The sequence below is a fragment of the Sinocyclocheilus grahami genome, unplaced genomic scaffold, assembly GCF_001515645.1.
Source record: "Sinocyclocheilus grahami isolate Dianchi unplaced genomic scaffold, SAMN03320097.WGS_v1.1 scaffold1077.1, whole genome shotgun sequence".
Taxonomy (NCBI): Eukaryota; Metazoa; Chordata; class Actinopteri; order Cypriniformes; family Cyprinidae; genus Sinocyclocheilus; species Sinocyclocheilus grahami.
Window position 1 is genome coordinate 301,800 of NW_015506256.1, and position 55,726 is coordinate 357,525.

General features: G+C 36.5%; 1 protein-coding gene and 1 long non-coding RNA gene across 2 annotated transcripts; both read left to right on the forward strand.

The window, feature by feature from the left end:
• Positions 1 to 22,266: 22,266 nt before the first annotated feature.
• On the forward strand, positions 22,267 to 40,137 carry LOC107566457 (epidermal growth factor receptor-like). The gene is made up of 20 exons (XM_016251920.1): positions 22,267 to 22,303; positions 22,397 to 22,513; positions 22,850 to 22,976; positions 23,594 to 23,667; positions 23,793 to 23,883; positions 23,983 to 24,182; positions 24,691 to 24,823; positions 25,830 to 25,920; positions 26,122 to 26,279; positions 26,409 to 26,450; positions 27,750 to 27,891; positions 28,336 to 28,458; positions 28,808 to 28,906; positions 31,208 to 31,393; positions 32,351 to 32,372; positions 33,784 to 33,881; positions 33,954 to 34,118; positions 36,144 to 36,191; positions 38,652 to 38,754; positions 39,391 to 40,137. The coding sequence occupies exons 1-20, from the start codon at positions 22,267 to 22,269 to the stop codon at positions 39,738 to 39,740; spliced, it is 2,406 nt and encodes an 801-aa protein (XP_016107406.1). The 3' UTR covers positions 39,741 to 40,137.
• Positions 40,138 to 47,678: 7,541 nt separating this feature from the next.
• On the forward strand, positions 47,679 to 49,062 carry LOC107566470 (uncharacterized). The gene is made up of 4 exons (XR_001606515.1): positions 47,679 to 47,885; positions 48,551 to 48,598; positions 48,685 to 48,732; positions 48,992 to 49,062. It is a non-coding gene; the product is annotated as an uncharacterized lncRNA (long non-coding RNA).
• The last annotated feature ends 6,664 nt before the right edge of the window (positions 49,063 to 55,726 follow it).

Here is a 55,726-nt window from a genome sequence, read left to right on the forward strand (position 1 = left end):
TAGAAATAGCCTTTGTGCACAGCCAGCCTTGTACTCTTCTAGGTTCAAAAAACTGTCGTCCATAAAATGCGTTGCACAAATTCGAACATCTGGGTTGTGCTGTTCTGTTGTAAATAAATCTTAACCAATGATTCCTAATTGCATCTACTTCCGGAAGGCCAAATAAAGTGCTTTTGCTTTCGCACTGAAACACACAGCGTCTCACTGACATGGCTGCATCAACACTACTGCGGTTCCTGAAACCACGCCTTCGTTCTTTGCATGCACATTTGGGCGGCATTATGCTAATATTTCCACATAGTGACGTAGATATGTGGGGGCGTGTTAGAACAAGGCGTTTTAGGTAGGCGTGGCTGACTCTTAACTTTTATAAAGAATATCTCTTTGGATTTGAGACTTTAATCTTTGCAACTTTACAGATCTTCTTTATGCACCAAGAGCTTGTAACACTCCAAAGAGAAAGAAAAACTTGAAATCGCATCATATGACCCCTTTAAGTATTGTGTTCATCTCCCAACACATCATCTCATGTTTCATTTCTCCATAGCCCAGCCGTTTCAAAGCAGTTTGTCTGGAATTTATCTGAAAAGGTTTATTCCGAGCCAACTTCTATGCCCAGTTGAGTGATACAGGGCAGGCTGTTCGACCCCTTTGAGTTTAGAGTGAGGGGGTGGGCTTAAAACAACTGGCTTGAGGATGTGATTGTAGTTTTAAACAAATAGTGCCATTGTTTTGAGAGCTCTGCCTTGGCCCATGCCTTGTTTTCAATAGAAAAGATGACTGTTGTGAAGGCATTGGTGAACTCGAGATGAGATCTGGTACTAAAAAGAAGATTTCAGCTACAATATGTGAATTGATAAAGTAGTAGTCATTAATATTTTGACTCATTTCCGTATATATTTCCTAAGATTTGTCATGTTTTTATCAGTTTTTGGCACATAATCTGCATTTTAAATGTGGCTCCTTAATGTGTTAGCTAAACCCCTTTGGATTTCAGAGTAAAATACTGATTGGTCACAGTTCTAGTGAAACCTTGCCAAAAATACACCAAGACCCTTTTTGCAGTTGCGAAACATAGTGCATATCTCAGGAATCTTTACGGTTAGTGCGACCAGTCCATCTTATGCATCAGTTTCTGGAAGGGAGTCATTCTTAATCTGCATGAACAAAACCATGTGTGCCATAATGTGAAATGCAGAATGTTATAATAAGTAAATGATGAATAACGATTGGGAGCAGCACTCAACACACTCTCATTCTTTAAATCATAGCTCCGTCCTCTTTGTCATTCACATACCCATAATCAAAAACATCACCGCTCTTTCTGTATGCCTGAACATCTGTTATAATGATACAAAATCTAGGTTGTTAGGTCAGAGGAATAAACATATTCATAAAAATACATATTGGTGTTCACAAATACGCTTGATAAGTGTGTTGTTTCATGTTTGCGCCCCCAAAGAAACTCTGAAGTTGGTGGTTAGCTGTCATTGTGTGCTGCTCTGTAGTTTGTGGAAAAAGAAAATTTGGGAACGTTCAGGGCAACTGGGGATTCCCGAAATTCAGCTGCCTCTTTCCAGCTGGAATGATGCTTGCCAAAAATACACCAAGACCCTTTTTGCAGTTGCGAAACATAGTGCATATCTCAGGAATCTTTACGGTTAGTGCGACCAGTCCATCTTATGCGTCAGTTTCTGGAAGGGAGTCATTCTTAATCTGCATGAACAAAACCATGTGTGCCATAATGTGAAATGCAGAATGTTATAATAAGTAAATGATGAATAACGATTGAGAGCAGCACTCAGGAAGCTCATCCCTGTGCTCCAACACACTCTCATTCTTTAAATCATAGCTCCGTCCTCTTGGTCATTCACATACCCATAATCAAAAACATCACCGCTCTTTCTGTATGCCTGAACATCTGTTATAATGATACAAAATCTAGGTTGTTAGGGCAGAGGAATAAACATATTCATAAAAATACATATTGGTGTTCACAAATACGCTTGATAAGTGTGTTGTTTCATGTTTGCGCCCCCAAAGAAACTCTGAAGTTGGTGGTTAGCTGTCATTGTGTGCTGCTCTGTAGTTTGTGGAAAAAAGAAAATTTGGGAACGTTCAGGGCAACTGGGGATTCCCGAAATTCAGCTGCCTCTTTCCAGCTGGAATGATGTGTGAAATGTGTGGGTTATTCAGCAAATGGTGTATTAGACTATTTTGATTGCAGAGTAGGGCTAGTGGAAAATGGAAAAGTCACCACAGTTTTGCCCATGCAGTTTTGCAACCTCCTGTATTTCCTGTAGTAATTATAAAAGAGGTGTGTGTGTGTGTGTGTGTGTGTGTGTGTGTGTGTGTGTGTGTGTGTGTGTGTGTGTGTGTGTGGGTGGGTGTGTGTGTAAGTTGCTGAATGCCTAAAGCTGACGCAATGGTTTATGTCAGGATTTAATTTATATAAAATTGTATTTTTTTAAAGTTTGCAGGAATGAGTGACATAACTGTGACATAACAAAATGTTTTAATTTAATTTAAGTTAATTTATTCAAAAAATATGTAACAATGCAATTCACACAATAAAACATTTATTTTGTGATGTACATGTTTTTAATTTCTGAATTATACTAACACACATTATTTTATTCCATTACAATTCATACTTTTATTCATTAAATTGCATTAAATGAATTAAATTGATCAAAAGTTACAGTAAGACATTTAATAATGTAATATTGTACAAAAGCTTTTCTATTCATTAAAGAGTATTTAATAAGACATATTTCTTGAGCACCAAATCTGCATATTAGAAGGATTTCTCAAAGATCATATGGCACTGAATACTGGAGTAATGTTACATATTTAAATATATTAAAATAGAAAACAGTGTACACACACACATACACACACACACATACAGTGGGAATAAAAAAGAATCACCCCACTTTAAAATAATCACATTTTGTTGCTTTGGAGCCCGAAATGAAGACGGACATAGTTTTTGCTTTATCCTGCTGTATTTACTCAGTGCAACTTATAACATCCAAGTGAAAGAAAACACACCAACATGTCAAAAAAAATATATATATATATACAAAAAATAGAAAACCATAATCAGGTGCAGCCAATCACCTTCACAATAGCACACAAAGCCATTTGACATTCAGCTGTGATCAGCTGTGGTCATTTTGATTAGCTCTGTTTCAGGCCTCATTCATTTAAAATAGAAAACAGTGTACACACACACATACACACACACACATACAGTGGGAATAAAAAAGAATCACCCCACTTTAAAATAATCACATTTTGTTGCTTTGCAGCCCGAAATGAAGACGGACATAGTTTTTGCTTTATCCAGCTGTATTTACTCAGTGCAACTTATAACATCCAAGTGAAAGAAAACACACCAACATGTCAAAAAAAATATATATATATATACAAAAAATAGAAAACCATAATCAGGTGCAGCCAATCACCTTCACAATAGCACACAAAGCCATTTGACATTCAGCTGTGATCAGCTGTGGTCATTTTGATTAGCTCAGCATGAAAAGAGCTTTCCTGCAGCATTTCAGTAGTTGGTAGTGCAACTGAAGCAATCAACTATGGGTGGCAAGGCACTGAAAAAGATCTCTGGGATAAAGTTGTGGGCAGGCACAAGTCAGGAGATGGATGCAAAAAATGTTTATCAATGCTTAGAAGCACAGTGAATTCTATTATTAAGAAGTGGAAGGTATTTGGTACAACACAGACCCTCCCTGGATCAGAATGTCGCTCCAAACTGGATGAAAGAGCCAGAGGAAACTGGTCAGAGAGGTGAGCAAGAGGCCTACAGCAACTTTGAAGCAGTTGCTGGAATTAATTACCATGAGTGGTCATTGTTTGAATGTGACAACAATATCAGAAATTCTCCACAAATGTGGCTTGTATGGGAGGGTTGCAAGAAAAAAGCCACTCCTCAAAAGCCTCATGCAGTCCAAAAAAGACGCTAATTTGCGCTGCTCTGGGTAGCTTAATTTACGCATTGTCAGTAAATCACCCGCAGAAATTTCCACTCCGATTAATGCTTTTTTGGAATTGCTAATTTGCCCTGTTCAGTAAATCTGGCCCTAAAGGCTGTAATTATAGCAAAGGGGGGTTCAACAAAATACTGCCATGAGGGGGTGATCCTTTTTCCAACTCAGTGATAGTTTTTTTTATTTATTTATTTTTTCGGACATATTGGTGGTATAGCTTTCACTTGGATGTTATAAGTTGCACTGAGTAAATACAGCTGGATAAAACAAAACCAAACCTAGGTCGCCTGGATCTCCCATTCGTGGAGTGTGTGTGGGAGTTTTGTGGGATCGTTATGAGTACGGCGTTAGACGACGCCATGCTCAACTCGCTGTTCTGGATCGGGGCTAATTGTCATCTCCCTGTGAACCTCCCAGACATCACTGGATTAAGCTGGAGGGAAGGGATCCTCCGGTCAGTGCCTGGAGAGAAGCAGCTTTTGGTGCTTTTGGCAGTGTGGGCAGGTGCCAAGTCCTGCTGGAAAATGAAATCAGCATCTCGATAAAGCTTGTCAGCAGAAGGAAACATGAAGTGCTCTAAAATTTCTAAAAACATTAAAAATCTTACCGACCCCAAACATTTAAAAGGTATATATTAGAAGACACATGCAGATCCTCATGACTTTGTGTTAAAGGTCACATATTTTACACCTTTCTGGAGTTTTATTTTAAGTCTTGATGTCCTTAAGAATATATATTTGCGGTATAAGTACCAAAAACCATCTCAATATATTTTTACAGCTCCTCTCTCAGGAGCAAGTCGATTTTGGCCTGTCTAATTAATATTCATGAGCCTCTCTTCTGATTGGCCTGTTGTGTTCTGAGTGACACACGGCCAGGCCAATCACAGGTAACTAGGGTCAGCCGACTGAAATTGAAATGTATATACAGTACATCTTCATCTTGATTAGATGGACACGGTGTGTTTGTCTTTACTGTACACGTTAGATGTGATCCACCTTATAGTTACAATCCTGTCAGATCGTCCATCCTTTGAGTTAGAGTGTAACGTTACAGGTCGGCCGATCTGGTTTCGTGGTTAAAGTTAACCTTTTCGACATGTTTCCGTGTTGTCGTTGCTCAGCAATAGCATGCGTGATCTTGTCTGGGGGTTTGGCAAAAGGAGAGTTGGACTGTGGGCGGTGCTCAGGGTGGTGAGTAAAGGCGGTAACTGTGTAGTTCTGATGTCAACTTTTTACGGAAGTCACAACGGTTCGTGAAAAATCACAGCTACTTTATGCAGGCTGTGTGCATTTTACTGTGGACTGACTGTTTTGAAACTTATATGGTAGTTAAATAGCGCCTAGACCTCAGTTATCGTGAAAAAAGCCAGGAAATTTCAGTTTTGACAATATGGGACCTTTAAGGTAATTAGACCACAAAAATACAATTTCACATTGCATATGGAAAATGTTCAGTATGTGTTGCATTTTCAGTGTTTCTGCAGTTGTTTTTCCTCAGATGAACTTCTATCAAACCAGAGCAGCAAGAATCTTGCTAAGAAAGTTAGTTACTGTTGACTTGTTTACAGTTAGGTACTTGAATAATAGCACATTTGATTCAGTGGCATAGATATTTGAAGCTAACTCAACCCCTTGAGTACTGAAGTTTGTTAACCACCACAATAACACAAGAACTGCACATTAAGTGCTCAACTTATTTTTTGTACTTGCATAGAGTAGCCTATGTTTCTGGTTTAGAGTTGGAATAATAAGTAAACATCTAAGCTTAAGTTTTAGCACATTCATTATTGAGCATTACCTTACCCACAAGAAATATCGACAAAAACTAGCCAGGGATTTGACTCAGTCGCATAAAATAATTTTCTTCACTTACTTGACATGATACATTTTCTGGAAGTTCATTTTGAAGTCAAACACACGCTGACCTCACTGGCTAGCTGCTTGCTGTATTAAAATAAAATGTCCTTCTCAACTTTGCCTAGTCATCTGATGTTATAGGGTTATGACAGGCTTGATGGCATAATTACGGCTCTGCAAACACTAATGTTGGGTTTCATATACCATTTGGAATGAACCACTGGCTGGATTAGGATAGAACTTTGTTTCAACTCATATCCAGCCATATATACAGCAACAAAAGAGGTTGTAATGTTGTAAGTCAGTCAATGATCTTAGCTTGACGCTAATGAGAACAGTGCATCTTTGTTACAATAAAAACACAGACACAGTGTTTACTTTCTGAGAATAATATATCACAGAAAAAGCCACAAATCAACCTGAGGACAGAAAGAAGACTTGAAATGAATCCGCTCTTGGCTCCCTCTGGTTCTTCCAAAATGATGAATAAAGTCCATGATTGTGTAGGCACACCAGTGATAACATTAACAACTCAATGGGTAATGGATCTGAGTTTAATGAATGGGCACGTTTTGTTCACATGGTCAGCAGAAGATGATTGTTCACCGGTTTTGTAGCTTTCCCGAATCCCGAGTCATTCTGACAGTTTGGTGCCTTTTAGGTTCCTAATGCATGTTATAATGTTCAACTGATTATATGATTCTAATGGGGTGTTTATTTGTCCAATGGCGTGCAAACATTTTGCATCAGTTGTTTAAATTGTTTTTGTAAATATTAGAACTTAGGTCATTGAGCATTATGACTAGGCACGGGACGATAACCGGTTTCAAGGTATACCGCGATTTGGAAAAGTCACGGGTTCAAAACCACTAAAATTTTCCATTATACCGTTCCTGCGGTATGCGCAGTTTTTTTACATGTCGTCAAAGACGGAAAGCGCAGAAACCGTCATATTTTTAATCTAAGGTTATCATACCGTCAGAATCTCATACCGGCCCATGCCTAATTATGACATTTGAAAACGTATTAACATATCATTTTTAGTATTAAACATAAAGACATAAATATTAGGTTTCATTTTTTTAAGTGTCAAAGCCCAAAAGCCACCAAGTTAGGAATGACATATTTGCATGAAATCCTGCAGACGTGATCTCATCGCAACTTGATCACAAGTCCACAAAGTAAAATGTGAAATGCTAGCATGCTAATGTTACGACTATAGGTGCTCAAAAGGTCCTTTTCTCCAGCATTCCAGCCCTGGGCCTCAGGATAAACAAAGTCAAAGATTTGCAAAGTGTAACTGGAGATGTACACTGAGTTGTTAGGGAGTGCTTTCCAAGAGAGATAAACATTTGCCTCAGTTTAGGTCCTTATTTGTCTCTCTCTCCAGAGTTTTTGAAGAAAAAAAGTGTGATGCTTTGTGAGATGAATGACGTTCTCTCATCTGATTAAATTGATTACCCTACAGTACTTCTTCTTCCAAAAAAAAACACAACAATATCTAAGAACACAGTGTCCATCAGGTTTATAACTTTTATCTCCTGTGTAAGATATTGTTCAATGCAGAAACACGGTATTTTGCTACTTAAAACATGATGAAACTTCAATGATGGGGAAGCTACATTGAAACTGTAGCTTCCAAGCTTAAAGCTACTTATAATTACTAACTTCATTTAAGCTTATCTTTTGAAGAAAAAAAGTAGTTAGCTTCACTAAAAGATACTAATACAAAAACACCTAACTACATTAAAACTAGTTAATGGGCTAATATTTCAATGAATAATTAAAATGAGAAATGAGAATGTCTCTGGCACAAAGCCACATGGTTTTTTGAATTAAAGAACAATTTGAGGGACTTAAACAGATTAATTTACATTAAACACTCAAAACACTAACAAAACCTAAACTGTATAATTGAGTTGAAAACAGTAATGTACAGTTTTTAACTAAACATTTTTGCTCAGGAAGTTAATTTTACAGTATGAATGCTTTTTTGAATCTGTCCATATAGTCCTACATGAACAGTCTCATGACAATTCATAACTGCTTTATGTTTTTCCAATTTCTTTGAATTCATACGGTCTCATTTGTATGTTTTTGTACAACCTGCTCATGCCCCGCAGAAGGTTAGGTTTAAGGGTTCAGGTCCATGCATACTACTTTTTTTCAAATTTCAAATAATACTAAATTCCAATTTTGTAAAACACTAATGTTTTCTTCTGAGATCGGGTTGAATAGGACAATTTTTCTGGACTCCTTTTTAATGGTTAAATTAAATTGTATTAATCAAAAAACATGTCTTATTAATTAAAATCATGAAACTTAAACAATTTAACATCAATGTATCAAAAGTATAACAAAAATTACATGTTTAGGGCCCTATGAAATATGTTTTATTGTTACCAAATTCTGTGTTTTCACTTGTCTAATTATTTGAAAGCATAAAAACATGTTTCATTTATTCTTACAATAGCCTTATGATTTTTTCCTCAGAAATTCTGTGTTGTGTATTTACATTAAGGCATAAAACAGTAAATTAATCTATCTTTTAATTAATGAAAATTAAACAACATTTTATTTTTGCAAAATAAAGGGGATTTAATATTACAATTAAAACATTGAAGAAATATTGTATGATTATAACTTAAAAATAACGATTTAATAATTTTAGTAGTAGTAGCCTATTATGTACATTCTACTGAACAATAGTAATATATTTCTGCTGCAATGTCTTCAAGTTAAACCAAACTTTTATTTTGACGGGTTGCCGTCAATACCTTTACATTCCTGGACTTCATCGTGGACGAAGTGGAGTCCAGCCCGGGGTCATCACATGTGGTTGCCGCAAGCTCGCCCGCCGCCACTCACTCAAGCCCGCCAGTCTCCGCTAACTCTAGCCCGCCCGCCGGCCGTTCCTCACTCTAGCCGCCGGCCACCTCTCACTCAAGCCCGCCGGCCTCTGCTCACTCTAGCTACCGGCCACCTCTCACTCTAGCCCGCCAGGCCACCTTCACAAATACTAGTGGGAGTGGGAGTGTGCTCACTTGTGTGTGTGCATCGGGGCAGAACACCGCTGTGTGCGATGCAGACTGCAGAGAGCGCGACCATTCGTGTAAATAAGGTAAATAACATAAGGCTATTTAGTTTGTTTAATAAAAGAACAAGGTATAGACCGGTTCTATATGAAAGGTAACTTTAAATGACTTCTGTTGTGATCTGGCGCTATGGAGAAAATAAAATTAACTTGACTTTCAAGGGGGGCGGGGGGTGCCTTTTGGGGGCGGGCCGCCCCCTAATATAATGGCAGGGGAAACACTGTATGTGTATATACAGTATGTGTGTATATATATATTTTTTTTAAATGACCGATCGTTTCACCAGACAAGACCCTTATTATTTGGCTGGGATCGTGTAGAGCCCTTTGAAGCTGCACTGAAGGGGGGCGGGGGGTGCCTTTGGGGGTGCGGGCCATAATAAAAAACAGTCATAACATACCGTCGGAGAAGCACTAATGAAATGTCACTGTTTTGGTCAATGATTGCATCGCTCCAAAATCACGTGAGCCGTAACCAAAAATTAAACGCCACGACAAACAGCCTTTCAGCATTTTCTCACACTTTGAAAAGGTAGTTTTTGAATGGAAAATCTATGCTATTGTCAAACAACTCAAAAACTGAAAATGTTGTTAAACTAGTAGTATTGTTAAGTTTGCTACTCCTCAGCAGTCAGCACTGAAGCCTACATACTCATGCGCAACAGAGGAGGAAGCTTTACAGTGGGAGTAATAAAGTCAACACAGTATCACTTTCTGCTAGTAAAGCCATTGTTGCATTTAAAGTACATTCTGTGAAATAAAATACATGGCTCTTCTGTGGGTGTTTTGCATCTGGCTTGATTCAAACACGTGTCTTCCTTCCCAGTTCTCTCAAATCCGCCCTTTCTAGCTCCCCAGAGGCCACTATAGCATCTGGGTTTGGAGTAACGCAATGACTGACCCCATACAAGGAACTTCCTGAAATGTCAGAAGGGCATTTTTTTTCTCTGTTTTATTGCCATCCACTTTTTCAAATGGAAGTGGTGGTGTTTTTGTGTAGATGTGTGTCTCTGTTTGTTCCATCTTCTTCCTGTGTGTTCCTCAAGTCCCTGATCTGGAACACCCCCACATCGCCACAGTTTGGAGTCTGTATCCCACTCATTGGAACCAATCCCAGTTGGAATCTCAGAATTAGGCTTCAAAGACCCAGAATACATTATTGTCATCCACACCCTGAGAATCCCTCATTGTGTTGTGATGCTATCTTTGCTTACATTGCGCCATGTGTAGCGGAATACACCTCCTCTGCTGAGCCTCAAACAATTCAGTCCTACCAGGAGAGGGAAGTGTGGGCTTAACGCACAGGAAGACATGAGGAAAAGCTTTATTTTCCTCATTAAAATGGATAGTGGTCCTGAGGGGTTTAATCTGCTCTTTAAACCTTAAGCCTTGAGCTCAAGATCCAAGATGGATGATTCAGAGACATCACAATTACTTTTCATAAACCTTAAAATAAAGTGTGACCGAAAAAAAAACATATGTTCTCTTTTGTACTATCAATCTTTCAGAAAAACCTTTCAGCCAAAGTGGGGATAAACTTGATGCTATACAGTAATTCATTTTTGTAAAGAGTCATAGGAATGGCGTACACAAACATAAGATGAAGACTATACTCATAATAATTTCCTATATAAAAAAAAAAAGTGTTTGAATTATGTATAGTGTGGGTCACCCCTTGGTGTTTTTCGATATGCTGAAATGACGTGACCTGTGAGGTTTCACTAAACGTCTGAAATAATTCTCAGGCTCGTAGGTTACTGGCTCATATGCTAGTGGCATAGTGTTGTTTGGTAAAGCGAGAAGCTAAAATTTAACACTTATCTTGTTTTTCCAATGGAGACAATGGGAGAATCAGTACATGTATGGCCGAAGAAGTGAAAAAGACCAATACACAAAAGCTGACAAAGACAAAAAATGAGCAGAAACAGCTGTATGGCATACACAAGGTGGAAAGATTTGATAATTAAGAAAGTCCTTAGTAGTGATGCCCAAATTGCTTTTTGTTGGACAGGTGTTTTCATGTCTCCTTAATCAAACACACCCGATTCAGATCATCAGCTCATTAGTAGAAACTCCAAAACCGCTCCCTATCCCCTATATCAGGGTTCCTCAAATCTTGCCCTGGAGGACCAATGCGCTGCTGTTCAGCTCCAACCCTGATCAAATTCACCTACCTGTGATTTTATAATGATCTTGAAGACATTGATGAGCATGCTCAGGTGTGTTTGATTAGGGTTAGAGCTAAACTGTGCAGGAAAGTGGATCCTGTGGGCCAGATTTGAGGATCCCTGCCCTATATGGTGCACTATATTGAATGTCGGCCATTTTGTAGTGCTGTCCGAATTCTGAGTGAACGAGTTCATTCCCTACATGAGTTCACTACTTTTTACCCACAATCCTCTCTGATTTCGAGTGTACAACCGCTGCCTCTTCGCCCACCACCAGGAGCGCTGCAGCTTCATCAGCCGCCTTCGGGGGCGCTGCAGCCTTGTCGGCCATCACGGGAGGCACTGCAGCCCCCTTAGCTGGGGAACGTGCCAAGAACTCCACAAACCCCTCAAAGGATACATGACTGCATCCTGACATGCTCCAGTGACTAATGGGCTCATCAAGGGCATAACTGGATAAATCCTTAAGAGCGGAGTCATTGTAGCCCAGCCCCTCTGCAGCATTCCGAAACTCCATGGCAAACTCCCTCAGATCAGTCCCTCGTTGCCGGAGGGAGCTCAAGGTATCCAGCTGGAGCATGCGCTGGTAGAGGGGGCTGAAGAGAGTGGAGACCAGTAGATGGAGTGAGCCCATTCTCCGCTGAGTCCTCATGTTGGCTGATCCATTCTGTCACGGTGCGTGTGGAGAGATAAAGCAAGGACTCAAGTGCAGGATGAATGGTTCTTTCTTTTAATAATAAAATGAAACTAAAACAACCCCAAGGGGAAAAAACAGACAGGCAGGCTAGGAACTGCACTACATGCAGACATAACACACACAATGAAAAATGATGGATCAGCACAGGATTACAGACACCAGGAGAATAAATAGGAAACCAAATGAGGAGGTTAGCGAGGGAGACACAGGTGGAGCAACTTAAACAATAATGAGGTAACAAGATGGGTGGGTCAAGACAATAGACAGGAGAGAGCACATGGCACCAAACAAACAAAACACAAGCCATGTGCTCACAAAAAACAGTGTCATCTGGTGGCCATCCTGGGCACACCCGCTGAAGACTGTGACAGGTATTTGGGCCTTTATATTAAAAAAAAATTATAAATATATATATATATATATATATATATATATATATATATATATATATATATATATATATATATATATATATATATATACACAGTGAGAGAATTGCGAGATTTACTAGTCATTACTTTTATAAATGATTGCAACCACTATTAAGAAATATTTTTACATGAAAATTCAAGTATTTTTCTATTAATCTATTAGTCTGCATTTACAGTGCTTAATGAACATCTATTTTGATTATATAAAAACTATATTTTTCTCCCATTCGAAAATGAATCCCGCATTTAAGTGAGGGATGAGGGATATGTCAGTCACTCCCAAAATTGTGCTACTTGTACAGTATATGGCCCTTAGCACGAAAAACATATTTTATTTAAATTCTGAACGGATTATATTTAGCCTAGAAACTGCACAAATAGCACTTCCTTTATAGTCACTAAAAATGTGTCACTTGAGTTCATCGCGATCTCACAAAGTTCCTTCATAATCAATGAACCTCTTATTTACATTGTGTTACAGTGAGAGGATTCGCGAGTGTGCGGAACAAAATCGCGTTTATTTGAACGGAACAGCCAATCAGAGGTGTTCAAGAATCAACAGATCTGTCTGTGATTGGCTACATTGCTCAACGCTACGTTCTCCAGAGCGCAAACACAAATACGCACTGGAGCGTTTACCAAATCTGTTTTGCCAATGTCCTATTACATTTTCAACTTAGGGTGCTTTTCACTGCATGAGAAAATGGACGTGTGGCGTGCGTGAGAGCGTGAGAAAAGTGTCAATTGGGTGAGTCTCACTCTATATACGTGAGAGTTGGCAGCCCTGATTATTTTTAGGCATTAACTCAGTTTAATGTTTTACTAATTTACTGAGATGTCGTTGTTGTTAACTTACAAGAGATGATGGAGATGTGATGATAATTTGGTGGATGATTTAAAAAAAATATTCGTTAATCACCTGTAGGTAACGTATTCATTCTAAAGTAAAACTAACGCTTGCCTGAGGGCACTCTACGACCACTGTCATCTTACCTGAGCGAAAAATGCTGCTAGGGAGAGTTTCAAGACACTAAAAATAATAAATACCTTAAATGTATGTGTTATATGTGTGTGTGTGTGTGTGTGTGTGTAATGTGTTTATTTTTGTTGCCAGTATTTTAATAGTATTTAATTATTATGAACATATTAAGCATTACAAAACAAGTTATGACTAATAATACCATTGATGAAACCACAAAGCTGGCACGGAGGCATGTATAATTACAGTATAAAGTCATTGTGAGTGTTATTGTTATTAATATTATTACTCCAGGAACGTGTTTGGGAACCACTGATAGATCTAAAACTCACTAATATCAGTGTAATTTCCATAAAACTCAGATACAATCATGATGAACCACGTCAATAGATGGCAGTGCAGACTAACACCATCATGGTATTGGTCCTTAAAGTACACAAAGAACAGCAATGATATCGCTAGCTAAAAAAACGACTGAATTGCCCTTTAATTGTGAAAAAAAAGATGTTAATAACTTTTAAATGGCATTATATTAGTTCAACTGGAAAGCTGAAATGGACAAATTAACAACTGTCTTTCTTTGTGTTTTCAATTAGCTTTAGCAAGCTAACAGCTTAGCCTGCTAGTCTAGCATAGCGTTAACTGGTTAAGAAATAGCTATTTTGAGCTCAATTTTGAGCTTATATTTTGTTTTTTTTAGCTAAAACAAGATATTAAGATCAGATATTGGAGGAACACTCTTTAAAATAATTATTCTTTTTAGAACTGTTCACTGAAAGTTTTTTTTCGCAACTTTTATTTTTAAGAGCAGGGGCATTGCCTTTAGGGATGTAACAATACAGTTAGCCCACGGTTCAATACATACCTTTTTTTAACCACAGTTTTCGGTTTGGTTCAGTTTTGTGCTGATGGATTTGCAATTTGTGATTTAAGATCCTATTATAAAATATAGTACACTTTAATTAGAAAAACATGAATTATCATATGTCTACTTCAGTTTTTTTTTTGAAAGAAGTATTATTTTTATGGATTGGCCATTATTTAGTGCTGTGATGAACACATGTTGCTATGAAAAAAAATATGATTGGTTTATATACTACAAACACATTTTTCCATTTATATCACAGAATAGGGCATAAAATATATTTTATAGTTCTTATACTGTAATAAATGCTATGTCAAAAGCACTGCATTATTCATATACCTTATTTATTTATTACCTGGAGATGACTTGGAAAAACACACATAAACCATATATTGTCGCAATTGTGTGTTTATTGTCTTCACGTTTCCATCAGTCAAACATTTCTGCTTTTTATTCAGCTCCTTTGGCCATATTAGGGATTTCCTGGCATGTCATTTTGGATTCAAATAAAACATCAGGTCATGCACAGACTATCTTGTCTCTTTGAATTTAAATTTAGATCTATTCACACTGGCCCTTGAAAACCTCTATGTGAACACACTTGCCTGAAAAAAGTGCAAATTTGCCTTTTACTAAAATGTCTACACCCATGTTAGGAATGAAGGAAGAAAGAATCTCACAGCAGGAACTAACTGGTCATGGTAACCACCTAAACCTTTATTCAAGCCTTTTCTGAATAATTTTGTAGTAACATGCTAAAGAAATATGCTCACAACCTCTTCAAGAAAGATATTTCAAAATGCGTGAACAGATGGTAAATGCATTTTTCTTCCCTTTATTGCAACATGTTTTTCATGACTCAGGTACATGGTGTTAAACCTGTAGTGTGAGTGCATGGGAACACACATTATGAAGAGCGTTCAGCACACCTACAGCCAGCGGCAAGAAGAAACACTCACATAGTTACGTCATATCTGGAGAAGAACAGTATACTTACTGAAGCTGAGCCAGCCTAGGTAAAGCCACACCTTACTTTTGCCATCATGGCACTGGGCCAGAAGCATTGCTATAAGGAAGTGAGCCAACTCAAGCTTTAACGAAGAAACAAGTGACGTTAGGTACCTCTGACCATGATTTCTTCATCACATGCTACAGTATCATCTATATGAATGGAAAACATCCTACTGTCTCAGGACGTCATATGTTTTATGCAACCTGTCATCCGCTCCAGAAAGCCTTCATTCTGCCAGTGACAGACGCAGGAAATTAATAACTCCATATTGGCCGTCCTAGATAACACCATTAAGACTCTGTTTATGGTTTTATCTTGTCCTGTGTGTAGGAGGTGGGCTGATGGCTTGACTCTGGGCTATGAAACGCACTTTTATTGCAGTAAGAGTAAAGCAGAGCACAGGGAACCTGTTTTCTCATCCTCAGTTTTTCCTACTAAGCTGTTCCTCATAACAGAAGCACTCTTCTGTTCTTCAGAACTACTTACGACTTTTGCCAAGTTGCTTTAACTGTTGGGCACAAATGAGATTATACATCAAAACTCCCTCTGGAAAATCATTTCCACATTATCTAAGGCATAAAATTAAGTTTACATGTCATATTTTATTTGAATGCTGTGACAGGATATTTCAAATATAAGCCCTTCTGAGGAAACCCTTCATAAAACTTCATATTTTAATTGCCAAAACTGTTACCACTCCATTAACGCAGTCATGTCCCATTCAAAAGATAAATCCTAACATTCGCATGACACAATCGGTCACAGACACACGAGAGGCAATGGTATTTCACAATCAAACCTGAAGTAAGGCTTCTTCAGGCAGCAATTTTTTAATGTCTTTGTAATATTGCTGGAGATGATGATCACTTTTGGGTTTTTTCCTCACACAAATGAATAATTTGCCCTCAGAACACTTGGATTGTTTTACGTTAGATCTATCATAATGATAGTATCATACCCCCAATATATAATGATGATACATTTCCCATGCCCTTTGCATCTTTGTATTGACACCAGAGGTTTCTCAAAAGTAATGCTGTACACTGCATGTTGAAAAATGATGCTTAAAGGATACCCATTGTCAAGGAGTCCTGTCTAAGCATTCATATGTGACGATTTGGGAGTGAGAACATGTTGGTATTTGCAATTTTTTGGTATATCACACATAAGATAATCTTTGTTGTCTAAAATAATAATAATCTTTTCTACATGTTTTTCAAAGCAGAAAAACAAATGCACTAAAATGAAAGAATCAATGATTTGGCTACAGGTTTGCCCTGTGAGTGAGTAAATGAATAAACCATCGTTTCAGTTTTGAAATGTGTCACACTTGGAACTACTTTTACACAATCAGGAAATATGTTGTCTAAAATAGTCAAGGTTGGTGATCATTTTGTTGACATTTGTTTTGTTTTTTTACTCAAATACATAGTACACCCAGCAATAAGAATTTGCTCACTTTCATTTCCAAAACTGTTTTTTTTTTTTGTGGAGCACAAAAGTAGATATTTAGAAAATTGTATTTTTTTTGTCCATACAATTCAAATTTGGACCTCACTGATTTTCATTGAATGGACAAACACAGTTAAAACATTAAAAATGTGTGTTCTGCAGAAGAAATTATGACATGAGGTTGAGTAAATATTTGGGTGAACTATCACTTTAATGCCATTTTAAGCACCTTTTTGAGACTTCTGTCGCTCAGTTGTTTACAAGCATAAGCATTTCCTTCAAGACTAGACACGTTAAAGAATGTGACCCAACAACCTCACAACAGCGAGAATTGCCCCTACTCCATCTCAAAACCTCATCAAAGCTACAATACTATGAGTTTTCCTTAGAAGACTTGGAGGAGTGAATTCTGTAATTGTGTTGTACAGTTCATCCATTCAGTGTTTATATAGAGAGACACTTACTGTACTTGTGTGACTATAAAGCTCCATTCTTCAAGACCTGGTCTTGAAAAGTTGGCTCCTAAAAACTCTTAACATAAGTTTTTCTTGAAAGTGGAGTCTAGTTTGTCCTAAAACTAGAAACAACTTTGAACTGAGACTGGTTGAGTTGTTTGGCCTCTCTGTTATCTAAGCCTATTAATGATCTGAATTGCCACCCACACATCGTTTTTTACCACTGACATTGCACCATATGATTTATTAGTCCAGTGGTTTTCAACTGGTATTGGTTCAGGACCCAGAGTTTACCTTGTTGTGATCAACACAAAATCCAACATAAAATCCACATTGAAATGTATCAAATCAACATGAACCCCATAGGCCCAACAGTATGCAAAATTATTCTGTTTGGTTTCTAAATGTCTCAAATTCTGATGGCATACAATAATTCACCATAAAAAAGCATTGTGGTCAGCATAAACCATATTTATACTAGTTGCAAGTGAACCCATAATTAAATCGTGATTAAATCATGATATGGCTTAGTGAGATTATCAAATCGCAAAGGCTGAGACTGACTTAAATATATGAGCTGTGTGTTTCATAGTGAACACGAGCAGCTCATAAAATAAACATGAAATAAAAAACAGCTAGTTGCCAAAGCAATGATGATGTGCTAAAACAACTCAAACAGAATTAAAATAGTAAAATCTAGATAGACATATTTAAATAAATCAATAAATAAAAAACAAAAGTCCATATCTAAATTTCTAAACATTGAATTAAAGTTCAAATGAAAAGTAAAAATACAAAAAAACAAAGACTAAAAACTAAAATTCAAAGTATTAAGGTGCCCCCTAGTCTCCTACAACAGGTTTACATGCATGCAAGGTCAAAAAACACTTTTGTTTTCTCAAAATATGCATTTAATCACCTCATTTTCCAGTGATTCTCAAATAATTCATTCGAAGCAGTTCTAAGATTCAGTCTCTCTAAACCCCTCCTCTCTGTGAGCCTACTCTGCTCTGATTGGTCAGATGGCCCAGTCTGTTGTGATTGGTCTACGTTTCAGAAATGATACGCCCATTGCCATAGTTCTATATTTTGAATACTTGATAGAAAATATAATCATCTATTATTTATCATACTCACAGGTTGTGATTCAGTGGAGTCAGCTGGTCCAAATAAACTGGGCACTGATCCATCTTTCAAGAGCAAGTGTTTTGTGAATCCTGCATTGAACTCCATGAGATTAGAGAAGCAGTCCTCAGTAAAATGACGGGGGAAAAAATAATAAATTGGGGTTGTACTGCTGTTATACAGTGGAAAAAATATATATTAGCTACTGATTCTTTGCAGCCTCATCTTTCAGAAGTGAAAATATAACAAATTTACTTTCACAGCGCAGGAGTCGATTCTTTCTTTTGGGAGACAGTAACTTAATTTCGACTTTCCAGCTTTGCAACTTTGCAGATCGTTTACATTCACATATCTCTGTGAGCCTACTCTGCTCTGATTGGTCAGATGGCCCAGTCTGTTGTGATTGGTCTACGTTTCAGAAATGATACGCCCATTGCCATAGTTCTATATTTTGAATACTTGATAGATAATATAATCATCTATTATTTATCATACTCACAGGTTGTGATTCAGTGGAGTCAGCTGGTCCAAATAAACTGGGCACTGATCCATCTTTCAAGAGCAAGTGTTTTGTGAATCCTGCATTGAACTCCATGAGATTAGAGAAGCAGTCCTCAGTAAAATGACGGGGGAAAAAATAATAAATTGGGGTTGTACTGCTGTTATACAGTGGAAAAAATATATATTAGCTACTGATTCTTTGCAGCCTCATCTTTCAGAAGTGAAAATATAACAAATTTACTTTCACAGCGCAGGAGTCGATTCTTTCTTTTGGGAGACAGTAACTTAATTTCGACTTTCCAGCTTTGCAACTTTGCAGATCGTTTACATTCACATACAGCTACATTACACACTGCATGAAAGGAAATAGTCGAAATGGCATACTAGGGGCATTTAAAAAAAAAACTGTAATAAACTCTAAATTATATTAAAATATCACTAAGATGACTGCTTTTTTTTTCTTTTACTTTTTTGTGAATTAGGTCACCATTCATCAGTTGAAGAATAATAAATTGGGGTTGTACTGCTGTTATACAGTGGAAAAAATATATATTAGCTACTGATTCTTTGCAGCCTCATCTTTCAGAAGTGAAAATATAACAAATTTACTTTCACAGCGCAGGAGTCGATTCTTTCTTTTGGGAGACAATAACTTAATTTCGACTTTCCAGCTTTGCAACTTTGCAGATCGTTTACATTCACATACAGCTACATTACACACTGCATGAAAGGAAATAGTCGAAATGGCATACTAGGGGCATTTAAAAAAAAAACTGTAATAAACTCTAAATTATATTAAAATATCACTAAGATGACTGCTTTTTTTTCTTTTACTTTTTTGTGAATTAGGTCACCATTCATCAGTTGAAGACCACTGCAATAGGGTCGACCATTGCATAGTGATCGAGGTCGCTAGGATAAAGCAATAAAAAAATAAATATACATCAAAAATAACAAATCAAAAAAGTCTGTCGTTGAAATGACAGACAGAGACCACCATGACCCATGGACACATTATTTTTGAATCATTGATTTGTATTTGTATTGAGGTTACTTTGTCTGTCATATGTGTCTCATCTAACATTTTGAAATGCTAATTTCCTTCAAATCAGTGGGAATTCCCATCACCCTTTGCAGCTAATCAAGTGATGTCTCAGGAAGTCACTTGTGAAATAACTGGGTCTGTCTTCTGTTACACAATAACTTAATTATTACATACACAATAATGTAATTATTCACAATTTTACAGTTAATGCATCGATTAGTGGAAACTGCTGGTTGTCTCATTGGGGATATCTTGTGGTGCAAAATAGGAGCTGTTGATGACTAATTCTTTCACTATTCAATGAGACCTCACAGTTTTAGTTGTTTTAATTCTATTTTTGCCTTTTAGTCAGAATTACAGTTCATAATGGTCTCTGCAGCAATAGCCAATGGACAGACTGAGTAAATGTAGTTTTTTTCCCAAATGAGTGTGTGAGAAAGAGCAAGTGCTCAGACCATTCAGATGAGCTCTCTGCCACGAGCACTGTTTATCTTGGTTTCCGTTGCTGCTCAGAGCACTTAAAACAAACGCCCACCTACACTGAATTCTGACTGGTTCATTAGCTGCAAAAGACACCTACATGCCTCAGATTGGCTCTCAACAGCCTCATTTGATTTATTACAATCATTTTAGTCTTTTGTTTGTATTTAATGACGATTTTGAAATTGCTTGGTCAGAGCCTAGACCTCAATTCAAGTGAAAACCTGTGGTTTGACTTGACAATTGCAGTCTACAAATTCTCTCTGTCTAATTGGAACAAATTTGCATCGCAAAATAGGCTAAAATTCCACAAATGTGAAATACACAAGAAGGCTCACGACTGTAATGGTTTATTAATTATTATTAATTGATTTAAGTACTGATGTACAATGACGTTTTATTATTTAGAATTTATTATTTTTAATAAAGTCTCTTATGTGCATTTATTTGGTCAAAATACAGTAGAATATATGTGACCCTGGACCACAAAACCAGTCTTAAGTCGCTGGGGTATATTTGTAACAATAGCCAAAAATACATTGTATGGGTCAAAATTATAGATTTTTCTTTTATGCTAAAAATCATTAGGATATTAAGTAAAGATCATGTTCCATGAAGATATGTTGTAAATGTCCTACCGTAAATGTATCAAAACTTAATTTTTGATTAGTAATATGCATTGCTAAGGACTTCAGTTGGATAACGTTAAAGGTGATTTTCTCAATATTTAGATTTTTTTGCACCCTCAGATTCCAGATTTTCAAATAGTAGTATCTCGACTAAATATTGTCCTATCCTAACAAACATACATCAATGGAAAGCTTATTTATGCAGCTTCAGCAGATGATGTATAAATCTCAGTTTTGAAAAATGTACCCTTATGACTGGTTTTGTGGTCCAGGGTCACATATAGTGAATTATCACTTCTAATTATCAGTGCTGGAAAATATGAATAGACCTGCATTTCAAATGTGAGGTGTGTCATATGTGAAAGCAATTTTTCAAACATTGTTGTTTTCCATTCCTAGAAATACTGAAGGGTGGAATCAAATTTGCCAATAACAATCATTTATGTAACGTGGAGAGCATCCAGTGGATTGACATTCTGAACATGAAGAGTCAGCCTAAAATCAAAGAGCCAGAACCAAGCTTAGCAAGACAATGTATGTCCCTCAGGAGTCATACATATATATTAAATGGTACTAATTCATTTTGCATTTTGAATACGAATGTTCTACTTTACCTCCCACAGGTAAGAAGTGTGATCCAAGCTGTTACAATGCTTCCTGTTGGGGCCCTGGTCCCCAAAACTGCCAAAAAAGTAAGTGGTCCTCAACTTATTAAGTGATTAAATCCATTTTTTTTTTTACATTTTAAATCTTACTGAATTAGTGACAACATACTATTTAGAATCGTTTCATAAAAATATAATGAAAATAAAACATAAAAAATATTTCAACAGTTAGTGACTGGAAACAACATACTGAATACAGTACACTACTGTTCAGAAGTTTAGAACTGAAATCTCTTATGCTCACCAAGGCTGCAGTTATTTGATCAAAAATATAGTAAAAACTGTAATAATGTGATATACTATTACTACTTAAAATAACTGTTTTCTATTTCATATATTTTTTAATTGTATTTCTTCCTGTGATGGCAAAGCTGAATTTTTAGCAGCCATTACTCAAGGCTTTAGTGTCACGTGATCCTTCAGAAATCATTCTATTGTAAAAATTTGGTGCTCAAGAAACATTTTCGTATTATCATCAAAGTCAAAAACTGTTGTTCTGCTTAATATTTTTATGTAAAACATGCTTTTTTCAGGATTATTTGATGAATGGAAAGTTCAAAAGAATAGCGTTTGTTTAATATAGAAATCTTTATAAATTCTTTGATCAATTTTGATCTTTTTTTTTATTAAACACCTACAATTTTGAATGGTAGTGTACTATATTGAATTCTTGCATTCTGAAGATTAATATTTTAGGCAACCAGGGTTAAAATATAAAAAACACATTCCAGTTCCATTACAGTCTTCAACTGTTGCTCAACTTTGGTTTCTGAATAACATCTCAAAAAGCAGGATAACCATGACAGAATGGTTTGATGCATACATCAGTTTCTTTTGTGTTGTGTTGTGTTGTGTTGTGTTGCTCTTGTTGGTTGTGGTTAATGATTCTGTCTGGAGTGACTGCTTGTTTGATGTTGTTTTTTTCTCAGACAACTATGTCGTGACAGACCATGGGGCATGTGTAAGAACATGCAGCCCTGGCACCTATGAAGTGGATGAGGGTGGAGTTCGGAAATGTAAGAAGTGTGATGGCCTGTGTCCAAAAGGTACAGTTGAGACTGCTGTGTATTTATTCATTATTCCACCCCATCCATTTGAATATTACTGGAAATAATTTTTAATATATATTAAAAATGTGTTTTTTATTTATGTTTGCCTTTCTTTTCAGGATAGTTGAGAAACACACATTTTAGTTTTAATTTAGTGTTTACAAAAGTAATGTCATTTAAGGTTTGCCCTAAAGGTTTTTAAGATCAGTCAAGTGTGTCTAAACTTTTTACTGGTAGCATAAGTTTTGAATTTATTATTGGCTTCACGGCTAATTCTTTACCTACGAAAGAAGTTGCAGTTAATATTTAATATGTTTGCTACCATCCCTCTAGTTTGCAATGGGCTGGAAATGGGGCCTCTGGCCAATGTCCTGTCAATCAATGCCAGCAACATTGATTCCTTTGAGAACTGCACAAAAATCAGCGGAGGTGTTGCAATTCTCACCACAACATTTAATGGGTGAGAAGGATGTTTCACATTCTCTGATAACCAAGAATCGATTACAAATTGTTTAGTACCATTCCATGTTGCTTAAAAACAATTATACTATGAATATGTTCCATTTTTGAATTATTTATATGTGACCCTGGACCACAAAACCAGTCTTAAGTCGCTTGGGTATATTTTTAGCAATAGCCAAAAAAACATTGTATGGGTCAAAATGATCGATTTTTCTGATATGCCAACAATCATTAGGATATTAAGTAAAGATCATGTTCCATGAAGATATTTTGTAAATTTCCTACCATAAATATATCAAAACTTAATTTTTGATTAGTAATATGCATTGCTAAGAACTTCATTTGGACAACTTTAAAGGCGATTTTCTCAGTATTTCGATTTTTTTGCACCCTCAGATTCCAGATTTTCAAATAGTTGTATCTCGGCCAAATATTGTCCTATCCTAACAAACCAGACATCGAATTTATTCAGCTTTCATATGATGTATAAATCTCAATTTCAAGAAATTGACCCGTATGACTGGTTTTGTGGTCCATGGTCACATATTTGTGTGATTGAGCCAAAAAAATATACAAACTCTTTGATATCCTTTTTATTATTATTATTATTTACAGTGACCTGCATACTGAAACTCCAAGACTGGACCCGGCCAAGCTCAATGTATTTAAAACTGTAAAAGAAATCACTGGTGAGAATGCAGTGGTTTAATATTGGACATTTGTAATGATTAAAATGATGTGTCATGTAGGGGAACTTTGGCCCCTCAGTGTTCATAAATCTTCCTGAAGATCTCATTCCTCTCCCAACTCAAAGGCTACCTGGTGATTCAGCAGTGGCCAAAAGACATGCCGTCCCTCAGTGCCTTTGAAAACCTTGAGGTCATCCGTGGACGTACAAAAAAGCAGTAAGTTAATAAAAAATACTGCAGTCTCAAATATGTCGGCAATCTCAGAGAATTTTGACATTACGACATAAATGAATGATTTTGTTCTTGCTCCCACAGAGGTGCATTCAGCTTTGCTGTCACCCAAACTGAAATCACATATTTTGGCCTGCGTTCTCTGAGGGAGATCAGTGACGGTGATGTGGTCATCTCTCAGAATAAGCATCTCTGCTACACCAGCCCTGGCCACTGGAAACACCTCTTCAAATCTAAACAACAGATTGTCAAAATGTCATTAAATGCTGATGCTGCCACCTGTGGTAATGAATTAAAACAATTACACTTTTCAAATAATTTCAATTTAGTTCACCCAAAAATGACAGTTCTGTTTTAGGTTACTCACCCGTATGTCATCCCAAACCTGCACTGTATGTGGCTGTTTTTTTTCTTTCTGTAAAGCACAAAAGGATCATTTTTAAACAATTTTCACACAGTCACTCTTTTCCAAACACGACTCATAGTGACCACATCTGTCCAGCTAAAAAAAAACACAAAATATCATGAAAGCTCCATAAATGTAGTTCATATAACTTATAATTAACATAAAACATTTTTACAGGTTTGGTGCATGAGTAAATAGTACCAGAATTCTCTCTTTTGGGTGAGCTACAGTATTCCTTCAAATACAAGCATCCATTTTTAATGGACTGTTTTACATTTTTGCTTTTACAGACATTTGACTCAAGGTTGACTCATCTGACTGAGGTTGATTTAAAACACATGCTCTATCTTTTGTGTTGATATCTTATCTAAATGTCTGTGTTACAGCGAATCAGAACAGCACATGTGATGAGATGTGCACAAATGATGGCTGCTGGGGTCCTGGTCCCACTATGTGCTTCACCTGTAAGCATTACACCCGTAAAAAACACTGTGTGGCTTCCTGCAACCTGCTGGCTGGGTGAGTGAGAGCTCTGTTATGCCTTCTCAGTTTATCCATGTTTAAACTCAAAATAACAGCTCTACAATAGGCAATGTCTCCGATTGCAAACATTTAAATCCTTATCTTGAATTTTTTAACCTGCATTTTTAATGCAGGTTAAAAAAATAAACACACTAAAAATGATCATTCTGGCAGTCTCATGCCATTTCAATATGTATGACTTTTGTTCTTCTGCAGAACATAAAGATTTAAAGAAGAATATTTGAGCTCAATGCAAGTAAATGGTGAAGATTTTTAAAACTTTGAAGGTGCAGAAGTCACATAAAGGCAGCATATATTGCATTTTGCATTCAATCAATAATATTTTTATTATTATTTTATTTAATCAATAAAATAATAAATAAATGTTTATTTATTTATTTACTGTATGTATTTATTTATCTGTCTGTCTGTATGTATGTTTTTTCTGTTTGTTTATTTTTTATGTAGTAAACCACTAATTTTATTTTGTGATTATGGTCAGCTGACTATACATTATCCCTTACCTTTTTGGCCTACTTTTAATGAAAGGAACATAGAAACAGGGCAAGGAAATGTCTGTAAAAGTGGCACAACTATTTAGTGAATTTGCTCCTTTAGCTGTACTTTTGGTGTTAAGTGATTTTTTTGGTCACACTTTAGTTTAGGGACCAATTCTCACTATTAACTAACTATTAACTGACTTTTGCTTCGATAACCTCCTAATTACTGCCTATTAATAATTAGTAAGGTAGTTGTTCAGTTTAGGTGTGGGGTAGAATTAAGGGCTGTAGAATATGGTCATATGTAGAATAAGGCATTAATATGTGCTTTATAAGACCTAATAAACAGCCAATATATGCAGTAATAAACAGTTAGTAGTAATATGCATGCTAATAAGCAACTAGTTAATTGTGAGAACTGGTCCCTAAACTAAAGTATTACCATTTGTTTTTTCAATGATGATTTCAACTATATTGACCAGAATGCATTTCTGTCCATACAGTGAGCCACGTGAATATGAGGTCAATCAAACGTGTGTCGAATGTGATCCTGAATGTCTGCTCATGAATGAAACCCTGACCTGCACCGGCCCTGTAAGTATCAAACCAGTCCTACAGTACCACATGTTCTGCTGTCAGTAAATAGTGTTTATTCTTATTTTTTTTAAAGCTGATGGCAGCACACCAGTCTCTCAAGCCAATGTTTTCTGTCCTGGAGACACATCATTAAATTCACATCTCTTGAAGACTGTAGAAAAGTTGCTTGTTGCCATCTAATTTCCAGCTTTTGTCCAGGGACCCGACAAATGTACTGTTTGTGCAAACTACAAAGATGGCCCGCACTGTGTGCCGCGCTGCCCGCAAGGCATACCGGGAGAGAAAGACATACTCATTTGGAAATACGCTGACAGGATGCGAGTGTGCCAGCCCTGTCATGAGAACTGCACCCAGGGGTGAGAGAGGCATCGTATATGATGCGAATGTAATGACATGAAACGGTCATTTGTGCAATTTAACCAGGTTCATCAGGGATTGCAGCGTGCACTAGTTGTGATTGATGAATTTCCTGTTTTGCTTTGCAGATGTACTGGGCCTGATCTGAAAGACTGCAAAGATTTCAAAGGGTAAGAAGTGAATCTGTCTCGTAATACTCTGTTGTATACTTCTCCACTTTTCCAGAATATCCCAAGAACCACAAGAATGTTCATCCTCATAAATCGCCATAGTTTCTGTCGAAAAAAAAAGTAATAAAGAGGCTGTGAATTAGAACATATTTTTAGAAAATGATACCAAATACTCAAGCCTTTATCACAGTGGATGTCTAGGAATAAATGAAAATGATGCATATGGTGAGAAATAAAGGAAGATATCCTTCTTGAGGGCAGTGTGCCTTTCTGCTGAATTGTAACAAATATAGAAATGATTTTAGCATGTACAGGATGATGATGCATTGTCCAATATATTATTAGGGGATATGAATAGAAAACATTAACTAATTTAGTTTTTATATCAGGAAATCGAAAAACCATGAAAAGTTGGATGAAAAAAGCCCCGCAGAGAATGCTTATTTATCTGAGCTGTCATCTGATTTTTGATTTTGAGTATGCAAAATCCATCCATCATTTGACAGTCTGTCTTTAATAATAAAATATATTTATTAAAATGTAATATAGTATATATGTTAAATATTTCTTAATAAATTGCCAAAATTATATATATATATATATGTATATATATATAATTTTAAGGTCCAATTCTCACCATTAACAAACCATTAACTATGACTTTTGCCTCAATAAACTCCTAATTTGCTGCTAGTAAGGTAGTTAGTAAGGTAGTTGTTAAGTTTATGTATTGAGTATGATTTGGGATGTAGAATATGGTCGTGCAGAATATGTGCTTTATAAGTACTAATAAACAGCCAATATGTTAATAGAAGGCATGCTAATAAGCAACTAGTTAATAATCAGAATTGGTCTCTATACTAAAGTGTTACCAAAATATAAGTTATGAATAATGAAAATGGTTGAAATATACATATAATTCACGGATTAATTAAATGTTAAATCCATGAATTATAATAAATCAATACATTTTTAATAATTCATAAATAAATTATTAAATTAAACAACGAAAACAGCAACATGCCACTGAGAATCTCCGTCCCAATTCTGATGGGGTCCTCTTATTCCTACGGTTTAACTTATTTCTTATTATTTCTAATCATCCAATGACAAAAAAAATGTTAAACTCAAAACGAGTTTGAATGGAATAATTCTCCCAAATGTTGATGTTCAGATGAAAATTCAACATCAATAAGAGCATAACTACTCAATCAATTTTGAGATTTAGTGACATCTATGGTCAAGAGAGGACCGTCTTCCACTACATGCAAAAAGTTTAACTCCGTAATGTTCCTGTAGTTCGGCTTTGCCCATGATTGCCGCTGGTGTGGTTGGAAGTCTGCTGGCGTTTGTTATCTTGGGTCTAGGAGTTGCTGTTCTACTGCGCAGACGGCACATCAAAAGGAAGAGAACCCTACGACGACTCCTGCAAGAAAGAGAGGTAAGACCTCAAGACAACCATAATCTGAATATTCTGAGGATCTACTGTTAAACAACCAAACGCTTATGATATGTGCACACCAAAAGCTAAGTGAATATTCGCAGTGTGTTACTCGCTCTAGATTACATGCAGGATGTAATTCACATCTTTGCTTTGATTTTGGATGTTATCTACTCGAGCAAATAATTACATTTGCTTTTGGTGTGCACACACCATTAAAGGAAGAGAGCTGGCAGAGCTTGGTGAAACCATGTAAGATCAATTCAGTGAATCCAGCTTACTGTTGTTGTGTCAACAGTGAATATTATGAATGCTGATGGAAATCAGTCATTGAGGTGCAATAGCTTCCGTGAATACAGATAAATGCCAGCCCATGCTAATTCAAAGACAGGATGTGTGTTTATGTGTGGAGGGGAGCTTTTCTGACTCTATTTGTCTCTAAAGCTAGTGGAGCCTCTGACCCCCAGTGGCGAAGCCCCCAACCAGGCCTTGCTGCGCATCCTCAAAGAGACGGAGTTCAAGAAGATCAAAGTGCTTGGGTCCGGAGCTTTCGGCACTGTGTATAAGGTGACTAACCTCCCTTTAAAGGGATAGTTCACTCAAAAAAGAACATTCTGTCATTTACTCACCCTTCATACAGGTTTGGAAGAACTTAAGGGTGAGTAAATGATGACAGAATGTTCATTTTTGGGTGAACTGTCCCTTTAAGGTTGCTTATTTAAATATTTGTTGCTACGTTCTTTTCTTCTTTCCTCTTTTGATGCCTACTTAATTTTCTCTAGATCTGTAGAGATGTAGAAATGTTATCTTTTTATCTCAGGATGATTTCAGCTGTGAAACCTCATCGGTTACAACACACTGGGTGTTGCTTTGTTTGCGACATGAAATATTAAGACATAGATGTCTGTTCCTGCAGGGCTTGTGGGTTCCAGAGGGAGAGAGTGTGAAGATCCCCGTCGCCATTAAGGTCTTACGAGAAGCCACGTCTCCCAAAGCAAACACGGAGATCTTGGATGTGAGTATTAGAGTCTGAATCTCAGTTTTTGTGCTGTCACATTTGACCTTATTCACGACTTAGACTGTGACTCAAGGTCTTGTTTTCAGTTTACTGCTGAAAATACTGCATAGACAATTAAAGAGGCTTTAACAAGTGACATACTAAAAGATAGTTGAACAATTAAGGCTGGCTGAAATTGCCAAACAATTGAAGTTGTTTGCAGTTGCCACTTGGTTAGATATTTTGTATCTAATGCAGTGAAGTTAGCTTTTAAGTGTGGCTTAAATTTCCAAATACTTTTTGGGACACTGTAATCTGGACTCATATTTTTTATATGTGCTAATTACTAGGGATGCACGATATTATCAGACCAATATCGGAATCGGCCGATAAAGGCTTTAAATGTAAATATCGGCATCGGCCCAATATGAAAAATTATGCCGATATGTCTTGCCGATAAGAGGAATACATTAACTCACATGTGCTCAGGGTGTGCTAGCGATTAGATCACATCAACAGTGCGATTAGATCACGTCAGCAGTGTGACTCATTTTTGAAGCAAAGTTTTACCTGAATGGTGATTGGAGTCACTGTTTTGAATCGCTGCATTTAAACTGAGAATACAGAATGATGCATTTGGTGTGTGATATAGTCAACAGTAATAGCACATGCAGCGGCAGCCTCCCCCGGGTCCTAATGCCCATTCGGTTTTAATTCCGTAGGGGGCGCTGTTGGCCTACTTCTAATAAAATGAAAGCAAAATACACAAATAATATTTAGACTGTGTTTGATTAAATAAAGCAGTAATTGATGCCATAAAATCATGAGTATGTTTTGATTTAAAGGTCAGATGCTATAGCTTACATGAACAAAATTAAATAAATCACAAACATGAAACTTAAATTAAATAATTTTATATATACTGATTTATTCATTAATGTGTAATATGTTATATTTTTTAAACAAATTATGAGCTCTAAAAGATTTTCAGAATTTTTACAACTCTTTTGCTTTAGACCATAAAAACATTTTAAATCTTAAAATAAAAATGTTAAGGTTACCACTGCATCTTTCTGAATTTTTTTTTTTAAATGCAGTGATTGAATATAGTTTATTTATAGTTATTTTCAATGTACTGTCATTATAAAATAACTTCATTATTGTTTATTTAATTCTAACAAATTCTAAGTTCTTTTTAAAAACTAACCAAAATTAAAAATAATTTGCTTATAATTTCTGCACAGGAGAGACTTGGTGTTGTTTCCAAACAAAAGGAAATATATCGGTATCGGCATCGGTTATCGGCCAAAATGAGTTGAAAAATATCGGCATATCGGATATCGGCAAAAATACAATATCGTGCATCCCTACTAATTACTCAAGCCTGCTTTAGCGAGTGAAAGAAAACATTTTAAATTTTGACAAAATTTGAAAGTTGGCTTTGTATTTCACTAAAATCAAACACTTTTCTCTACATTCTTTGCCTATAATGTGATTATTCATGCATCTGTGCTGTATCTGTGTGGTCCAGTTAACATCAATCAACAATCAATTATTTCAGTAAGCACAGACAGTAAAATCAACATTTCGTCATTCTAGTTAAGATGATGATTGTGCAGAAAAGGCCTTATTCTCCAATGACGAGTGCAGCTGAATTTTATACTACATAACCTTGAGTTAAAGGGTAACCTGACCAGTTCCAGTTCAGAGTTGATATAGAACAGAAAACTTGGAGGAGGAATTCCTGCTTTCTGCATGCGCTTCATCACTGCAACAGCAAACAAGACCTTTCTAGCACAAAGAATGTAATTTCCTCCAATATTCTCTTTGATTGTGAGGATGTGGCTATGCAGGCCGCTTCTCAAGGTCACTTTGAAGATAACTCATGCATGTAAACACCCAGTACAGTATAACTTTTTGAGAGTCTGCAGAAACTGAAATCTAACAGATCTGCACAGTCCTTTGAATATTAAAAAGAAAAAAAAAGAATGGAAAAAATAAATGAAATAGAGACTGAGATTGAGACCAGTCACTCCCTCATTTTTTGAAAGGAAAAGGTTATTGGTAATGGCACTAAGTTCTCTTGAAAAAAAAACAAAAACAGTTTATGTTTCTGCGAAGTTTACTTTTTCCTGAAGCGTTTTTCTTCAGAACTCCAGGCCTCCATCCCTGCAAATATTTTGTAATGCGCTCTAATTAGGCACCTCATTTGTTAGTTTTAAGTCTGTAGGGACTATACACAGCGACTGTATTTGTCAGTGCTGCTGTATACTATATATATGGTGCATTTGTGCTGACCTCATTTGTATGTATCTAAAGGAGGCCTATGTGATGGCGAGCGTTGAGCATCCTCACGTGTGTCGTCTGCTCGGCATCTGCTTGACCTCCACAATCCAACTTATCACCCAGTTGATGCCCTACGGCTGTTTGCTGGACTACGTCAGAGAAAATAAGGACAACATTGGCTCTCAACACCTGCTCAACTGGTGTGTGCAGATTGCTAAGGTAAATGGATTGTTCTTTTAATTGTGTATTTTTATTTAATCTCATCTCTTCTGCTAACCAATGAGTCATTTTGTTTGATGATGAACATGTTTTGAGATGTCAATTTAATGTGTCAATTTAATAAATATTCTAATATGTTGTTATTTTTATTTTATTATTTAAATGTATTCTTTTAAATAAAATTATTAATTACAATTATTAGCAGTTCATTTGATTGATTATTAATTGATATGCTTCTCTAGTTTAGTTTACACCACAGTATTTTCTCCCATTTCTCAATTGCCCTATTTGAAAGAAGGAAAAATGTGAAAAATGCAGTTTAATACATCATGTTTAAAGTAAAACTAGAAGATGTATGAATATATTTTTAGATTTAGAATGAACTGATATGCCTATCCAGGTTTCTTGCTGATGATAGGTAACTAAAAATAGGTAATATCACTCACAACTCACAAATATTCAAAAATTTTAGTCATATCTAATTTCTGAAGTGCAAATCAGTAGCTGTGAAGATTCTTTTAGCAGACAGGCTGCACTGCTGAGGGAATAACATTTCTTTTTTGAGAGAAACTTTGATCAGAATATGACTAGAAAATATAGCGATATGGTTGATATGATGATTTAACATTCCGAGAAAAGCCTGATCAAATATACTTTCATGTTCTCAAATACTGTCTGACTTTTTTGAATATCATCAATTTGCACAGTAATTTCTGTAACAGTTGTGTTTCCGTTGTGGCCGCCCCAGTTTAATTTACGTTTTCCCTTATCAGGGCATTCTTAGAGCCTATTTACATTTACTTTAGTCACTTTACAGTCGTGATTAGTCAGTTTGCTATCAGATTCGGTATGTAAGTTCCATTTACATTCAAAATGCATAAAAATCTACTATTCATAAATGCAAATAATAGGAAATCATTCACTTCTGTGATTTTTATTTGTTTTGTTTTTTTAAAGCTGCATATTGAAGTATTGCAGTGTTTGATTACCACTATTTTTCCCTCCATGTGTCTCCATATGATGACATTGTTCCGTTTGGATCTGATAAAGGTTCTGTATGTGGCTCATAAACACTTTACACTTGGTCTTTTCATGATTGCATGATCGAACTGCCAAATGTAAATGCTCCTGTATCATTAAATATTTAGAAGCTTTTAGCAGACGCTTTTATCCAAAACGACTTACAGTGCATTCAGGCTAATGCGAAAACTGCTGATAATACTGAGGGAACTTATATATGAATGCTTAGATAGGTGTCGTATTCCTATAGGTAGATGGGGACCAGCTGATAGTCAGCTAATGCGCGCTTGACTAACGTGACCTGCCAGAAATAACGCTACGCTTGATTTTTCACACATGAAACCCATTAATATGCCATACAATTGTTAAATCTATTTTTCCAGTAAAGGTATCCCATCTATTTGGAAAAGCAATGGCTTTGTGTGTTTTATACATATTGTTTCCATAAATCAATTGTTATAAGGGGGAACCAGTGACAGATTTAGTTCCCTCTGTAAGATAAGATATGAAGAAAGCATGAAAAACATTTTTTTTATCTACTTAGCAATTCATCATTCTGTATATAGCTGTAGTAGCGTTGACTCTTTATTTAGGGATGCATTGATCATTTAATACCGATTTTTACTTAATTATTAATATTATTATTATTTTATATTATTAAATTGATAATATTGTCAAGTTATGGCTGACTAACTTCGTTAACACTTTAGAATAAGGAACACTTATTCACTATTAAATTAGACTTTTCCCTCAATAAATTCCTAATTTGCTGCTTATTAATAGTTAGCAAGGTAGTAGTTAAGTTTAGGTATTGGGTAGGATTAGGGATGGAGAATAAGGTCATGTAGAATAAGGCATGTGCTTAATTAGTACTAATAAATGGCTAATATTCTAGTAATATGCATGTTAATAAGCAACTAGTTAAGAGACCCTAAAATAAAGTGTTACCCTAACTTCAAATGACATATTGTTTAATTAAATTCAAAATAAAACACTATCATTCTAATTTCTGAAAGTAAATTTAGGCATCACAACATTATAGTATATGAAATGAAGATTGAGATTGATGAGATTACTTTGAATAAAATTACATTTAAATGATTAGTATTTTCAAGGATTCGTTTTGAGCATACACAATTAAATATCCAATATCGGCCAATATCCTATATCAAACGATGCCTATAAATTAAAAAGTATATAATACTGACCAATAACCAATATGATACTGATATATTGTGCATCCCTAATTAAATTGAATCTGAACAACAAAAAAAAAAGAGTTTGAAGCAACATTAGAGTGGCTAGGAGATTATACATTTAGAGTTTTTTTTCATCATCTCCTTTATCATCACGTCACTGTTTTCATCCAGGTTGGATGATTGATGCAGAGAGCAGACCTCGCTTCAGGGAGCTCATCGCGGAGTTTACTAAAATGGCACGTGACCCGTCCCGCTATCTCGTCATTCAGGTAAGAGAAACACAAATCTGAATTCTTCACTGGAGTATTGCTGATCACTGATCCGTCTTTTCCTGTTAACAGGGTGATGATCGGATGCATTTACCCAGTCCTTCTGACTCCAAGTTCTACCGCAGTCTGATGAGCGGAGAGCTGGACGAAGCCGTGGATGCAGATGAGTATTTAGTGCCCAATCACAGCTTCTTCAGCAGCCCCAGCACCTCCCGGACGCGGCTGCTGCACTCTGTGGTAATACACACAGACACGCGCTACTGGTCCATATTCAGTTCATGAAATGCCTTCCTTACATACTGTTAGTCATTTCAAATACCAGCTCATTTCTAATATACAGTTTCAACCTCATTATAAAGATGATAATGACACTGTACAACATAACATGACAGCAAGAATGTTTTTTTTCTCAATTGAAAATAAAAGAGATTAAAAATGACACGTTAGCGTTAAACGTTTTTTTCTTTCTTTTATCCAGCAGGGAAAGTCAACATTAAATAAGTGACAGTAAAGTTTTTTTTACATTGTTACAAAAAATATATTTCAAATAAATGCTGTTCTTTTGAACTTTTTATAAAAAATCCTGAACAAAAAAATATCATGAAAATATACAACAAAAAATATTAAGCAGCACAATGTTTTCAACACTGATAATAAGAAATATTTCTTGATCATGTGACACCGAAGACTAAATTACTTTTAAAAATGTATTAAAATAGAAAGCAGTTATTTTAAATTTCACAATATTACTGTTTTTAGATCATGTAAATGCAGCCTTGCTACCTAAATTACCAATATTAAAATGTATACTATTTTGTTTAAATAAATAAAAAATATATAAAATAAATAAATAAAAATAAACTCAATAGTTCAAGTTAAAAATTACGTTTATGTAGGTATCACAGCATCTTAATTACAATATGAAAAATGAGTATTCATTTTCAGTTAAAAACTGTTTTACATTTAAGGGCATGCACAAATATCGGCCAATATACATCCAATATTACACAATGCCAATAAGTGAAGAAATCTCTAATATTAGCCCATAACCGATACTGTGTATTGCGATTCCATTGGAAAAATAATTAGATCAGAGTAGGCGAGCAAAAATCTAATTTAGAGTTCTATATTCTGTACTAAATTATATACTAAATGAATGCAATAGCCCTATGGACAGCCCATCTTAAAACCTCTGTCACAGCTAAACAGTCCTTGCGGTACCAATAATACAGTGACTGGATGCGATATCAAATCTGATATCAGACAGTTTTGTGTGCTTTCACTCAAGAGGACAGAAAGTTCATATTGCAGAGGCGTATGTACCTGGCCTGATTTTCGTCTTCTTCTGGCCTGGCCTCCTTCACCCTCTTCCTGTTCCGCTGTCCTTCTGTCTCTCCGGCCTCTCCCCCGCTTCCTCCCAGCTGCCTCCTGATTAATGACCGTTCCGCAGCAGAAAAGCAAAGCATGCCTGTCCAAGAGGGCTCGCCAGGCCTCAGCGTTCTGAGTGTTTCCTGGCCTCAAGCCTGCCGCTGAGTGCGTGCAAAGCTCCTTCAGCCTTTCAAGTCTGATTGCTTTCACGGGCAACACTTGTTAAATTTTTTTTGGCAGAATGAAGACCTTGAGCTCAGACGGAGTCTTCTATAACACAGTCATTGAGGCATAGCCATTTAAGGCTGTAGTTTCTCTGACAGATGGTAGCTTATTTAGCTTGTGTTTTTTCCCCTAGTTCTTTGTGTTTTATGAACGCGTTTTGTAATGGTCCAGGAGCCTCAATAAGGCTGGGTTCTGTTCTCCTTGCACGTGGTGTTGACTACAAAGATTTATCCAGTCCTCAGTCATCATCTTTATATGTCAGTTGAATGGATTAACCATTGTACAAACATCGACTAGAAATAATGCAAAAAAAATACATTACATTACATGTGTACTACATCACTATCACAAGGGACTTCAAAACGAGATTGGTAGTTGTACAGTACTGCATTTTTTTTTTATGTTGATCTAAATGTTTCATGTCCCCTCCCATATTAAAATGTGTTCATTACAATAAATTAAAATAATGTAGAATGTGAAATAATAATGCTACACTCAGTTGGGGTTGCATTATTAGAATCACCAATATAATTCAAACAAGCTTCCAACACCCACTTGCACTATTTATAGAAAAACTAGTGAAAGATTTATTTCACAACAGTATTTGGTTTACATTACAAATACATACTTGTTTTTAAAGATTTAATAATAAACACATGGTTATTTTAGTTTCAGAGTCTCAACAGCAGCATTGGGAACCATCATAGCAGAAACGGGGTAAGTTACTCATATCAAATCAAATGAAATTATTTTTATTTATAAAGCACAATAAAAACAAGAGGAGTTGACCACTGTGCTGTAAAAAACATACTAAAATAAACATCAAAAACATCAAAAGTGGATACACTTTATAGACTGCAATGCAATAAGGGGAGGAGACATCAAAACACTAATAAGTGATTCACCTTAGAATGTAGGAGCATTTATAAGTTTGGGTTTTTAATATAGAAGTAAATTCAGATTCAGATTAAACTAATCTGGGGGAAACCAGAAGACTATTCCACAGTTTTGGCCCAACGGTGGAAACAACAAGTTATGTCACAACATTTGTCTGAATCTCAGGACCATCAAAAATTATTTAACTACAGCATTTTTCTGTTTTTCAAATTTAAGTGCAGAATCAAAAACAACACCCAAGCTTTTCACAGAAGGTTTTACATATAAGAGAGCAAATCTCCCAAGTCACAATCAGAGATACCTAAAGTGCTTGAAGGCCCAAACACAATAACATCTGCTTTGCTTTCATTAAGATGTAAAAACAAAAAATCTAAGAAAACTTGATATCAGACAGATACACGGCTAAAGGACCTTAAGCCTTTTTTGTCATTGTGCTTCAAGGGCAAATAAATTTGGGAGTCACCATCATAAAAATGAAAGGACACCCCAAGCTTCATAAAAATACAACCCAAAGGAGGCATATATAATGAGAACAGAACAGGGGCCAAAATGGAGCCCTGAGGTACTCCATAATTCAAAACAGAAGTAGATGAAGAAAAACCATCAAGACAAACCTAAAAAGTCAGACATCAAAACAGTATCACATTGCTACCTAATAAATCACACAACCAAATAAATAAATACAATAGATTTTAAGATTGCAATAGCAATTGTTATAGCATGCGCATTTCAGTTTTAATACTTCTACAAAATAAATGATCCTGCATATATATATATATATATATATATATCTGAACAAATGTACTGGAACCAGACAGAAGTGCAAATTACATTTTAAAAGTTGTTGTCATTATTTATTTATTTATTGTTTCTTTAATAAATAGTTACATAGTGTTTAACTATGTTAATAATATTAAATAATATTTTTTATGATGTATTTTCATATTTTGGGTGAAAACCCCAGGTTAATAAAAGTTTGCATAGTTGAAGAAACGCCTACAATATAAAAATGAAATGTAAGACAAAGTTCTACTTGTTATGCAGCTGTACCCAGCTGTGCTTTTGTAATCTTCTAGACAGTCACCTATTGTTAATTTAACTGGTTTAACCATGATGACACTTGCTTTAATAAGCTTTTACTTTCTCTCAGAATGGTTTCCCAGGAAGGGAGAACAGCTTGGTTCTGCGTTACATCGCAGACCCGACAGAACGCTTCCACGAGGGAGACTTCCAACCCGCTCCAGGTTGGAATGGTACAAATTTTCATGCAGCTTTTTTACATAAAACAAAATCATCAGGGGCTGACAGGCTAGTAAGTGCACACTACTTGTGGGCTCTAGGTTTTTGCATTAGGAACAGCCCGTACTTTAAGTCTCTTTTTACTAAAAACACTTTACAGTTACAAGTCTGATTGCAACAGTTACGTTTTTCAAAATATATAATGAAATCATACAAGGTTGTCTGGAGCCCCTAAAGGAATATATTGATGGAAAAAGAAAAATATGAGATGAGAGGAAAAACAATATTTCTTGGGGGGGATGGCAAAGGTTTTGCATGCAAACTCAAAGTTTCTCGGCCAATCACACATCTTTCTCATGCACACACAAGGTTTCTTGGGGGATCGTAAAGGTTTTGCAAGAGACTTCGATCTCATTCTTATTCATCACCAAGTCCCTCAAGGGCCTGCATAGGTTTGGAATGTCATGAGGGAAATTAAATGATTTTAGGTGCCAGTAACTTTAATAGATGCTAACACCATCAGGGTATTTTTGTATGTAGAGTTAGTACATCTTAATGAACTGCTAATTAAAATAATTGATGGAATAAATTGTTTATTTAAACCCATATTGTCCTCTTTCCCAGAATATATCAACCAGAATGAATCATTGATGTCCAGCATGACCAACCCAATATGCCAACACCCTGGACCCCCTCGCACACTTCCGCACTCTTCATCAGCGCTGGATGAAACTGAGGAAGAATACCTGAACTGCTTTAAGAGCCCTGCTGCTGCCTCCCCACCCGAGTATCTGAACATGTCCCACATGCAGCTCCTCTCCAGCCAGCCATTCTTCAGCGTTCAGGGCTTCAACCCCCAGAGCAGCATGGACAACCCGAAGAAACGCCTACAATATAAAAATGAAATGTAAGACAAAGTTCTACTTGTTATGCAGCTGTACCCAGCTGTGCTTTTGTAATCTTCTAGACAGTCACCTATTGTTAATTTAACTGGTTTAACCATGATGACACTTGCTTTAATAAGCTTTTACTTTCTCTCAGAATGGTTTCCCAGGAAGGGAGAACAGCTTGGTTCTGCGTTATATCGCAGACCCGACAGAACGCTTCCACGAGGGAGACTTCCAACCCGCTCCAGGTTGGAATGGTACAAATTTTCATGCAGCTTTTTTACATAAAACAAAATCATCAGGGGCTGACAGGCTAGTAAGTGCACACTACTTGTGGGCTCTAGGTTTTTGCATTAGGAACAGCCCGTACTTTAAGTCTCTTTTTACTAAAAACACTTCAAATTTAGCTTTGAAATCTCAGAATATTAAAATCTTGCCCACTGTGAACAGTTACGTTTTTCAAAATATATAATGAAATCATACAAGGTTGTCTGGAGCCCCTAAAGGAATATATTGATGGAAAAAGAAAAATATGAGATGAGAGGAAAAACAATATTTCTTGGGGGGGATGGCAAAGGTTTTGCATGCAAACTCAAAGTTTCTCGGCCAATCACACATCTTTCTCATGCACACACAAGGTTTCTTGGGGGATCGTAAAGGTTTTGCAAGAGACTTCGATCTCATTCTTATTCATCACCAAGTCCCTCAAGGGCCTGCATAGGTTTGGAATGTCATGAGGGAAATTAAATGATTTTAGGTGCCAGTAACTTTAATAGATGCTAACACCATCAGGGTATTTTTGTATGTAGAGTTAGTACATCTTAATGAACTGCTAATTAAAATAATTGATGGAATAAATTGTTTATTTAAACCCATATTGTCCTCTTTCCCAGAATATATCAACCAGAATGAATCATTGATGTCCAGCATGACCAACCCAATATGCCAACACCCTGGACCCCCTCGCACACTTCCGCACTCTTCATCAGCGCTGGATGAAACTGAGGAAGAATACCTGAACTGCTTTAAGAGCCCTGCTGCTGCCTCCCCACCCGAGTATCTGAACATGTCCCACATGCAGCTCCTCTCCAGCCAGCCATTCTTCAGCGTTCAGGGCTTCAACCCCCAGAGCAGCATGGACAACCCTGACTACCAGCAGGACTTCTGCCCCCTGGAGCTCAAAACCAATGGCCACTTACCGGCTGCAGAAAACGCAGAATACATGGGGCTGGAAGTGCACTAGCACATTACGGAGAAGAGCAACTGTTAAAATTAGCCATTTTACAGTTGGTAAAAGATGGAAGGACATCTATTTATAGCGGATACACAGGCAAACATTTTGCAGAGTTGTCAGACTGCCGCCAATGACAGAACGAGCTTTTCATAACCTGGGCTAAACTGGGTTGGATTGAACAACTATGGCTCTCTCCAAATGTCACAAGAGACTATGAATGACAACAGGATATTAATCCAACGTCGATGCCAGTAGAAATATGCTGGTGTGCTGAAATGGCATATCATGAAACAAGCTCGTCGACACGCATGTAAAGACTGCTTTCTAAGAGATCTGGTTGCGGTCGAGTTAAAGGAATAGTTCACCCCAAAATGAAAATGCTGTCATCATTTACTCATCCTCATGTCGTTTCAAACCTGTACAAGATTCTTTCTTATGCTGAACACAAAAGAAGATATTTTAAAGAATTTTGAAGAACCAAACCAAACTTTGAACAACCAAAGTTGTTGAATACTATTCAAAAAATCTTCTTTTATGTTCAACATAAGAAAGAAACTCATACAGGTTTGGATCGACATGAGGGTGAGTAAATTGTTGGATGAACTATCCCATTAATATTGTTTTAAATGAGCAAACAAATTCGTGTCTGTAATCATAAAACTTAGTTTTAAAGATACAGTTGCACCAAAAAGTATTTGAACACTGAAGTCACATTTAAAAATGTGTGAATTCCATTGCATTGGATACAAAATATTATGTTGTGTGTCGTGACATCTGCCAATAAAAACAGTGTAGTTTATCATATTAATACATGAACATGTTCCACAGTTTTTGTCTTCATTTCGAATAACACTACAAATAGACTTTTAATCTTTATTTTTATTATTAATATTTTTATTCTGCAACAAGTAAACGGATCCAAAGTGACAGTTAAGACTGTAGCATTGTTACAAAAAACTACATTTCAAATCAATATTCGTTTGAATTTTCATTAAAGAATCCTAAAAAAAATCAGTTTTCTCACAAAAATATTAAGCAGCAAAAACGGTTTTCAATATTGATAAGAAATAATAAGATAAGTTTCTTTAATCACCCAATCAGAATATTTATATGATTTCTGAAGGATCATGTCGCACTGATGACTGGAGTGATGATTGCTGATAAAAACGTCATCACAGGAATAAAATACAGAAAATTGTTATTTGAAATTATAACAATATTTTACACAATTACTGTTTTTACTGTATTTTTGATCAAATAAATGCAGACTTGGTGAGCATAAGAGACTTATTTCAAAAACATTGGGGAAAAAAATATGTGAAATGTGTTTTCAATATATTTCTGTACATTAAATGCCCTTTGTTTTGATATTATGGGCTAATGCAAAGCCATTTGTACATTTTAATAGTGGCTCAAGCGTCCAAATTCTTTTTGGGTACACTATATAAGCTGAACTCAGAGGTTGTTTAATTCCTCTCTGCTGTGAATGAAAGTCAAATTTGAGTTAAATTCAAGATTTAACTGCTATGTTTTAGCTGGAAATGTTGGCTGTTGTGGACAGGGCTGTGACGATGAACTGTGTATGGATAGATTTAGCTTCTTCCAAAGGCCAACATATGACTGGTACTTGTACAGAACTGTAATATATGGCTGGTATTTGCATTATTGTATCTAACAGAGTATTTTATCCATTGTCATAAAAACCACATATGGGGTCACTCATATATTCCATGTCTGTTTGTTTGTCCATGTGTCTTCACCCTCCTGTACCTTTCTTGTCTTTTGTAATAGTAACTCTTTTGTAATAGTAAGTCTTTTGAATCTGACATATCTCACAGACTTGATCTCTATGATGGCTATGTTACACAAAACAAAGTAATGTGGTTGGATATCTTAAATTCACTATCCTTCTTGCTTTGATCATTCCTTTGAAAATTTGCTTTTGCCCTCAAAATATGATGACAATGTCCTTTCTTTTCTTTTGTTATATAAGTAAATTCAATAAAGACTTGTTTTTATGAGAGTTGGTCTGTACTTGTAAATTGCGTGTGATAACATCAGTTGTGTTTTAACTGCTATCTAATCAGAGCTAATTTCATCAAAGCTTTTTGAATGAATAATTCTAATTAATAGTCATGCTTGAACTTGACAGTTATGCATATCACCCACTTTTATGATCACAAACGTGTAAACAAGATGCAAGGTTAAAGAACGTCTCGGGTTACGCATGTAACTATGGTTCCCCGAGAGGGAACAAGACGATGTGTCCTCTAGCGGACACAATGGGGAATGCTGCCAGCATGACCGGTGTCTGAAGCACGTGTAAAACAACGCCAATCATATTGGTCCACGTGGCCCGTGACATCATATGCGGTTGCCCGGAAGCATAAAAGGGCACCTGCTGAATACGTCACCAACTTTTGTTGTCTTCAGGAGCCGTCTGTTTGAAGTACGTGTGAGAGACCAAAGCAGGTGAGCGGTGTAGAAAGTGTGTGCCGTGGCTGAGGACACTTGTAGACGCACATGATTTATGCGTCATGTGTCTTGGTCAAGGACTCTGTGACGTCATAGGTGGATGCCCAGATGCATAAAATACTGCTGAATACTTCACCAACTTAATTGTCTGAAGGAGACGTAAAGACGCAGCGTCGCGTTCCCTCTCGGGGAACCATGGTTAAGACGTAACCTGAGACGTTCCCCTTCTAGGGAACTCCACACTGCGTTCTCTAGTGCACACAATGGTGAATGAAATGCCAACTATGCCATGCCAAGGTGCATACCTGTCCACCTGGTGAGAGACCAAGGAAGTGATAGACATACACCAAGCCTTTCCTCAGTAAGGGGCCAAGCCACTGATGCCTCGGGCCACTCACATAACCTGGCAGAATGGGGGAACCCAATTCAGATAAAGGGGAACATCCAACCCAAGTTAAGAACACAGCTATCCTCAGATAGCTATGCAAGCATGGATACACAAGACCACTGAAGAGGCTAAACTATAAAGCCTCTGGGAGAGCTCAAAGAGATCGCTACTTAAATTAAGGAGAGTAGATGCTGAGCTAGAACACAGCAATCCTCAGATAGCTATATCCTAAGGGTCTTATGAAGACTCGTGGACCATTTTAGAATGAACAATACACAGCTAGCTCAGATAGCCAGGTAAGGCCTTCCTGCAAACCTTCCCAGACCACAGAGAGTGGGCTATCTCTTACAACCCTAGCAGGGGAGATAGCACTGTCTAGGCAAGGGCTCAAGGAGACCGCTACTTAAAGACCCTAAGAAGGGAAGCAATCACTGAGCTAGCACATAGATATACTCAGATAGCTATGTACCTAGGAAGGGGCTACCAAGAGGGGGATTGACTGAGACTACCCCGACCACAGAGAGTGAGATATCTACTTACAACCCAAGGAGGGGAGACAGCACAGTCTAGGCAAGGGGCTCAAGGAGACCACTACTTAAAAACCCCAAAAGGGGAGCAGTCTCCAAGTTGGAACACAGCTATCCTCGAATAGCAGATTCCTAGACAAGACTTCAACGCTTACTTGAGAGAGCTTGTGACAAGGGGGAACCCAACCTAGTTATAGAAGACAGGCTAGAACATAGCTGCCCTCAGACCGCTATTTTCCAGAGCAATGCAAGGCCCAACACAGGAAGGAACATTCCCCATAACCACTCTATGTGCTAAAACACCCTGGGAGAGAAAGCTCACAAGCATCTCTCCACAGAGTATTTAAATATCCACACCCAGCAAGACTCTCCACACACAATAACATGCATATTAGAGAGGCACGGCCAAGCTGAATATAGCTCCACCCGTGATCTCGAAAGATCAGGGCTGAAACGACTCTGTGCTCACACTTCATCGTCATAACAACCCAAATGCTTTCTGCGGCATCTGACAAATCATTAGGAGAGGGTGTGCGGATCCCGCAGATCAAAGCAATAACCGCGAGATGAGATAAACTGCTGCGGAAACAGCAGAACCAGGCCGCAAGACACAAACACTTTACCCCACATCCCTCGGGAATAGGAACAAATGCGAGCGGAGCCCAGACATCGTGACTCATAACAATGAGCGCGTAACACCGAACGTGCATGCTCTTCGCCGAGACAAACGCAAAAGCGAAAACTCCTAAAAAGAGCGTCTGAAACCCACGAACCCCTCAATCCAAGTCTTCGCTGTGCCTCGGCAGCAGCGGGACCTGAACCGCGAGATGCAGACGCTTGTCATTCATCTCTCGAGAAGAGGGGTAAACGCAAACGGAGCTTTCTCATTGGAAACACTCACAATGAGTGCATTCAGAGGCCACGAGCACCGAATGCACAAGTCCCTGACCAAGACACATGACGCACAGATCATGTGCGTCTACAAGTGTCCTCAGCCACGGCACACACTTTCTACACCGCTCACCTGCTTTGGTCTCTCACACGTACTTCAAACAGACGGCTCCTGAAGACAACAAAAGTTGGTGACGTATTCAGCAGGTGCCCTTTTATGCTTCCGGGCATCCGCCTATGACGTCACGGGCCACGTGGACCAATAGGATTGGCGTTGTTTCACACGCACTTCAGACACCGGTGCATGCTGGCAGCATTCCCCATTGTGTCCGCTAGAGGATGCAGCATGGAGTTCCCTAGAAGGGGAACCAATGTTTTGGTAGCTTATACCCAGCTAACTAAAAATGCTCTGCTAACAGTCCCATTTAAGTTCTTAAAATGTTATACAAGCTTTAAGGGAACATTGAATTTGATCATTTTGCAACTATATATATATATATGCAGGAGAATTTATTTAAATTGTAGAAGTATTAAAACTGAAATACGCATGCTATAACCACATGCTATAACAACTGCTACTGCAATCTTAAAATCTATTGTATTTATTTATTTATTTGCAATTCTGAAACAAGTATGAATGATTAAAAAACGTTAGACAAATGTCCAACTAAAACATTTTAGAAAAAAGTTCCATGTATGATGTATAAACAATGTTTGCTGACGTTTTGAGAATATCATTAAAAATCAAATAGCTTTGAATAAACATTTTATTAACATTCTTAGAAGAATATTTGTTCCTAACTTTGGGAGAACCTTGCCAGAACATTATCCAAAGTTCTGAGAACATTCCCTGTTAGCTGGGAAGGAGTTGACAGTTTCACCAAAGAGGTGCGCTTGTACAAAAGGGGGGAAATGCAATAGTAACCTCAGAAAACATAATTCATCATGACAACTAAAACAACAAAAAATGTAATATAAAACTAGCTAATAGTTTATTCAAATTATTAAAGTTTTAATTTTAAGGGTGGACTGTGCTTGAACTCAATTTGCCTAATACTTTTTTTAATGCTTTATTTGAACCTTCAGTTTACACTATACAACAAATTAGAACACAATAATTAAAAATAATAGCAATAGAGAGAAAGAAAGAAAACATGAACAACCAATTGGAACATAATAAATAGTAAAGGAAAAAAGAAAGAAGATGGTATTATACAGAATAATTAAATACGGTAGAAAATTGTGTAGGCTGTGCAAATTGTACATGTTCTGAGTGCTTTCTTGTTAAGTGAAATTAAAAGTAATTTTTTTATCTCTTGTAAAAAATACTACAAAAACAGGTTTACAATTCGAAAATGTACATGTGTAAAAATATATTATCATAAGAAGAATAAGATGAGAATTAAGTTTATTACAAAACAGGCATTGGGATCCGCTTCAAAAAACTCCAAAAATAGTAAATTTGGGATTCATTGACAAGTCTTGTAAGATAATATTCGAGATAAACAAACTAAAATCTTTCCAGAGCTGATAAGTAAAACTACATGACAAAAACAAATGAAGAAGAGTGTCATTCTGGCAAAAGGAACATTTTGTGTCAAAATCAGATCCACGTTTTCTTCAGAGAGCTTTTGAAAGAGTAAATGTCATGGAGTAATTTAAAATATATTTATTTAACTTTATTAGAAAGGAAAAACGTTTGCTGCATGGACCATCAATTTGCCTAATAATACAATCACGCGTCCAGTCAAAACATTTGCCTTTCAGCAAATCAACCAGGCCTGCTTGGCGAACGTCACGTTACTAATTAATATTCATAAGTCACGCTGTCGCTATTTTAGGTGCAGTTCTCAGATTCAACCTCTAGATGTCACCGCTACATTAAACAAGAGCTTCTAATTCCCACCTCATTCAGCGCTACAGCGATCTGTGTTACACACTCTAGACCAGGGATCCTCAAATCTGGCCCACGAGATCCACTTTCCTGCAGAGTTGAGCTCTAACCCTAATCAAACACACCTGAGCATGCTAATCAGTGTCTTCAGGATCAATAGAAAATCACTGGTAGCTAGCTGAGTTTGATCTTTTACATTATGAATGTGAATTCTATGCTTAATCAATATATGTATATATAACAGATGGGTGTTTTTGTTTGCCCTTTTGCAGCTTCAAATGGAGGACACTCCAAACACACTAGTGGCTGTACTACTTGATGAAAAGGAGCTATGCACAAAACTGCAGCATCTCAAGAGTGCAGCAGAAATAATTGATGCTTCCAAATGTCTCCTCCCCTGTGCTGCAGAGTACCACCGAATTTTACAATTTAACGCTGACTTTAATTAATTTATTGACACCGACCTAACTGAGAAAGTGGAAGCCTTGGACAAGTTTCAAGTTTTGTTTAAGTCGATTAAGAGAAGTGGATCACATGCATTGGTATGTAATTTCCCTTTTCAGTAACATAACTAATAATAAATGACGTGTGTCATGTATACAGATTCCAGTATTATTGTACTTTTCTTAAGCATTAAATATTAATATTGCTTTTCAATTTTGAGCATGGCAAGTGGCATTTCCATTCAAACATGGTGTGGGATGATGATGATTACAAATGATAATGTAAAGTAGTACAGTATTTATCTACATTTTCTTTTTTCATTAGCATAGTACATAATGGTAGCTACTAGCTAATGAAAACTCATATTAACATGTCAATGGTAAACACACTTTACTAGTTTGGGATTGTTTAACTTTGTATTTATTGTATGATCATCCACCATAGAATGCTTCAGTATTTACCTACAGTATTACACATCACACTTTTGTGTCACATACAGTGGGTACGGAAAGTATTCAGACCCCCTTAAATTTTTCACTCTTTGTTATATTGCAGCCATTTGCTAAAATCATTTAAGTAAATTTTTTTCCTCATTAATGTACACACAGCACCCCATATTGACAGAAAAACACAGAATTGTTGACATTTTTGCAGATTTATTAAAAAAGAAAAACTGAAATATCACATGGTCCTAAGTATTCAGACCCTTTGCTCAGTATTTAGTAGAAGCACCCTTTTGATCGAATACAGCCATGAGTCTTTTTGGGAAAGATGCAACAAGTTTTTCACACCTGGAGTTGGGGATCCTCTGCCATTCCTCCTTGCAGAGCCTCTCCAGTTCTGTCAGGTTGGATAGTAAACGTTGGTGGACAGCCATTTTTAGGTCTATCCAGAGATGCTCAATTGGGTTTAAGTCAGAGCTCTGGCTGGGCCATTCAAGAACAGTCACAGAGTTGTTGTGAAGCCACTCCTTCGTCATTTTAGCTGTGTGCTTAGGGTCATTGTCTTGTTGGAAGGTAAACCTTCGGCCCAGTCTGAGGTCCTGAGCACTCTGGAGAAAGTTTTCGTCCAGGATAACCCTGTACTTGGCCGCATTCATCTTTCCCTCAATTGCAACCAGTCGTCCTGTCCCTGCAGCTGAAAAACACCCCCACAGCATGATGCTGCCACCACCATGCTTCACTGTTGGGACTGTATTGGACAGGTGATGAGCAGTGCCTGGTTTTCTCCACACATGATGGGTGTTTTTGTTTGCCCTTTTGCAGCTTCAAATGGAGGACACTCCAAACACACTAGTGGCTGTACTACTTGATGAAAAGGAGCTATGCACAAAACTGCAGCATCTCAAGAGTGCAGCAGAAATAATTGATGCTTCCAAATGTCTCCTCCCCTGTGCTGCAGAGTACCACCAATTTTTACAATTTAACGCTGACTTTAATGAATTTATTGACACCGACCTAACTGAGAAAGTGGAAGCCTTGGACAAGTTTCAAGTTTTGTTTAAGTCGATTAAGAGAAGTGGATCACATGCATTGGTATGTAATTTCCCTTTTCAGTAACATAACTAATAATAAATGATGTGTGTCATGTATACAGATTCCAGTATTATTGTACTTTTCTTAAGCATTAAATATTAATATTGCTTTTCAATTTTGAGCATGGTAAGAAACAGTTCAAGTGGCATTTCCATTCAAACATGGTGTGGGATGATGATGATTACAAATGATAATGTAAAGTAGTACAGTATTTATCTACATTTTCTTTTTTCATTAGCATAGTACATAATGGTAGCTACTAGCTAATGAAAACTCATATTAACATGTCAATGGTAAACACACTTTACTAGTTTGGGATTGTTTAACTTTGTATTTATTGTATGATCATCCACCATAGAATGCTTCAGTATTTACCTACAGTATTACACATCACACTTTTGTGTCACATACATTGTAATCCTGATTTCATATAAACACAACTTAAAAAAAAAAAAAATCACCATGCCATCTGGCCCATTGACACTGTTTTTTGCCAGGAGCGCCATTCATACCAGAAACAGACAACTTTATAAATTAAACTTATCCATTGATAAAATATTACTTTAACATTTTTGTGCATAACAAGAGTAGATGCAGTTTAATTTTATTTAATATCTTTATTATTGTAATTATTGTACTTCTTGTTACTTTTGTTGTCCTTTAAGGATGAAAAATTGGATGTAGATGCAGCCAGTCCAAGTCGTCAACAGAATGTATGTTCATGGAGTACTTGCGTATACTGATACAAGTAATATACTTTTACATATTTTAACTGCCTTTTTTTTTGTTTTTTTTGAAGGTTGCACCAAAGAACACACAAGAAGCAGGTCCAAGTAGTCAACCGAAGGTTTGTATATATAACTGAGTGCTGAAATAACAGCATGCTTTTCACTATTTTTATTACTCTGCCCATTCCACAGAAACTAATAGTCTGTACACTTGCACATCTGTATATTTTGCCAGTAGATGTCTTTATGAGTGTGAGAACCATTCAACCAGTTCATTCAAAAATGTGGATTCATTCTGGAACAACAAGTGAGTGACTTTGAGTAACTGAATCATTAACTTATCTAATTAGAACTACATTGTGCTTTTTATATTTCCAGCATCAACATACTAGAATTGATGTAGACACACTGCAAGCACTAATTGAAAGCAAAGGTCCGAGTATATTTAACATTTAGTCATTTAGCAGACGCTTTTATCCAAAGCGACTTACAATTGGGGGATACATAAAGCGATTCTTCTTAAAGAGGCAAACAGACACAAGAAGTGGTTGTAATACCAAGTTCTTAGACATTGTTCAAATAAGTACAAGCTAGAAAGAGAAGGAATAAATAAAGAGAGAGATACTTTTTTTTTTTTTTTATGATGAAGTCAAGTAGCTTCGAAAGAGATGAGTTTTCAGCTGTCGCTTGAAAATTGTCAGGGATTCAGCATTCCGGATAGGAGTGGGAAGATCGTTCCACAAATAAAAAAAAAGTTTGTCTTTGTAATCTTTAGTCATAATCTGGAATTTTGCTTTCCTTCTGAAATGCTGTTCCTTCTCTTACGTTATGCTTTAAACATCCTTTAACCACTCCCCTCCAACCATTGGTCTGCTGCAAGCTAGAGATTAAGCTGCACTAAAATCAAGCCTCACCCTTTTTTTTTTCATTCAGTTTAATTCAAATCATAATACTGCTGTATAGTTTTTTCTTTTTACTAATATTCATAACTTGGAATGGCCCACAATGCCTCTCTGAAGTTAAGATTGCATAAACTTGACTTGAAAACTTGACTCGTTTTTGTGAACATACTGAGGAAACAGTAGTGTTGTAATTGTGTATTCTATCCTGTGTTGTAGCTTGACACGGAGTTTGGAAAAATGTTTCCTGGGAAGGCTGACCTCTTTCTTCGAAAATGGGAAGGAAATATTGTTAGCTTTATTTTTTGTTTGTTAGTTTTCTGTGCAAGCACTTTGATGTTACTAAATAGTAATTAGTAATCACTAATTTAATATCTAAATTAAGATATTTTTTGATGAAATCCGAGAGCGCTCTGATCCTTGATTGCGTTGTTGTCTACGGAGGATCAGAGAGCTCTCAGATTTCATCAAAAAATATCTTAATTTGTGTTTCTAAGATGAACAAAGGTCTTACAGGTTTGAAACGACATGAGGGTGAGTAATTAATGACAGAATTTTCATTTTTGGGTGAACTATCCCTTTAAGAGAAACTCCAGTCACTTGAACTGTGTTGAAAATGGATTTAATAAAATGTACTTTTATTTTTACAGGCTGGAACCAGCATCTCCAGCCTCCTGGATAATTCCCAGACAATGGTGGAAAGCCATCAACCCCACATTGTTGGTTTAGGAGCCCCAAGTTCTACAGCGCAATACATCATTGTGGCCGAGAATGACAAAGTCACCATTCCACTTGAGGATAACAGTCTGACGTGTGCCATCGACAAGCTGTTTAAAATGTATTGGGTTTGCAATGTAGAATATCCTATCCAACTCACATCTGTCTTTAATTTCTTTGAAAATGTGTATGACATTCCTTTCTCTGGTGGGAAGAGATCTAAAGTTGTGGAGCTTATTTCAAAGTGTCAAGCACTTTCCTAAATTGTACCACCATGTACATATGTCCGAAGTGCAAAAAATCAACTTCAAAAGACATCCGGAAACTTATAAGTCATCTTAGGCATGTCCATGCACTTTCTGATGGACAGGATTATACAATTGTTTGTAGTCAAAACAATTGTCAACGAACATACCATAACTTCAATTCTTATACTAAACATCTCAATAGAGAACATGCTCAAGCTGCAAACCCAGTACATTTAGAACAAGACCCTGACACCAGCATCACATCTGTCTTTAATTACTTTGAAAATGTGTATGACATTCCTTTCTCTGGTGGGAAGAGATCTAAAGTTGTGGAGCTTATTTCAAAGCTTCAAGCACTTTCCTAAATTGTACCACCATGTACATATGTCTGAAGTGCAAAAAATCAACTTCAAAAGACATCCGGAAACTTATAAGTCATCTTAGGCATGTCCATGCACTTTCTGATGGACAGGATTATACAATTGTTTGTAGTCAAAACAATTGTCAACGAACATACCATAACTTCAATTCTTATACTAAACATCTCAATAGAGAACATGCTCAAGCTGCAAACCCAGTACATTTAGAACAAGACCCTGACACCAGCATGAGTGAGGACTTCTCAGCTGCATCATGCTCTGCTGCTGTTGATATTCTAGAGACTAATTTTGATGGCTCCAGTAATTGCAGCACTTCTGATTACCAAAGCTGTGCAGCAGCATTTGTTGCAAAAATGTACTCATCTTCAAATTGTACCCTGACTGATGTGCAAAGAAGCATCACATGCACAAAAGAACTACTTTGTGAAACCCTGGACTGTTTGCAAGAGAGAACTACATCTCTGCTTAATCGTTACTCTGTACCCAATGATGAATTGCAGACTTTGATGGAAGATTTTGAAAGAGGACGAAATATGTTTGAGGAAGTTGATACCCCCTACAAAATGACCAAGTATTTTGCTGAAAACCACTCTTTTATCAAGCCAACAGAAATCTTCCTTGGAAACAGAGGTGACACTGCAAGAAAGCAAGGTACATTAACTCAAGTGTTAATAGCAGATACATGTCAATACATATCTATTATTGATACTCTGAAGTTTCTTTTTGACAATGAACAAATGCAAAAGCTCTTTGTGGATTCAACCGAAAGTGATGATAAATTGCATGACTACTGTGATGGCTCACATTTTAAAAATCACAAATTGTACAGTACATTTCCTCAAGCTTTACAAATTCAACTTTATTTTGATGATTTTGAAACAACAAATCCTTTAGGCTCTAAAACCAAAGTTCACAAAATGGGAGCAGTTTATTTTTGTTTGAGGAATTTACCTGCTAGATTTAACTCGTCTCTTGAAAACATCCACTTATATTTGCTTTTTAATTCAATTGACAAAGAAGTTTATGGTTTCAATTTGACAAGTTCAGCCAACTTAAAGATGTAAGTTAAGCTTAGTGCACAGAACTCAAACAAAACAGTTCTCTTAACAAGTCTGCTTTGTTCACATTACTAGACAAATGTGTGGAAACTGATTGCCTTAAATTTCTCAAGTAAGCTGTACTCAAAACTTAAAAGTTGTTAATACAAAGACAGAAAACCAATTGTTAGCACAACAATAGGGCATTTATTTGTTTAAAACAATGTTACTTCAAGTCATTATTTTTTTCGGCATGCTATCAAATCAACAATTTAACACCGTAAGAAAAATTGCACATACTGCACTCAGGAAATAAATAGAAAATAAAACAAACTTCAACATCCCTTTTATGACACCTTGTAAATCTAGATTTACCATTTTCTAGAATTACCTTTTTCTAAATCAATAATGATCAATCATGAACAATTACACTGAAAAATTAAAGACAAAAGAAAAAAGGAATGTACTATTTGATCTTTTAATGGCCAATAAAAAAAGACTAATCATGAAAGCAATGAATGAATAAATTAAATATTAATACATCAATAAATAGTTAACATTATAAAGGAATGTACAACAACAACATAAAACACTCAATGAGTAGATCATCAACATAAAAATACATTAATTAATTCATAAATAAAATGGTACATTTCAAAATGTAAAAAAAATGCAATTTAAAAAGAGAATTACGAATACAGGTCTAATCAGGAATAAGGGCAATTATGTTTCACATTTGCCTTTCCATTTCCCTGCTGTTTTTCCTATTAGCTATTCAATTTGCCTAGTCATTTAGCTTCTGCTTTTAGCCTCTCTATTTAGCAATGAATATGGTGGGATGGACAAAGCAAGTTATATTTTGAGCTTGCGAATTGATCTATTAACAATTAATTTATATTTTCTTTGCAATTACATTTAATTTACATATAATACATCTACTTTTTTTATTGCCAATCAAACGAACAAATGATGACTGACTTTTTCATTCAGCCTGTTTCAAAAATAAATTTATTACTGCCTGTTTTATTGTAAAACATTTGTACAATCAGTTCTTAAGTACGTTCATGGACACATGAGTGCACACACATAAAGCGTCTTATATGTTAATTTATGTGCACATATAAATTATATATGTGTCCACATATTTGCGTCATATATGTTCTGCATTATAAATACTGTAGGCTATAGAATCTTATCTCTTTCGAACCGAGCTGAGTTGTACAAATGTTTGATTAAATCTATCACCAACACCAACGATAATACTAAGATAAACCGCTAACCTAACGTAGCATTTAAAAACGGACCCTTGGCCGTCACAGAAAAAAAAAAGTGATTGACAGCATGTGAAAGCCTATCACTGTCTTGGAAACGTGACTACCTGTCAAATTGGATCCTTTTTAGCATTGCGGTTCTCAGGTTACACAAAACTCATACAAAGTAAAAGTAGCTTGAAAACATAACATGCACCAAAAAAGCCCAGTAAAGTACAGAAAATAAATGACTGCAGTTCAATTATATGCTAAACACAGAAGAAACATTTTATACTGTAAATTAGAGTATGTAAGTTTCAAACAAGTGTTAAAAAAAGCTAATAAAACAATTTCATAAAACACTTGCAATTAAGAGGACAAAAGGTAGTCTGCAAAGTTAAATTTTTATTGACGTTTAAATGAAAAGATTCACCTGGCTAAACTAATTTGGCTCTTGCACCCTGTAAAATACCCTAATTAGAAATGTATACCTTATCTTTGTAGTTCACAAAGACATAAAAAAACATCGTTTGCTATTATTATTATCTGTGTGAATAGTAGAAAACTATCATGTTCATATTTTGATTGGAACAAATATATTTTTAGAGTTTTCCTTGGTTTTTATTTTTTCTTAGTTTTTTATTGAAAGCTTGATTTTCAGAAGACTGCAGTACATGCAATGTAAACAAGAGTTTTATAAAAACTGAATTACAGACAGATGGTTGGATAGGCGTTATGTAACCTGTGTTATGACATTTCACAATAGATGCAAATGCAAATATGTACTTTTTAAGCAATTAAACACAAACAAATTATGAGAATATGATTTTATTAGGTGTGTGCATTAGTGTGCAGCAGAGTCAATAAATGTCCGCTGGTGCTGAAGCCACAGTAGACACTGTTGTGCAGTCTGATGGGTTGCACATGAGTAAAACAGCATGCTGAAAGTGCTGTTGTTCTTCAAGATGCACATAGCTGTTTTCTGTAATAACAAAAGCAAAGAATTTATAAAAGTGTGATCATATTCAAACAGGGACATAACACTGCATCACTTTTATTTTTCTTTGTGTTATCAACTGTCTTTCCCTATCTCTGTGATTTGCCACTCGTTGTATAGATTTTCATTTTAAATAGATAATTCAACAGTTAATCTCAATTGGGGGGGGGCCTAATGGTTAGAGAGTCGGACTCATAACCCATATGTTGTGGGTTCGAGTCTCATACCGGCAGGGATTGTAGGTGGGGGGAGTGAATGTACGGCTCTCTCCCACCTTCAATACCATGACTGAGGTGCCTTTGAGCAAGGCACCGAACCCCCAACTGCTCCCTGGGCGCCGCAGCATAAATGGCTGCACACTGCTCTGGGTGTGTGTTCATGGTGTGTGTGTGTTCACTGCTGTGTGTGTGTGTGTGCACTTTGGATGGGTTAAATGCAGAGCACTAATTCCGAGTATGGGTCACCATACTTGGCCACATGTCATGTCACTTTCAATACCATATCATTGTACTGATTCAGTCAAGCATGAGAAGTGAGGAATTCCAGCTGAGCAGTTTTTTATTCAATAGACTGAAGAATAAGGTAAAAAAAAAAAAAAAAAAAAGCTTTGCAGGCATATCACCATAAACAAACACAACAACCGACAACCAAAAACGAAACTGACAGGGCTATAAAAACTTGTAGATATAAGAAATTAAACTGAAGGTGAGGAATTAGTAACCACACAAATAACGACTTCTCAAATGGATGATGAACAATCAGTTCTTATGGTTAAAAAGAAGGTATTCACTACATTAAATGACAGTAAAACGTAAAATGCAAGAAGTCATTGTGTGTATAATGTATCTAGTGCTTGAAAATGAGCCACTTACGTGCTTGAATGTACTTTGTTTTTTGGGGTGAGTTTGTCTTAAAGTTTCTTCAGAACTATACAGTAAAATTACTTTGTAAATGAATACAGTAATAGGCAGGGTCACTCTGAATAAATATCAATTGACAGAATGAGCAAACCTATAAAGAAATTATTTTTATGAGTGCTTGAAATGAGGCATGGTGTAAGTGCAAGAATTAACTTTGATGTTAAAAACAATTTTTTATTTGGCATACTATTTATACTCCGTTTCATGAGATCAGGTTGTTTTATGAGTGTTGAAATATACGGAAATAATAAGTGATAACGTCTCAGGTTACTTATGTAACTGGTTTCCTTTCAGTCGGTCACTCTCGACGTCACGTCGGAGGACCGACGAATTGGGATCTCGCTTAGAGGGACCAATCTACTTCGAGTGTAAACTAAGCGAGCCAATGCACATTGGCATGCGATTATTGCATCCAGCTGCTGCTGATCACAGCGTGAGTATAAGTAGGCAGCAGATGCAGCGCATATTCAGCTTTTCGCTTCGGGGCCGAGCGATCACATCGCTCTGCTCCTGACTACTCTACGGAGAGAAGACTGAACGAGTTCAGCGCACTCTTGGAGAGCTGTTCGTGTTGGCGGACGGCACTTCAGCGGTGGTTCGGTGGGTAACACCTGTTTCTTCGCGGCTCCCCCCGATGATCAGATGTCAGTTGCAGCATCGGAGGG

Excerpts from the sequence above, each read along its gene's own strand:
- LOC107566457 (XM_016251920.1), top strand. The coding sequence starts at position 22,267 with ATGACAGAATGGTTTGATGCATACATCAGTTTCTTTT. Across the intron at positions 26,280-26,408 it reads CATGAGAACTGCACCCAGGG|ATGTACTGGGCCTGATCTGA; the intron begins GTGAGAGAGGCA and ends TTTGCTTTGCAG. Across the intron at positions 31,394-32,350 it reads GGTGTGTGCAGATTGCTAAG|CTGCATATTGAAGTATTGCA; the intron begins GTAAATGGATTG and ends GTTTTTTTAAAG.